The 64,150-nt window shown below is 36.7% G+C and overlaps 1 protein-coding gene across 1 annotated transcript; it reads right to left on the minus strand.

The window, feature by feature from the left end:
• Positions 1-45,843: 45,843 nt before the first annotated feature.
• LOC130959458 (putative disease resistance protein At3g14460) lies at positions 45,844-50,257 on the minus strand. The gene has a single exon (XM_057885295.1). The coding sequence runs from the start codon at positions 50,057-50,059 to the stop codon at positions 46,337-46,339; it is 3,723 nt and encodes a 1,240-aa protein (XP_057741278.1). The 5' UTR covers positions 50,060-50,257; the 3' UTR covers positions 45,844-46,336.
• Between the last annotated feature and the right edge of the window lie 13,893 nt (positions 50,258-64,150).

The following is a 64,150-nucleotide window of genomic DNA, read 5'->3' on the forward strand; positions in this document are numbered from 1 at the left end:
ATTTCAAATCCTAAACCCTAAACTATTGCAATTTTTTTTTCCAAAAGACAAATTTTATTGGTGTAATAAAATAAAAGGGCCCATTTTGGACTTACAGCAACAGAAAAATGGGAATTCCCCAACTAAGAAAAAGTATTAGATGTTATCTCCTGATTAAGACATGGAACGTTACTAAAAAGCATGAAAAAGGGTAAAGTGAAAAAGGAAGAGCTTTTGGAGAAGGAGCGTCGTTCTTGGAGCTTCATCAATGGAGGTGAGTTACTGCTTCCAAAGTTTCGGATCTTGCAATAGCTACTACTTCTTGAGGAGAAATGACTCTGGCTTCAAAAATTTTCAAGTTCCTCATCTTCCAAATCTGCCAGGTTAGTATTGCTGCTAAATGAGTTTCTTTTTGCATCTGCCTACGCTCTTTGAGTTGTTCTTGGAGCCATAACCACCATCTCCATGTTTCTGTTTCTTGGTTTGTCCAGGGAAGGCTTGCTATTTTCCAAGCATTCTCTGATTCCGGACACTGGGTGAGACAGTGGAGAATTGATTCTACTGTAGCATCACAACGATTACAGATTGGGTTCACCATTTGGATTCTAGAGTGCAATCTTTCTTTAACTGGTAAGCCTTCATGCATTACTTTCCATAGAAAAATTTTAATTTTGGGCTGGCATTTTAACTTCCAAATTGAACTCCAGACTTCTCTTCTTCTGCATTGTTCCGGCAAAAATTCAACTGGTGCATGGTAGAACTGAAAGGCCAACGTATATCCAGAGGCAACTGAGTAGCATTCATTCTTCTCTTTACTCCAGGTAACGATATCTTCTGTTGTTCTGATGCTTGTGTTCATGATTGCCTGCGCTACTTTTTGTGTGAATGTTGAGGTGATTAGCTCTTGATTCCAATTTTGATCTGGTAGGAGTAGTTCAGAAACCCAAATCGGGTGATTGTGTGAATGGTTGAGAATTTGAATTTCATTTGGTTGAATTTGCTTTATCCAGTTGTCCTCTAAGATTTTAATTGAATGTCCCTGTCCAATCTTCCAAAAAATGCCTTTCTCCAGAACTTTTCTACCTTCCAGAACACTTTTCCAGCCCCAAGATGGATTATTACCTGTTTCTGCGCATAGAAAGGTTAAAAATTTAAAATATCTGCTTTGATAGACCTTGTAAATTAGAGAGTGAGGTCGAGAGATCAGCCTCCAGCCCTGTTTTCCTAACATTGCCAAGTTAAAAGCCCTGAGATCCTTAAAATTCAGACCACCTTGGTTCTTTGGTCTACAAGCAATCCGCCAATTAATCCACTACATCTTCCTCTCTGCGATCTTTTGGCCCCAGAAAAACTGCATTATTGACTTTTGGATGTCCTCTAATAGTGTCTCGGGAAGTTTAAAGCAGCTCAGTGTGTATAGAGGCACTGCAGTTGCCACTGCTTTTATTAAAACCTCTCTGCCACTAGCTGACAGCACAGTTCGCTTCCAATGCTGTAGTTTTTGCAAAACCTTATCTTTGACAAAGTTAAATGTCTCTTTTTTTGATCTATTGACCACTGCTGGAAGGCCTAAATACTTGTTCTGGCAGCCAACATGTGGTATAGACAACAGGGCAGCTAGTTGATCACGGACTGATAGAGGAGTGTGCTTGCTAAAAAAAACAGAAGACTTATCTAAATTTATCACCTGACCACTCACTTCTTCATAGTCTCGAAACAACTTTAGTAAACTTTCGCAATCTTTCATTGTCGCCTTACTGAACAAAATAGAATCATCTGCAAAGAATAAATGACTGATCTTAGGGCATCTGGGGTTCAGTCTCAAACCAGAAAACTCTAGCCTCCGTTCTCCTCTGTGGAGCAGATGGGAAAAATCCTCTGCACAGAACAAAAATAGATAGGGGAGAGAGGATCACCCTGACGTAATCCTCTACATGGTTTAAAAAAACCATGAGGTTGACCTTTCACAGTAACAGAGTAAGAAACCGTTGTCATACACTCTTTGATCCAGTCCATCCACTTTTTACAAAATCCCATCTTGCTCATAATCTCCCACACAAAAGTCCACTCAACCCTGCATAAGCCTTGCTCATATCAAGTTTTAGAGCCAATTCATAGTCTCCATAACTCTTATTCTTCAGAAAATGCATAAACTCATGCACAATTAAAATATTATCGCTAATCAATCTTCCTCTAATAAAAGCGCTCTGAGTATCACTTATCACCTGATTCATTACATGTTGTAGTCTGTGTACCAAAATCTTAGAAATGATTTTATAGAAAACACTACTAAGGCTGATTGGTCTAATGTGCTTCATAGTGTTAGCATTTCTAATTTTTGGAATAAGGCAGATATTTGTATGATTGAAAGCTTTCAACAATTTACCTCCTGAAAAGAAACTCTTGATTGCACTAATTACATCCTTCTGAATTAGCTCCCAATAAAATTAAAAAAATTTTTCTGTAAACCCATCATCTCCCGGAGCTGAAAATGGATTAATAGAAAACACTGCTGCTTTAATCTCACTGTCTGTTACTGTTTTAGTGAGCATTCGGTTTGTGTGAGCATCTACCTTCATAGGAATTTCTTCTAAAACTTCCGTAGGTTCCCTTGGATTGTCAGAAGTAAATAGATTAACAAAATATTCCTGAGCTACAGCCGCAATACCTTGTTGATCAGAGGCCACATTACCATTGTCATCTATGAGTTCTTGGATTTTATTCCTCTGGCACCTTGACTGAAATTTAGAGTGAAAGAACTTTGTATTTTTGTCACCCCAATTCAGCCATTGCACCCGAGATTTTTCTTTCCAAAATCTACTACAATTAGTGTTTTGTTTTTTTAAAAAATAAGATAAATATATTTTTTTATAGTCAAACTAATATTTGAAAATTTTTATAAATATCCATATAATATTTTAATTTTATCAACTAAAATATTTTAATTATTTTTTTTTTTACAAAATCTAATTAAAAAAGACAATAAAAAAGAGTGTTATTTGTATATATAAGATAAGAGTAATATTTGAATATATAAAATATATCTTTTTTTAAGGTAAGATCTTTTGAGAAATCAATAATATTTTGAGTAACTTAATTAATTATAGTAATATATATATATATATATATATATATATATATATATATATATATATATAAAAAATTAGTGATTTTGTTACGTTAATTTTATTAATTATAGTTAAATAATATCAAGAATAATTTTATTAATTATAGTAAGATGTTATGTGAAATTAATAATTTTTTAGAATAATTTTATGTATTATAGTAATATAATTTACGAAATTAGTTATTTTTTAGTAATTTTATTAATTAAAGTAAAATGATCCGAGAAATTAGCAAATTTTTAAAGTAATTTTATTAATTATATTAATATGATATGAGAAATTAATAATGTTGTTAAATTAATTTTATTAACTATAGTAATATATTATGAAAAATTATTAATTATATGAAGTATTAATTACAGTAAGATACTGTAAAAGTGAGTATAAATAAAGAATACATTGAGAATACAGAAAGTACACATAAAAAATTCAAGAGGATAACATAAAGAAAAAGAAGTCTTATATTACACAAATAAAGATCTCATAAACCCTGAATCTTAAACTCTAAATTAGTAATTTTTAGAGTAATTTGATTAATTATATAAATATATATTAAAAATTAGTAATTTTCTTATATTAATTTTATTAACTATAGTCAAATGATATGGAGAATAATTTTATTAATCTTAATAAGATGTTATATGAAATTAGTAATTTTTTTAGAGTAATTTTATAGGTTTCAGTAATATGATTTAGGAAATTAGTTATTTTTAGTAATTTTATTAATTATAATAATATAATCTAAAAAATTAATTTTTTTTAAAATAATCTTATTAATTATGTTAATATGATATGAAAAATGAATTATTATGTTAAATTAATTTTATTAACTATAGTAATATGTCATGAAAAATTATTAATTATATAGAATATGAAAATAATCTTTTTTAGATTAATTTTATTAAATAATTGATAGGTATTGCTGATTTGGGAAATAAATCGAAAATGAAAAAAAAATATACGTAGAAAGTTCTAAGGTTCAAATAATAGGATATAAAATAAAATCCTATACCTTAAACTTTAAAATCTAAATTAGTAATTTATAGAGTAACTTTATTTATTTTAGTAATACATATATTGAAAATTAGTGATTTGTTACATTAATTTTATTAAGCATAGTTAAATGATATGGAGAATAATTTTATTCATTATACAGTAAGATATTATGTAAAATTAGTAAATTTTTAGAATAATTTTATAGGTTATAGTAAAATGATTTAAGAAATTAGTTATCTTTTTAGTAGTTTTATTAACTATAGTAATATAATATGAGAAATTACTATAATTTTAAAGTAATTTTATTAATCATAATAATATGATATAAGAAATTAATAATTGTTAGATTAATTTTATTAATTATAGTAATATGTCCTAAAAATTTATTAATTATTTAGTGTATAGTAATATGCTATAAAAAATTAGTATTTTTTATATTAATTTTATTAAATTAATTATTTATATTTTTGGTCATTTTATTAATTATAATTATATAATTTGATAAATTAATAAATTTTTAAAATAATTTTATTAATTATAATAATATGATATGAAAAATTAGTAATGGATAAATTAATTTTATTAATTATAGTTGTCATAAAAATTAATTAATTATTCAAAAATGCCGAATCTCGATTTAGGCTTTGACTCGAAAACACAGTTGAGAGAACAGGGCCATGGTGGATCAGCAGAATTTGAGAAGGAACGGTGCAAAACATTTTATAACAAAAAACTCTCAAATGGGTATTCGTTGGTGGTAAAAGTGGTGTTGGCAAAAATTACATGCAGCTCAATACTCTCAATTCTTCTTGACACTAGCGATTCTGTTCTCATAATTTTTACCGACCCAGTTCATAATCTGTGATGCTTTTCAACAGTGATTCACAAAGACTCTAACTTTGGTCAATGACTTCACCAATCTCTATTATGGAAGTGGATCCACTGTTGAGCATGAGGATGTGGGCACTTCTCTAAAGGAATGGATGGTATGAGTCACTGTAATTTTCGGCGGAGTGTGGATAGTGGATTTCAAGCGTACCGGAGAAGACGGTACTGAAGCCACCATAGCTGAGTGAGAAAGAGGAATTGGTAGCGCAAAGGAGCAAGTAGAAGAGGCAGTGGGAAGGTTTGAGTCCTTATTAGCGGTGGAGATAATGGAAGAGGCGCTGAACTTGAGACAGCAAGAAAGGAGAGAAGAGAACTTGGAGGAGGAGGTTAGCAGCTTTTAACAAGGAAGTGAAATGTATTCATTTAAAAAAATTAAAAACAAGTTACCCCTTTATTTTATGTGTAATTGAAAAAAAGACCCCACAAAAACAAACATTTTGATTTTGATACTTTTTGGTGCATAGTTGTCAGAACCGAACCGGTAATCGAACCGGTCAAGTCACTGGGTCACTGGATCACTGGTTCAACCGGTGGGTCACTGGTTGAACCGGTTGACTCGGTACTATATAAATAAAAAATAAAAATAGTCAAAAACTTAAAATTAAATTTTGAAAAATACATATTTTTACTAATATTTTAAGAACAATTAAGTTGAATTCTATAAATAATTAATACAAAAATAGACATATAATTAGTTCATACTACTATATAGTATCTTAATTAGACACAATAAGAATAACAATCTATGAATTATATCCAAAGAATAATTTTAAAGTCTAAATATTTTTGTATAATTGAATAATTATATAAATTAATTTTTTTCTCAGAATAAATACTTTTTATTTTATTTTTATATTCATTATTATTTTTTATTTTAAAATTAATTAATTTGTACTTCAATTAAAAAATAATTAATTTAAAAAATATTGAGTTAAGTATTTTAATGTATATATATATATATATATATATATATATATATGTATTAGTTATAAAAGAATGAAATATATATGATAAAAAGCATCAGCAATGCTAAATAAACAGGTAGCGCAGTGGTTGTCAACTTGGTCTTCAATTTAGAAGATCCAAGTTCAACTCCTACTCCCAGCAAATGTATTTTTCCAAATTTAACAACCGCATGCTGACGTCAGCGTGGTTCGTACCGGTTTTGACCGGTTCATTTTCTTAAGTGGTCAATATACCAAACCGGACCGGTACATGGTCCGGTTCACCGGTTTTCCGGTCGAACCGGCCGGTCCGATCCGGTTTTTACAACTATGTTTTGGCGTTTCAGTGTGCCAAAGAGCTTTTTCGGTGCGCAAACTTCTCCCGCATACCGAATCCGTGCCTATGTTTATGTTTGTCTTCTTGTTATATTACGTTTGTTGTCAATATAAAATATAAATGATTTTATTGAGTAGTATTATGTTAAAAAATTATTTTGTTAATAATAATAATAATAATAATAATAATAATAATAATAATAATAATAATAATAAATTTGATCCAACATAAAAAAGAAATAATTTGATTAACTCAATAAAAAATAATAAATACTGATAATTAACTTTACAACAATAGCTAATCAGATAACAATCAAATCAAAGTCTAATTTAAATATAACTAATAATTTTAAACGTTAGTTAAGATAAAAAAAAACATATTATCTATATATTAATATATTAATATTTTTTATTAAAATAATCTTTTCTATACTAATTATTTTATTTAAAAAAAGTATTTAATTCTAAATATTATAACAAATGGACTTCACAATTTTTTTGTAATAATTCAATTTTTAGTATGTTATAATCGTATTAAAAACTAGACGTTACTAATTTTTATTTTTCTATTTATTAATTAATATTTATTATATGAAACTGTTTCGATAAAACGATTCAAAACTATTCCACATATATATTGCACGTTAATTAATAACATTTAGTGTCAACACCTCTAGGAGTAGCTAGTTATTAATTATGTAACACACACATATATATATATATATATATAGTGGCGGAGCTTCAAAGAAATTTTTGGAGGGGCCAAAAAATTTAATAAAAATAATTAAAAAATTATACAATAATATTTATATTAAAAAATTTGTAAATATAATTAGTTTTTAAATTTGTTATTAATACGTGCAATTATATAGTTAAGGTTAATTAAAAAACTAAAGCTGATTTTGGTTGACTAAAAATTTGGTTTAAGTTAATAAATCAAACTGATTTTAAATGATAAAATTAGTTATTAATTGGTTATAAAATTAATACATTAGTTTTAAAAATAAACATTAAATTTTAAAAAATAATAGGTTTTTTAAAAAAAAACTAATTTTTGCACATAAAAAATATTTTTTAATTTAAAAATTGATTTTTCTTTTGAAAAAACTATTTTTTAATTATACAAATAAATTATAATTTATAAGTTAATTCTTAACATTTTAAAAAATTTATTTTTAAAGCATTTATTTTTCAAAAGTCTCAAAATTAGTTATTTTTATTGTTATTTCTATTACAATCAAATAATATATTGTACCAAAATAAAATTTTAACTTTTTAATAAAATAAAATATCAAAATCTATTAATGTATATAGTGCTAATACTACAATGACATGTAGTTTGCAATGATGATTTAAAAAATAAAATAATGACTATTTATTAGCATGTGACATACTACTAGTTATACTACAGCTTTTAGTGTTCTAAAAATAAATTATATAAAAATGTATGAGACTATCAACCAGGTATCACACAAGAATAAAAAGTTAAGTGAATAATAAACACAGATATATAAGATGAAAATATGTGAACTTAACCATTTGAGCTAACCTTATTTTATGTGAATAAGGAATACTAATTTTTGTACAAAACCTTTGGGGGGGCCATGGCCCCATTACCCTAACAAAGCTCCGCTATTATATATATATATATATATATATATATATATATATATCTTATCTAAAAAGTTCCTAAATTGGAACGTAGGCTAACTTAAACTCCATATTTTTAGTAGCGACTTAATTTTCAATATGTCATGATCGTACTTCTGTTTTCATTATTAACTATTTTAATATTGAGCCTTTGGTTTGATATCATGTTTCAATCTTTAATAAAATGCCAAAAAATTATTTCCAACTCACTAAAAATCATATATTAAATATCACCAGGTAATAATAATCACATAATTACTAATAATAACAAATCTTATACAAATAAATCAAAATAAAATTCAGATACAACACATATATATCCCTCTGTATAAAATAAAAATCTTAAACAACAAGCGAATGAACACTATGAAAGTAATTTAACTTATAAATAAAGTCAATAATCACCCGCAGCTTCAAACTGAGTCTTCGAACTTGTATTACTGAAAGGGTAGAAGATATCCGGGTGAGAACAAACCACACGTTCTCAGTAGGGACGGGAAGACCATCAAAGTAAAGAAATACTTTCAAATAGAATTAATTCCATTATAAAACAATTTTCTTTTGAAATAACCTTTTAAAAAAAAGTTTGGTGAAAAGCTTACTTTAGAAGGTGTTTAAAGAAATTCCTTTAACTTACAAATTAGTAAGATGAATAGTTTAAAGAAACAAAAAGGACCAAAGACGTGCCTAGTGACTTCCTATCTAACTCACCTTGCTCACTCCTATCCAAATAATATATACATTAGAATACTCAAGCAACACCTAGTCCACCTGAATCAACCTTCATTACCACATACCAGAAACCACCCTCATCACGCCTCCACCAAAAAAGGTCTCTCAGGTAAATATACACATACAAGACAAACAGAGAAATCACAAATAAGATTCAAATACAGCAAGTAAAACAAGTAGCAGATGAACATGGCTAAGTAATTAAGCAAACCAAAACAAATACACACTCAATCAAAACATACAAATGCATATGATGCATTCCTGTCCTATGGCTAATGAGCTCATCTGTCAATTATACAGCCAACCTAACATGTCCTGGTAGCTAACCATTGGACAGTCCCCCGACGCACATCCCCATAAGTCTATGCATAGCTTTTTCTTATATATATATCAAATCGCTCAATGGGGGTACCATTTCCGGGAATATATAAGTGAGCCGGTCACCCTTACATCGTAGGATCAATAGAGTATCGAGTCTCAACCTGGAACACCTGGTGGCAAGCCACGATACTTTACCCAGAAAAACTCGTATCTCAGATAATTCAAATAAATAAGCCATATGAATATTTCAATTATAATTCATCAATATCCACATCATTCTCAATCATGTCTCATTCATCACGAACCTTGTCATCAATATCATAACCAACATCATCAATCACAGTCATCACCACACATCACTATAATTAACCAAAGTCATCACCAGATTTCAGACAACCCAATTGTCACTAAATCACACCCTAATTTCAAAGACAACCTTCAAACAACTCACTAAACTCGCCTCCAAATCAACACCACATATTTTTCATCATATTTCTTAAAATAACTTTGTTCCTCTTCAGTTTCATTAAAAACTTTAAACTCACTTTCCTATTCCCAAATTCTTTGAATTTATACTCAATTTACTATTTTAAAGTATTTGGCTAGTTAATCAAATCTCTTTTCATCATTAGAAATCAAATGAGTTTAAAACCACAAGTTAACCAAATCATAAGAATCCAATTCTCTTTAATAATCTTCCAAAACATTCAAAACATACTTCTTTTATTAAAGTTACTTAAATCAAAATCATTTTCGAAATCACAACTAAAACTTCTTCAAAATTCTTAGAAAAATTCTGGCAACACCTTCCCTAAAAACTGGAGTTTGTCACCCATTACGGGTCCCATCTTTTCAACTTCGATTCAATCAAAACCAACATTTTAAATTAATATTTTCAAACCCATCTTTCATAATCAACAAGAACCAATTTCAAACAAAGGTTCAAAATCAACATATTCAATCATTTTTGCCAGAAACTCAAAAAAATTGACAAATCAATAATCAATTTAGCCACAACTTCAAGCACAGCAGAAAATTATTTCAAGCATAGAAATTAATTCACTTACATTAATCCACTAAACTCATCATGTATTCAACCCCAAAATATTTTAACTTTAAAACAATCCCCTACCTCAGTTAACCGAGTCCGCATAACTTATCGTGACAATTTCCTTTTCTTTTAATTTCTGGCAACAGCGACAACATTAACACCACGAAAATAGCAACAACTCTGATGCCTCTTATAGCGACCGCATTATTACAAATTGCAATTATAGTAGCTGAAACAGCTTCAAGAAACCCAGACAAGGACATAAACAAAAATCAAATCAAAATAAGCATGGAAAAGACAGTAAAACATGTAAATGGCCTAGAATAAAAAAAGATACCCAACCATAATTATTAAGAATAGCTCCGGTGACTACTCCCGGTGGCAGAAAAATAGAAATCAAAACCGGGCATCCGTTCTAGCGGCAGTAACATCACTCTGAGTGATTAAGGCATCAGAGACACCAACAATAATAAGAATAGTGGAACAAAATAGAAGTAGAACAAATTCAAGAAAGGAAGAAACAGTTACCGGTAAATCTGGCCCGGTTTCAGCGACGGCGTACAACTAAGTAACTCGCGGCAATTGATACCCAAAAAGACAGAGGCTTTAGTTGCGGTCATCGGCGGCTAGCACAGGAGCGTAGAGCTCTGGTGACGCAGTAGCAACCTGGGTGCAACGACAGCGAGCCCAGATCTTCGGTGGCAGATCTTCGACGACGGTGGAGGAACGACGGCGGCATAGGCACCGACGCCTCCCTCTGTCATTTGCAAGCTCGACAACAACACCCATGGGAGCTCTGCATGAAGTTGACGGCGACCCAGAGCTTCAGCGGCGACGATGGCTTCACGGACGGTGACTGGGTGCGGCAGACAATATGAGTCAAGCAGCATATTCTTAACAGACGACAATTTTTTTGGAGTTTAGATATGACATACTAATATAATATAGCAGCCATATTTGTAATAAAATATTATTCTTATAAGTTCCATCATGGATTCCGTTGTAGGTTTGTTAGAAGCTGAGTCATAAATAATCTTCTTATTTGGGCATACATAAAGTAATGCTCTCTATAAAAGTTACAGCTAGTATAAGAAAGTGTATCATGTTTTGCTACCTTTCAAAATCAGATATAAAATCAACCAGAGTATCAACGTAATTTTTTTTTTGGCAAAGAACACTGACACTTTAATAATCCAGAATAACATGAAAAGTTTTACTTGTAATCTAAGCAGGAAACGAATTTTCCATAGTCCCTCATTTTTCAATACTTATATTAAATTTTCCAGACATAGATCACCTATGTAAGATAGTTGTTAATGTTGTTGTGTTTATTATTATTATATTGGCTATGTAATATAATTATAAGTTTGCTAATTTTCGGTTATATAAAGCTACTTAAATATACTTATTATTGTTTTGCATAACTAATATGTCTGGGATTTCATATTCTTATGTATGTAACCACAAAATAAATAAATAAATAAAATAAAAACATAAGCATGTGTTATAGAACTGAAGTTATTGTCTTGTCCTGTTTAAGTAATAAAGCATGATGATAACATGATAGGCTTGAAAGATTAACTTTAGATCAGTTGTGTTACTATTGAACTTTTAAACTTCTTAATTGTCGTATTTAAATTCCTTTTGTCATTAAATTTTATTGGATCAAGACTTTGTCAGCTATTGTATATTTGTGTTTGTCGATTTCAATGTTATGACTTTCTAAAATAGTATGGTAGTATTTTTTTTAAATTGATTGAAAAAACCGAACAAACCGAACTAAACCAAATTGATTTTAATTGGTTTGGTTTGGTTCGAATGACTTCGATAAAAAACCGAACCAAACCGAACCGCATTTTAATTAAACGATTGGATCGGATGACTTTTCTCTCAAAAATTGAACCAAACCGCACTGCGAACACCCCTAATAGTGCTCGTCACACTCTTGGGATATAGTGCCCGCCACATTCATGGGATATAGTGCTCGTCATATTTTTCGGAAAAAAAGTGTTCCCACACACTTAGGGTATAGCGCCCGCCACGCTCTTGGGATATAGTTCCCATCACACTCATGGGATATAGTGCCCGATTCACTTCCTTGGATAAAATTCTCCCATACCCTTGGGATATAGCGCCTGCCACACTCTTGGGATATAGTGCCCGACACACTTTACAAACAGAGAGAAAATGATGCAACAAAAGTAGAACAGAATATACACAATCAAACACACAAGTAGAATCGCAACTTAATATAATCATTCCACAATCCACCTCATCATAGTCACAATCACCATCTATCAGGGATATAGTGCCCAACATACTCTTGGGATATAGTCTCGGTCACACTTTTCAATCATAAACATTATCCTCATCTCTTACCCAGAGCAAGTGGACACCGTCACTGCCTCTTACCCAGAGTCTCTTTCTCAATCAGATTCAATCTTATACTACATTCAATATTTCCGCACCCCATTAATTGATCTCTTCTCTTCATAGACCCCTTTCCACATCAATTTAAGTTACTCAATAATTTCACTCTTCTTCCATAATCTAAAAACTAACCTTCGGGCCTTAAATATTAGTTACCGAGGTTTGAAAAGCTAGTGGAATGATTTAACATTCAAAAATATCACATTTGGACAAAACAAAGGGTTTCGCATATGCGGGATTATGTTTGCATACGCGAGATTTCAAAACAGCGGGGGATTTTCGCATTACACATGCTGCTCGGGTATGCGAGCGTCCAAATTTGCAGGTCCACGTATGCGAAACACCTGGGCAGAGCCCAAATCCCGCGTCGCGTGCACGTTTGCATACGCGACCACCCCTTTTTCCTCCAAAGCTGCTAAGTTTGCAGAAAACCAGATTTTTGTACCAAACTTCAATCGCGCACAACTTTTTGTTTTAACTGATTTTTCATCCATTCTTCAAACGACATAAATTTTACGGACCCAATTTCCATTTGAAATAAGTTTCACAAAATTCGGGAGTCCGAAAGTCGTGTTATGACCCGCCAAAATTGGTAAAAAATCAGTCTTTACCAAAAGTTTCCAAACACTAGTTTTCCAAAATTCTCAATTCATATCACTTCAATCAAAATAAAAAAATCACTACCAATTACCTCTCCATCCTTCCTCAATCATTCCACACCGAATTTCTCAACTCAATTCACATTCCACATTCCTAATTATCACAAATCATCACCAACATCAACAATTATCATCACTCCATAATCATCAAATCATCAACATATATAATTTATATACAAAGCAATTCCAGATATATTCATTCCTTCTCTTCCTCAACAAACCAAACAATTCAAAATCAAACAACACAATTCATCAACATCAATCTATTATCATCACAATCCGTTATCATCATCAATCATCACAATCATCAAAAATTAATACATTTTCATAATAACTCAACATTTACACCAAAGTTACTAAACCTTAACAAGCTTCTATAATTCAACCTATCCTATAGTCACTAGCCTAAGTTTTCACGTGACATTAAACATTAACTACGAGAAATCGAAATCATACCTTGGTCGATTCTTCCCTAAGCGTGGAATACTTCAAAAGCCTCTCCTTTCACAAGCTTCAAGCTTCCATATGCCAATTTCACAAATTTAACCGCTAGAATTTTGTCTCAACCCTCCAATTGAACACCAATTCAACAAGATACACAATCTTATTCATACAATATTACAATAATCAACATAGAGCTCACTAAACCACCAATTCATCACAAAGGTTAGGGTTCCTTTACCATTACCTACGAGTCAAATGGATAAAACCGGTGATTACCCGCCGCTAGAGTTCACCTAAGTCATCAAAACACCAAATCCCTCAACATTCAAAAACCCAAAATCACAAATTAAAGAGGGGAAGAATTGGACATGAAATCTTAAATTCCTTACCAAATTGTTTGGTGATTTTTGTAAAGAACTCCGAGACGAACGCGTGGTCGCTGATGACTCGTCAATCGGATCTCCAGATTGAATGTTATGTAAAATTGAAATCAAGAATAAGGATTTTGGAGTTTTGTTTTCCTTCCCTCTCTTCTCCACGGGCTGAAGCAATAATGAGGAAGAAAGCTTGATGATAAGCTTGTATATATGGGGTTAGGTGAGTGGACTTGGGCCCACATGGGTCCGGTTCACTCAATTTAGCCCGTTGGTTCAATTTTGGGCTAAAACTTTTAAAATTAGTGTTAAAATTCGAATTTTAATTATTTTTATTCTTCTAACTTATCAAATTTAATTTTCTAATTCCTTTAGATAATAATTAATTTGGTAGCTAATTATTTACTAATTAACGAGTGTTTACACTAACCACTCAAGAACCATCGTTCCTCTTCATTGCGTGCTCACATAAAAAAGACTCTGCATTTAGCATCGTCCTCCCTTCACTCATCATCGTCGATAAGGTATGTATTTACCTTCATTTGGTTCTAAAATTTGAGAAGGTTAGGATTCCGATTTTAGGATTTTCAATTTGGGATTTGGCTATTGTTGCAACGCAGGTAAACTCTCATACCCAACATTCCATTCATGCACGGTAATGTAAGCTTAGCTAATCAAGATTTTGCCCACCACAAACCTTGCCGCGGGCTTCCAAAAATTTGTTAAGTGGTACGTTGGCTATTATGGTGTTCAATTAGTTACCAAAATTTTTCGTTTTTTGTATAATTTGATTATACTTGATGTTACCATGAGCAATTTATTTATTTATTTGTTTGAATTTATGAACCTGACAAAAAAGTAGTGACATGTTGCCTCTGTGAACAGGCCTCTCGTTACCTAAAATTTAGCATTATCTAAAAATATCACGTTGTCTAAAAATATCACCATCATTTATAATATGATAATTCTAATTGACAGTTGATAAGGAAGATTGAAAATTCACCATATTTAGCTAGCTATTAGAAATGCCATACAATTCAGCATATAATATGTTGAACTCTCAACCTAATATTCAAGTATCTTTCAATTACATAATATTCTTCAACAACTAAAACTCACATAATAGGCTGTTTTCACACAATAAATTTTTTGACTAACTCAAACTTTTTTCTTTTCAACACAATCATCACTAACAAAATTTTTAAGTTAATGAACACTTTCAATAATAAAAATACTCTCATCTAATTTCTGAAAAATTAGAAATGAGACACCAAAAACATAAACGCATCTAATATTAACATGAACAATATAAACACAACCAAAATTAGATATTGACATGTCTAAATTATATTAATATTTTAAACTTAAAATTATAGAATAGTAAAAATTAGATATTTGATGTAGAATTGCAAATGTTTCTCAAGATAAATCTAAAAAAATAAACAAGTATAATATCTTCAAAACAAATCCAAAACTCATCATTTGATCACACAAATCTTACACAAAAATGTATAGAAATACAAACTCATATACAATTAATTAGACAACATAATTCAAGCATCTTTCAATTACATAATATTCCTTTACAGAAACTAAAACTCACACAAATTTTTTTACTCACAATAAATTCTTTTGACTCACTCAAGCTTTTTTTTTTCAAACACAAACCTCACTAACAAAATTTATAAACTAATGAACACTTTCAAGAATAAGAATACTCTCATCTAATTTCTTGAAAATTAGAAATGACATGCCAAAAACACAAACTCATCCAATATTAACATAAGCAATATAAATACATCTAAAATTAAATATTGGCACATCCAAATTACATTAATATTTCAAACTCAAAATCAACAAAGTAGTAAATATTAGAGGTTTGATGTAGAATCATAAATATGCTCAAGACACATCTAAAATAACAAACAACAAGTATAATTCTTTCAAAACAAATCCAAAACTCATCATTTGATCACATAAATCTTAAACAAAAATATTCAAAAATACAAACACATCCATAATTAATTAGACAACATAAACGCATATAAAATTAGATATTAACACATTCAAATTACATTCATATTACAAACCCTCAAATCATACAGAATTGTGCAAATAGAAATACTAGAAACGGAGAAGAAGCGCGACTCATGGAAGGAGACTAGGGATGGGGGAGACGCGCATCGACAGAGGAAGCGGGGGGTGCGCGGGCAGGGAGGTGCACATCGTTGGGGAGGAGCGCATCGCTGAAGGAGGAGATCGTCGCGGGGAAGGTGCACGGCGCTGGAGAAGACGAATGCGAAAACAGATGAGGAGGGAGAGACGCTGTAACTCTGGATTTTTGCGAAAAAAAAGTTTTACTAGTGAAAATCTGATTTAAAATATTTATAGTTTTATTTGGGAGATGTTAGTATTTATAAGAATTAAATTTAAAATTTTGAATTTTAATTCTTGTTTGTAGATTGGTATTTAAATTAAAAGAATAAACCTATTTAGATGTGTTTGTTTTAGTTTTTTTAATTAATATAATAAAAAAGTTGAGTAAAAGATTAATTTAAAGTATATCTAGTTAAATATATATATATATATATATATATATATATATATATATATATATATATATATATATACAGTCACGCACTCACAATATTATTATTATTATTGTTATTATTAGTAGGTTGTCTTTTTTTATTGGTTGTTTTATTTTTAATATTAAAAAATTATTGAATAATATTTTTGAAATAAAGTAGACTGATAAAATAGAAAAAAAAAACACTATCTTTGTGAAGAAATACTAGAAGTCATTTTTAAAAAAATTTTAAAAATATTATCATATTCACATTTCTAATTTGATTACATCTGAAAGTTGTCAGATTGGATCGAATCAATTTAGATATAAAGAACATGTATATCAAATTCGATATATTTTATGCGGATCGAACAAGATTTTAGCTAAATCCAATCTTACAAAGAAGTAAGAGGAGCAGATGATGAAGAGGTATGCAGAACTAGAGGATCAATATCGTCAAGAGCAAGAGTTTCGACGCATAGAATACAAAGGTGACTAATATGAAGAGCATGGTCAACCATATGTACATGCAGAGTGGCTCCTCCAATGCATTGATGCCATTCCATCTCCATTCATGGCCGGCAATGATAGCTTGCGAGAGTCGTGAATCAACAATCCACCACCACTTAGATGTCCTGGGCTCCCTCTCCCACTAGCACGAGGTTTATGCGGACTAACAATGATTTCTTCGACCAATACTACATATAAATGATATTTTATAACATGGGAAAAACTACCATTTGTACCCATGAACTTTGCGAACGCTGACAAAAGTACCCATAGAAGAAGAAACGTGACTTTATACCCATGAAAGACTGGATCCGTCTGTCGATAGTACCCGAACGTCATTAAAACATTAGCTCCGTTAACTTAAAGGCCATCATGGCACGTTAAGTGCTTACCTGGATTTTGATTTTTAATTTTTAGTTTTTTAAGAACCTTCCAGGTGGATATAGAAGAGAGAGAGAGAGAGAGAAACATTAAAGGCAATTCGTGCCACTCCATCTTCTTCCTCACCACCTTTCTGCATGCCCTAGCAGAGAGAGAGACGTGAACCACGTACTGAACCCTATGCCACCAACCAATCTGCCTAACCGCCTCTGTCCGCCCGAAACACCACCGCCTTCTTCCATTTTCTTCTCCATTTCCCCATTTCTTCCCTCCTTTGCGCGAAGTCACCCTGTCTCTACGCGAACAGCTGGTGCACGAAATTGTGATCATCAATGGCGCCATCAACATGGTACGCACAATTGTAATCTCAACTCTTTATCACAACTTCGCACAACTAACCAGCAAGTGTACTGGGTCGTCCAAGTAATAAACCTTACGCGAGTAAGGGTCGATCCCACAGAGATTGTTGGTATGAAGCAAGCTATGGTCACCTTGTAAATCTCAGTCAGGCAGACTCAAATGGGTATAGATGATATATGAATAAAACATAAAGATAAAGATAGAGATACTTATGTAATTCATTGGTAAGAACTTCAGATAAGCGAATGGAGATGCTTTGTCCCTTCCGTCTCTCTGCTTTCCTACTGTCTTCATCCAATCCTTCTTACTCCTTTCCATGGCAAGCTTATGCAAGGGTTTCACCGTTGTCAGTGGCTACCTCCCATCCTCTCAGTGGAAATGTTCAACGCACCCTGTCACGGCACCGCTATCCAGCTGTCGGTTCTCGATCATGTCGGAATAGAATCCAGTGATTCTTTTGCGTCTGTCACTAACGCCCCACAATCGCGAGTTTGAAGCACGTCACAGTCATTCAATCATTGAATCCTACTCAGAATACCACAGACAAGGTTAGACCTTCCGGATTCTCTTGAATGCCGCCATCAGTTCTGGCCTATACTACGAAGACTCTGATCTCACGGAATGGCTGGCTCGGTTGTCAGGCAAGCGCTCGGTTGTCAGGCGATCAACCATGCATCGTGTGTCAGGAATCCAAGAGATATTCACCCAATCTAAGGTAGAACAGAGGTGGTTGTCAGTCACACGTTCATAGGTGAGAATGATGATGAGTGTCACGGATCATCACATTCATCAAGTTGAAGAACAAGTGATATCTTGGAACAAGAACAAGCTGAATTGAATAGAAGAACAATAGTAATTGCATTAATACTCGAGGTACAGCAGAGCTCCACACCTTAATTTATGGTGTGTAGAAACTCCACCGTTGAAAATACATAAGAACAAGGTCTAGGCATGGCCGTGAGGCCAGCCCCATGATCTAAGATAGCATAAGACTAAAGATAGCTACCAAGATTCCAAGACATCAAATACAATAGCAAAAGGTCCTATTTATAGGGAACTAGTAGCTTAAGAATTACAAAGATGAGTAAATGACATAAAAATCCACTTCCGGGCCCACTTGGTGTGTGCTTGGGCTGAGCATTGAAGCATTTTCGTGTAGAGACTCTTCTTGGAGTTAAACGCCAGCTTTTGTGCCAGTTTGGGCGTTTAACTCCCACTTTGGTGCCAGTTCCGGCGTTTAACGCTGGAAATTCTGAAGGTGACTTTGAACGCCGGTTTGAGCCATCAAATCTTGGGCAAAGTATGGACTATCATATATTGCTGGAAAGCCCAGGATGTCTACTTTCCAACGCCATTGAGAGCGCGCCAATTGGGCTTCTGTAGCTCCAGAAAATCCGCTTCGAGTGCAGCGAGGTCAGAATCCAACAGCATCTGCAGTCCTTTTCAGTCTCTGAATCAGATTTTTGCTCAGGTCCCTCAATTTCAGCCAGAAAATACCTGAAATCACAGAAAAACACACAAACTCATAGTAAAGTCCAGAAAAGTGAATTTTAACTAAAAACTAATAAAAATATACTAAAAACTAACTAAATCCTACTAGAAACATACTAAAAACAATGCCAAAAGCGTACAAATTATCCGCTCATCAAACACCAAACTTAAATTGTTGCTTGTCCCCAAGCAACTGAAAATCAAATAAGATAAAAAGAAGAGAATATGCAATGAACTCCAAAAACATCTATGAAGATCAGTATTAATTAGATGAGCGGGGCTTTTAGCTTTTTGCCTCTGAATAGTTTTGGCATCTCACTTTATCCTTTGAAATTCAGAATGATTGGCTTCTTTAGGAACTCAGAATCCGGATAGTGTTATTGATTCTCCTAGTTAAGTATGATGATTCTTGAACACAGCTACTTTATGAGTCTTGGCCGTGGCCCAAAGCACTCTGTCTTCCAGTATTACCACCGGATACATACATGCCACATACACATAATTGGGTGAACCTTTTTAGATTGTGACTCAGCTTTGCTAGAGTCCCCAATTAGAGGTGTCCAGGGTTCTTAAGCACACTCTTTTTACCTTGGATCACGACTTTAACCGCTCAGTCTCAAGTTTTCACTTGACACCTTCACGCCACAAGCACATGGTTAGGGACAGCTTGGTTTAGCCGCTTAGGCCAGGATGTTATTCCTGTAGGCCCTCCTATCCACTGATGCTCAAAGCCTTGGATCCTTTTTATTACCCTTGCCTTTTGGTTTAAAGGGCTATTGGCTTCTTCTGTTTGCTCTTTCTTTTTCTCTTTTCTATTTCTCTTTTTTTTCGTTTTTTTTTTGAATTCACTGCTTTTTCTTGCTTCAAGAATCATTTTTATGATTTTTCAGATCCTCAGTAACATGTCTCCTTTTTCATCATTCTTTCAAGAGCCAACAACTTTAACATTCATGAACCACAAATTCAAAAGACATATGCACTGTTTAAGCATACATTCAGAAACAAAATCATTGCCACCACATCAATATAATTAATCTGTTATAAAATCTGAAATTCATGCAATTCTTCTCTTTTTCAATTAAGAACTTTTTTATTCAAGAAAGGTGATGGATTCATAGGACATTCATAACTTTAAGGCATAGACACTAATGATCATAAGACACAAACATGGATAAACATAAAGCATAATTTTCGAAAAACAAAAAAATAAAGAACAAGGAGATTAAAGAACGGGTCCACCTTAGTGATGGCGGCTTGTTCTTCCTCTTGAAGGTCTTATGGAGTGCTTGAGCTCCTCAATGTCTCTTCCCTGTCTTGTTGCTCCTCTCATGATTCTTGATCTTCTCTAATTCATGGAGGAGGATGGAATGTTCTTGGTGCTCCACCCTTAGTCGTCCCATGTTGGAACTCAATTCTCCCAGGGAGGTGTTGATTTGCTCCCAATAGTTTTGTGGAGGAAAGTGCATCCCTTGAGGTATCTCAGGGATTTCATGATGAGGGGTCTCTTGTTTGCTCCATCCTTTTCTTAGTGATGGCTTGTCCTCACAATGAGGATGTCTCCTTCTATGTCAACTCCTACTGAATAACAGAGGTGACAAATGAGATGAGGAAAGGCTAACCTTGCTAAGGTAGAGGACTTGTCCGCCACCTATAGAGTTCTTGGGCTATAACCTCATGAACTTCTACTTCTTCTCCAATCATGATGCTATGAATCATGATGGCTCGGTCTAGAGTAACTTCGGATCGGTTGTTAGTGGGAATGATTGAGCGTTGGATAAACTCCAACCATCCCTAGCCACGGGCTTGAGGTCGTGCCTTCTTAATTGAACCGGCTTCCCTCTTGAATCTGAGGACTTGGTCCAACCTTGATCAAAGTTGACCCTTCTTGTGTAAGGATGTTCATCTCCTTGCATCATGGGCAAGTTGAATGCCAACCTTACATTTTCCGGACTAAAATCTAAGTATTTCCCCCAAACCATTGTAAGCCAATTCTTTGGGTTCGGGTTCACACTTTGATCATGGCTCTTGGTGATCCATGCATTGGCATAGAACTCTTGAACCATCAAGATTCCGACTTGTTGAATGGGGTTGGTAAGAACTTCCCAACCTCTTCTTCGAATCTCATGTCGGATCTCCGGATATTCACTCTTTTTGAGTTTGAAAGGGACCTCGGGGATCACTTTCTTCAAGGCCACGACTTCATAGAAGTGGTATTGATGCACCCTTGAGATGAATCTCTCCATCTCCCATGACTCGGAGGTGGAAGCTTTTGCCTTCCCTTTCCTCTTTCTAGAGGTTTCTCCGGCCTTGGATGCCATAAATGGTTATGGAAAAACAAAAAGCACTGCTTTTACCACACCAAACTTAAAAGGTTTGCTCGTCCTCGAGCAAAAGAAGAAAGAGTAGAAGAAGAAAAAAATGGAGGAGATGGAGGAGGCTATGTGGTTCGGCCAAAGGGGGAAGAAGTAGTGTTTAGGGTGTGTGAAAATGAAGGAGTGAAGAAGGGTTTATATAGGGGTGAGGGGAGGGGTAGGGTTCGGCCATTATGGGTGGGTTTGGGGGGGAAAGTGGTTTGAATTTGAATGGTGAGGTAGTGTTTATGAAGGATGGATGTGAGTGGTGAAGAGAAAGATGTGATTTGATAGGTGAAGGGTTTTTGGGGAAGAGGTATTGAGGTGATTGGTGAATGGGTGAAGAAGAATGAGGGTGGTGGGGTTGGTGGGGATCCTGTGGGGCCCACAGATCCTGAGGTGTCAAGGAAAAGTCATCCCTGCACCAAATGGCATGCAAAAATGTGTTTTGAGCCAATTCTGGCGTTAAACGCCGGGCTGGTGTCCATTTCTGGCATTTAACGCCAAGTGCTTGCCTTTTTCTGGCGTTTAACGCCAATCTGGTGCCCCTTTCTGGCGTTAAATGCCCAGAATGGTGCCAGACTGGGCGTTAAACGCCCATCTGCTAGCCTTACTGGCGTTTGAACGCCAGTAGGATCTTCCTCCAGGGTGTGCTGTTTTTCTTCTGTTTTTCATTGTTTTGCTTTTTCAATTGATTTTGTGACTTCTCATGATCATCAACCTACAGAAAACATAAAATAACAAAGGAAAATAGATAAAATATAACATTGGATTGCCTCCCAACAAGCGCTTCTTTAATGTCAGTAGCTTGACAGAGGGCTCTCATGGAGCTTCACGATACTCAGAGCAATGTTGGAACCTCCCAACACCAAACTTAGAGTTTGAATGTGGGGGTTCACATGATGGATTCATCCATGCACTTCCCAATCTCTAGGACTATGAAATCAGCAGGGATGTAATGGTCTTCAACCTTTACCAGAACATCCTTACAAGTCCATAAGCTTGTTTTCTGAGTTGTTGCCATCTCTAGTGAGATTCTTGCAGCTTGCACCTCAAAGATCCCTAGCTTCTCCATTACAGAGAGAGGCATGAGGTTTACACTTGACCCTAAGTCACACAGAGCCTTCTTGAAGGTCATGGTGCCTATGGTACAAGGTATTGAAAACTTCCCAATCTTGTCTCTTTTGAGGTAATTTCTGCTAGACAAGTCATCCAGTTCTTTGGTGAGCAAAGGAGGTTTGTTCTCCCAAGTCTCATTTCCAATAACTTGTCATTTAGCTTCATGATTGCTCCAAGGTATTTAGCAACTTGCTCTTCAGTGACATACTCATCCTCTTCAGAGGAAGAATACTCATCAGAGCTCATGAAAGGCAGAAGTAAGTCCAATGGAATCTCTATGGTCTCATTCTGAGCCTCAGATTCCCATGGTTCCTCATTGGGGAACTCAGTGGAGGCCAGTGGATGTCCATTGAGGTCTTCCTCAGTGGTGTTCACTGCCTCTTCCTCCTCTCCACACTCGGCCATGTTGATGACCTTGCACTCTCCTTTTGGATTTTCTTCTGTATTGCTTGGAAGAGTACTAGGAGGGAGTTCAGTAATTTTCTTGCTCAGCTGTCCCACTTGTGCCTCCAAGTTTCTAATGGAGGACCTTGTTTCAGTCATGAAACTTTGAGTGATTTTGATTAGATCAGAGACCAGGGTTGCTAAGTCAGAGTGGCTCTGCTTAGAACTCTGTCTGTTGATGAGAAGATGATGGAAAAGGCTTGCCATTGCTAAAACTGTTCTTCCACCATTATGCTGTCCCACTTGTGCCTCCAAGTTTCTAATGGAGGACCTTGTTTCAGTCATGAAACTTTGAGTGATTTTGATTAGATCAGAGACCAGGGTTGCTAAGTCAGAGTGGCTCTGCTTAGAACTCTCTGTCTGTTGATGAGAAGATGATGGAAAAGGCTTGCCATTGCTAAACCTGTTTCTTCCACCATTATTGTTGTTGAAACCTTGTTGAGGTCTCTGTTGATCCTTCCATGAAAAATTTGGATGATTTTTCCATGAAGAATTATAGGTGTTTTCATAGGGTTCTCCCATGTAATTCACCTCTTCCATTGAAGGGTTCTCAGGATCATAAGCTTCTTCTTCAGATGAAGCATCCTTAGTACTGCTTGGTGCATTTTGCATTCCAGACAGACTTTGAGAGATCAAATTGACTTGCTGAGTCAATATTTTGTTCTGAGCCAGTATGGCATTCAGAGTATCAATCTCAAGAACTCCTTTCTTCTGATTTGTCCCATTGTTCACAGGATTCCTTTCAGAAGTGTACATGAATTGGTTATTTGCAACCATTTCAATTAGTTCTTGAGCTTCTGTAGGCGTCTTCTTCAGATGAAGAGATCCTCCAGCAGAGCTATCCAAAGACATCTTGGACAGTTCAGAGAGACCATCATAGAAAATACCTATGCTCCATTCAGAAAGCATGTCAGAAGGACATTTTCTGATCAATTGTTTGTATCTTTCCCAAGCTTCATAAGGGATTCTCCTTCCTTCTGTCTGAAGGTTTGGACTTCCACTCTAAGCTTACTCAATTTTTGAGGTGGAAAGAACTTTGCCAAGAAGGCATTGACTAGCTTTTCCCAAGAGTTCAGGCTTTCTTTAGGTTGTGTGTCCAACCATATCCTAGCTCTGTCTCTTACAGCAAAAGGGAATAGCATAAGTCTGTAGACCTCAGGGTCAACCCCATTAGTCTTGACAGTGTCACAGATTTGCAAGAATTCAGCTAAGAACTGATGAGGATCTTCCAATGGAAGTCCATGGAACTTGCAATTCTGTTGCATTAGAGAAACTAATTGAGGCTTAAGCTCAAAGTTGTTTGCTCCAATGGCAGGGATAGAGATGCTTCTCACATAGAAGTCGGGAGTAGGTGCAGTAAAGTCACCAAGCACCTTCCTTGCATTGTTGGCATTGTTGTTATTTTCGGCTGCCATGGGTTCTTCTTCTTTGAAGATTTCTGTTAGGTCCTCTACAGAGAGTTGTGCCTTAGCTTCTCTTAGCTTTCGCTTCAAGGTCCTTTCAGGTTAAGGGTCAGCTTCAACAAGAATGACTTTGTCTTTGTTCCTGCTCATATGAAAGAGAAGAGAACAAGAAAATATGGAATCCTCTATGTCACAGTATAGAGATTCCTTGAGGTGTCAGAGAATAAGAAAAATAGAAGGAAGAGGTAGAAGAATTCGAACTCAGTCAGATAGATTTCGAATTGTGCATTGAGGAGGAGTGGTACTCCATAAATAGAAGGATGCGAGAAGATGGGAAGAAATTTCGAAAATTAAATTAAAATTATTTTAAAAACATTTTGAAAAACTTTAATTTATTTTCGAAAACCAAGAGTGGGAAAGAAATCAAGTGATTTTTGAAAAAGATTTTGAAATTAGAATTTAAAAAGATATGATTGAAAACTATTTTGAAAAAGATGTGATTAAAAAGATTTGATTGAAAAGTTATGCTTTTAAAAAGATATGATTGAAATGATATGATTTGAAAAACAATTTTAAAAAGATTTGATTTTAAAAATTAATGACTTGCCTAACAAGAAAAGATATGATTCAAACAATAAACCTTCCTCAACAGAAAAGGCAACATACTTGAAATGTTGAATCAAATCATTAATTGTTAGCAAGTATCTTTGAAAAAGGAAAGAAATTGATTTTGAAAAAGATTTGATTGAAAAGATATGATTTGAAAAAGATTTGATTTTGAAAAACTTTGAAAACTTGAAAAAAATTTGAATTAAAAACAGAATCTTCCCTCTTGTGCCATCCTGGCGTTAAACGCCCAGAATGGTGCACATTCTGGCGTTTAACGCCCAATGCACTACCTTTTTGGGCGTTAAACGCCCAGCCAGGCACCCTGGCTGGCGTTTAAATGCCAGTTTTTCCTTCTTCACTGGGCGTTTTGAACGCCCAGCTTTTTCTGTATAATTCCTCTGCTGCATGTACTGAATCTTCAGTTCTCTGTATTATTGACTTGAAAATAGAACCAAGATCAAATAAACAATGCATGCAAGACACCAAACTTAAAATTAGACACTAGACTCAAACAAGAAACATAAAATATTTTTGGTTTTTATGATTTTGTAATTTTTTTGGATTTTTTCGAAAATTAAGTGGAAAAGAAAATAAAGGTATCAAAATTCTTAATGAGAATTCCAGGAATCATGCAATGTTAGTCTAAAGCTTCAGTCTAAAGGAATTAGACATGAATAGCCAAGCTTCAGCAGGACATTGCATTCAAGAGCTAAATTGATGATAATCAATCAACTTTGGTGATGATAAGAACATCACCTTGAAACACTAGAATTCATTCTTAAGAACTCTGAAAAATACCTAATCTAAGCAACAAGATGAACCGTCAGTTGTCCATACTCGAAACAATCCCCGGCAACGGCGCCAAAAACTTGGTGCACGAAATTGTGATCATCAATGGCGCCATCAACATGGTACGCACAATTGCAATCTCAACTCTTTATCACAACTTCGCGCAACTAACCAGCAAGTGTACTGGGTCGTCCAAGTAATAAACCTTACGCGAGTAAGGGTCGATCCCACAGAGATTGTTGGTATGAAGCAAGCTATGGTCACCTTGTAAATCTCAGTCAGGCAGACTCAAATGGGTATAGATGATATATGAATAAAACATAAAGATAAAGATAGAGATACTTATGTAATTCATTGGTAAGAACTTCAGATAAGCGAATGGAGATGCTTTGTCCCTTCCGTCTCTCTGCTTTCCTACTGTCTTCATCCAATCCTTCTTACTCCTTTCCATGGCAAGCTTATGCAAGGGTTTCACCGTTGTCAGTGGCTACCTCCCATCCTCTCAGTGGAAATGTTCAACGCACCCTGTCACGGCACGGCTATCCAGCTGTCGGTTCTCGATCATGTCAGAATAGAATCCAGTGATTCTTTTGCGTCTGTCACTAACGCCCCACAATCGCGAGTTTGAAGCACGTCACAGTCATTCAATCATTGAATCCTACTCAGAATACCACAGACAAGGTTAGACCTTCCGGATTCTCTTGAATGCCGCCATCAGTTCTGGCCTATACCACGAAGACTCTGATCTTACGGAATGGCTGGCTCGGTTGTCAGGCGAGCGCTCGGTTGTCAGGCGATCAACCATGCATCGTGTATCAGGAATCCAAGAGATATTCACCCAATCTAAGGTAGAACGGAGGTGGTTGTCAGTCACACGTTCATAGGTGAGAATGATGATGAGTGTCACGGATCATCACATTCATCAAGTTGAAGAACAAGTGATATCTTGGAACAAGAACAAGCTGAATAGAAGAACAATAGTAATTGCATTAATACTCGAGGTACAGCAGAGCTCCACACCTTAATCTATGGTGTGTAGAAATTCCACCGTTGAAAATACATAAGAAAAAGGTCTAAGCATGGCCGTGAGGCCAGCCCCATGATCTAAGATAGCATAAGACTAAAGATAGCTACCAAGATTCCAAGACATCAAATACAATAGCAAAAGGTCCTATTTATAGGGAACTAGTAGCTTAAGAATTACAAAGATGAGTAAATGACATAAAAATCCACTTCCGGGCCCACTTGGTGTGTGCTTGGGCTGAGCATTGAAGCATTTTCGTGTAGAGATTCTTCTTGGAGTTAAACGCCAGCTTTTGTGCCAGTTTGGGCGTTTAACTCCCACTTTGGTGCCAGTTCCGGCGTTTAACGCTGGAAATTCTGAAGGTGACTTTGAACGCCGGTTTGGGCCATCAAATCTTGGGCAAAGTATGGACTATCATATATTGCTGGAAAGCCCAGGATGTCTATTTTCCAACGCCATTGAGAGCGCGCCAATTGGGCTTCTGTAGCTCCAGAAAATCCACTTCGAATGCAGGGAGGTCAGAATCCAACAGCATCTGCAGTCCTTTTCAGTCTCTGAATCAGATTTTTGCTCAGGTCCCTCAATTTCAGCTAGAAACTACCTGAAATCACAGAAAAACACACAAACTCATAGTAAAGTCCAGAAAAGTAAATTTTAACTAAAAACTAATAAAAATATACTAAAAACTAACTAAATCCTACTAGAAACATACTAAAAACAATGCCAAAAAGCGTACAAATTATCCGCTCATCAACAGCCCCTACTTTGCATCTTCCAGTCCGGCAAGGAACCAATGGCAGCGAACTTTTGTGCCACTACAACTGCCACTCCTCCGCCTCACCCACTTTCTTCGTCCTTCCCTCTCATCAACGCAGGTTCCATTCCCTTCCCCTGCTTCCATGCGTTTCTTTTCTTTATTTTTATTTCTTTTTCATTCTGTTTTAGTGATATGGTTAGGTTAAGTTACATGATTTATGTATTTTGGAGTGAATGTGTTTGCTGTGGCTGAATTTTCTGGGTTATTTGATGCCTACATCGAACTTAACATGCTGTCTAAATTTGCTGCACACCACATGCTTGATATATCGCCTGAATGGAGTTTTTTATTTAAACCTTATGTCTGATCAGCATAGGGCTTAAGTTTTGTTTTTATTAGGCATTTTAATTCACAAATATATAGTTTTCTAAACTTCTTGATGATGATTGTGATTAAACTTTGGTTATGCGCTAGTTGAATGTTCTTGTTGAACACCAAATTGGTGAATTTATTTAGTTAATATGTGCAGATTTTAGCTCATAATCATATTTTTGGTGAAATTTGTAGCAGTGCATACCATGTTTTGTTTAGTGAATTGCTAAGTTGCTTACTCATGTGTTCTTGAACATAAATGAGCATATACAATAGTAGGTGTATTGAATGAAAGAGTGATTCAAGTCACCAATTTATAACATTTTCTCATGCTTGGCCATCAATGATACACAGTATATCTCTTAACGATGGTCCTAAATTATCTATATATTGTTGTCACTCAATGAAGAGACACCTAAAAAAATGTAATTTGGTAAATTCTTCATATTTTACACATTTGAAAATAATACCAGGGGACATTTTTCTGAAAACATTCACTATTTTACACGGGTTGGCAGCAATCATAGCCTGTTATATATTCCTCACCAAACATCATAATATGTATATCTCAAATCATTATTCTATAAATCAATAATTGAAAGGATTAAGGGATGTATTGGGCTGATGAATGCAGTTTAGCTTCTCTTATTGCTTGTCTCAAATAAAGTGCAGCTATTTTCTGAACTTCTTGATTATGATTGTGATTAAACTTTGGTTATCATGGTAGAATAACCCCTGTGTAACAAAGCCATTTGGAAAGGAAGAAAAAAGAGAGCAACTATTGGAGGCCATTTCCATCCGGTGGTGAAGAAGGGAATGTCTATGAGGTTCAAAGGTTACTTGTGAAAGTGAGTGTAGACTTGGGGAGAAGGACCTGTTCATGCAGGTTATGGCAGCTAACTGGACTTCCATGTAGGCATGCCTGTGCTGCTATTGCATACCAAAATCGCAGAGCCGAGGACTTTGCTCACAACTGGCTAACTATGGGAATATACAACCTAGCATATCAGTGGACAGTTCAACCTGTCCCAAGCCATGAATACTGGGAGAAGGGAAATCACTATCTATTGTTGCCTCCTGTGTATAGAAAACCTATTGGGAGACCTACTAAAAAGAAAGACAGACGTAGAAATGGTCCTAGAGAGAATCCTGATCCCCATAGAGCAAAGAGGAGATATGGCCCCATTAAATATAAATATTATCTGAAGGTATAACTTAACATTCAATGTATCTTTCGTTTACTTGTGCATATTGAGTGTCTTATAAAAAACTTAAAATTGCAATTATTGCTGCTGTGGTCTCAGACTGGTCATAACAGCAGAGGATGTGACAAGAAGAAAGAAGCTATGGCTAGCGGAGGAGCTGCACCAGGTAGTGGTAGTCAGCATCAAGGTGCAGCAGCAACAACTGAAGGCATGGCTGCTGATGATCTTGATGAGGATGCTGCCAGAGAGCAAGAGATGTATTGGAAAGAGACTTTGGAGGCAGCAGATGCTGAAGCATCAGTTTTAGATTCACCCAATGTAAGTTATTTATATGCACTCTCTTCATCTACTTATTGGCATGACGATAAATTTATCTTGCATTAAACATTTGACTTAATGCAATTACCCATTTATAGGTGAATGTTGATTATCTGAACTGTGTGAATCCTTCTGAAGAACCTATGGCAGCAAGACCTCCACCTTCTAACTCCTCAACTGCATATGAGCCACCTAGACCTATCATGAATCCAACCATGTCCAAGAGATCAATTAGGAGGAGAAACGTTAAGAGGCCACCACCGTCAAAACCTTCTCCCCTCAGACCTGACACATCACAACCTACTCCCATAACGCCTACCACACCACGACCTTCTGTTGTTAGACATACATCACCAACTAACCAATATATAATAGTCCATACTTTGCGCGAAGATAAACGACGTAAACTGGCGTTTAACGCCAGTTCCATGTTGCATTCTGGCGTTGAACGCCAAAAACAGGTTGCAAGTTGGAGTTAAACGCCAGAAACAGATTACAACCTGACGTTTAACTCCAGAAATAGCCCAGGCACGTGAGAAGCTCAAGTCTCAGCCCTAGCACACACCAAGTGGGCCCCAGAAGTGGATTTCTGCACTATCTATCTTAGTTTACTCATTTTCTGTAAACCTAGGTTACTAGTTTAGTATTTAAACAACTTTTAGAGAATTATTTTGTATCTCATGACATTTTCAGATCTGAACTTTGTATTCTCTGACGGCATGAGTCTCTAAACTCCATTGTTGGGGGTGAGGAGCTCTGCAGCGTCTCGATGAATTAATGCAATTATTTCTGTTTTCTATTCAAACACGCTTGTTTCTATCTAAGATGTTCATTTGCACTTCAATATGAAGAAGGTGATTATCCGTGACACTCATCACCATTCTCAACCTATGAACACGTACCTGACAACCACATTCGTTCTACATTAGATTGAATGAGTATCTCTTGGATTCCTTAATTAGAGTCTTCGTGGTATAAGCTAGAATCCATTGGCAGCATCCTTGAGAATCCAGAAAGTCTAAACCTTGTCTATGGTATTCCGAGTAGGATTCAGGGATTGGATTACTGTGACGAGCTTCAAACTCGCGAGTGTTGGGCGTAGTGACAGACGCAAAAGAATCACTGGATTCTATTCCGACATGATCGAGAACCGACAGATGATTAGCCGTGCTGTGATAGAGCATTTGGACCATTTTCACTGAGAGGATGGAAAGTAGCCATTGACAACGGTGACGCCCTACATTCAACTTGCCATAGGAGGAACTTAGCGTGCATGAAGAAGAAGTCAAGGGGAAAGCAGAGATTCAGAAGACAAAGCATCTCCAAAACTCCAACATATTCTCCATTACTGCGTAACAATTACTAATTTCATGCTCTTTTACTTTTTACAGTTGAAATTAAAGAACCCTATTGGTATCCTGACTAAGAATAATAAGATAACCATAGCTTGCTTCAAGCCAACAATCTCCGTGGGATTCGACCCTTACTCACGTAAGGTATTACTTGGACGACCCAGTGCACTTGCTGGTTAGTTGTGCGAAATTACATAGTGTGAGTGTAATTATTGTGCATCAAGTTTTTGGCGCCGTTGCCGGGGAATGTTTGAGTTTGAACAACTGACGGTGAATCTTGTTTCTTAAATTAGGAAAATTTTGTCCTTTGGGTCAGAGTCTTTTATTTTCTTTTCAAAAATATTATTTTTTAATTTTTAGTTTTTCTGTGAGTTTAGTGTCAGGTTTTAAGTTTGGTGTCAATTGCATGCTTTTCTTTGTCTTTCAATTTTCGAATTGCATGTTCTTTATTTTTCCTTGATCTTCAAATTGTTCTTGTCAATTTTTCTTGTTTGATCTTTGGTTTGTCTTGTTCTGTGTCTTTTCTTGTTTTTCTTGTGCATTTTTAAATTTTTAGTTTCAAAAAAAAATTATTTATCAAATACCTTTTTAAAACACGTTAAATTTATAGCTCAGTTGGCTAGAGCGTTGGCTTATGTTCTTGGCAATTGGGTATCTTCCTTTTAAAACTTTTTCAAAAATAATTTTTCTTTGATTAAATCTTGTGCCAAACTTTAAGTTTGGTGTTCTCTTGTTAATTTTCTTTAATTTTTGAAAATTTATTTTGGTTTTCTAAAAATTTTAAGTTTGGTGTTCTTTCTTTTGTTCTTGCTTTTGTGAGTCTTCAAGGTGTTCTTGAGTCTTCTTTGTGTTTTGATCTTAAAATTTTTAAGTTTGGTGTGCCTTGGTGTTTTTCCTCCAAAATTTTCGAAAAATAAGGAGCATTGGATTTAAAAATTTTAAGTTTTGTGTCTTTTGTGTGTTTTTCTCTTTCATAATAAAATTTAAAAATAAAAAAATATATTCTTTCTAACTATTTTTAAACAAATTTTTCGAAACTTTTCATAAAAATTCAGATTTCAATTTCAAAATTTTTCAATTCTTATCCTTTTAAAATTTTTAAAAAAAAATCATATCTTTTTCAAAAAATATCCTAACCACTTTCTCTCTCCTCACTTTTTCAAAAATCTTCATAAAATATTTTCAAATTTTTTTATTTTTATTTTTATCTTTTTTATTTTAATTTTTATTTTATTTCATTTTATTATTTTGAAAATTATTTTTCTTATATAATAAAATAAATAAAATAAATCCACATCATCTCCCTTTCTCCATCATAGACCTAAGTAGAAATGAATAGTCCAGAAGGACTCTGGGGTCATATGCTAACCTCACTACTACTTCATATGGGAGTAGTATCTGTATACCCTCCATCAGAGTCAGTAGTTTTGAGTTGAATTCTCAGCTCATTATCATGGTGCAGCAAAGTTGCCAGTATTCCAGTCTTCCACAGGAAGAACATACAGAGTTTTTGGTACAGTTTTTACAAATTACTGACACAGTACATGATAAGGAAGTAGATCAGGATGTCTATAGATTATTACTGTTTTTATTTACTGTAAAAGACCAAGCTAAGAGGTGGTTAAATAACCAACCTAAGGCTAGCATAAGGACATGGAAACAGCTGTCAGAAAAAATCCTGAATCAATATTTCCCTCCAAAACGGATGACACAGCTAAGGCTGAACATCCAAGGCTTTAAACAAGGAGATAATGAATCCCTTTATGATGCCTGGGAGAGATACAGAGAGATGCTAAGAAAATGTCCCTCTGAAATGTTTTCAGAGTGGGTGCAATTAGACATCTTCTATTATGGGCTTACAGAGAAAGCTCAGATTTCTCTAGATCACTCAGCTGGTGGATCTATCCACATGAGAAAGATAATTGAAGAAGCTCAAGAGCTCATTGATACAGTTGCCAGAAATCAGCATCTGTACCTAAGCAGTGAACCTTCCATGAAAGAAGAGGCTAAAATAGTAACTGCTGAACTCAGTCCTGTAGAACAAGTTACTGAATTCAATCAGCAATTAGATTTTCTAACAAAACAACTAGCCGAATTCAAGGAGATACTACAAGACACAAGAATGGCTAATATGAATATGGAAGTGCAGTTAAAGCAAACAGAACAGCAGTTATAAAAAAAATAACAGAAGAGTACCAAGCAGTTCAATTAAGAAGTGGAAAAACATTAAATACCTCACTTCAAGGCAGCAGAAAGCCGAAAAAAGAACAAACTGCAATCCAAAATCCCTCTGAGGACAGTAAGAGCCCAGAGAGGAACAATTCTGGCGTTCAAACACCAGAAAATGGTGAAGGGCTGGCATTAAATGCCCAACCCATGCTCAGTTCTGGCGTTCAAATGCCACAAACAGGCAAGGAGTTGGCATTGAACGTCCAAAGGAAGCTCAGTTCTGGCGTTCAGAGGTCAGAAACAGGTAAGGAGTTGGCATCTAACGCCACTCCAGCTTCCACCCCTGGCATTCAAACGACAGTGGGGGATCAGACACATACAAGTGCTGATAGCAACCCCTCTAAAAAGGCTTCTCAACCCACGCCTGTAGGTAATAAACCTGCAGCAACTAAGGTTGTGGAATACAAAGCCAAAATGCCTTATCCTCAGAAACTCCGCCAAGCGGAATAGGATAAGTAATTTGCCCGCTTTGCAGACTATCTCAGGACTCTTGAAATAAAGATTCCATTTGCAGAGGCACTTGAGCAAATACCCTCTTATGCTAAGTTCATGAAAGAGATCTTAAGTCATAAGAAGGATTGGAGAGAAACTGAAAAAGTTTACCTCACTGAAGAATACAGTGCAGTCATTTTGAAAAGCTTACCAGAAAAGCTTAAAGATCCCGGAAGCTTTATGATACCATGCACATTAGAGGGTACTTGTACCAAGCAAGCTTTATATGATCTTGGGGCAAGTATCAACCTAATACCTGCATCTACTATTAGAAAGCTTGGTTTGACTGAAGAAGTCAAACCAACCCGGATATGTCTCCAACTTGCTGATGGCTCCATTAAATACCCATCAGGCGTGATTGAAGACATAATTGTCAAGGTTGGGCCATTTGCCTTTCCCACTGACTTTGTGGTGCTGGAAATAGAGGAGTACAAGAGTGCAACTCTTATTCTAGGAAGACCTTTCCTAGCAACTGGACGAACCCTCATTGACATCCAAAAAGGGGAAGTAACCCTGAGAGTCAATGAGGATGAGTTTAAGTTGAATGTTGTCAAAGCTGTGCAGTATCCAGACACTCCAAACGACTGCATGAGCATTGATATTATTGACTCTCTGGTAAAAGAGGTCAATATGACTGAGAGTCTCGAATCAGAGCTAGAGGATATCTTTAAAGATGCTCAGCCTGATCTGGAGGAACCAGAGAGAATAATAGAACCTCTGAAAATACCTTAGAAAGAGGAGAAACCTCCCAAGCCCGAGCTCAAACCATTACCACCATCCCTGAAATATGCATTTCTGAGAGAAGGTGATACCTTTCCTGTAATCATAAGCTCTACCTTAGATCCACAGGAAGAGGAAGCACTAATTCAAGTGCTAAGGACACACAAGACAGCTCTTGGGTGGTCCATCAGTGATCTTAAGGGCATTAGCCCAGCCAGATGCATGCACAAGATCCTATTGGAGGATGATGCTAAGCTAGTGGTTTAACCACAGAGGCGGCTGAATCCAGCCATGAAGGAGGTGGTACAAAAGGAGGTCACTAAATTACTAGAGGCTGAGATTCTTTATCCTATTTCTGATAGCCCCTGGGTAAGCCCTGTCCAAGTCGTCCCTAAGAAGGGTGGCATGACAATGGTTCATAATGAAAAAAATGAACTGGTTCCTACAAGAACTGTTACAGGGTGGCGTATGTGTATTGATTACAGAAGGCTCAATACAGCTACCAGAAAGGATCATTTTCCTTTACCATTCATAGATCAGATGCTAGAAAGACTAGCTGGTCATGAATACTACTGCTTCCTGGATGGATATTCAGGTTATAATCAAATTGCAGTAGATTCCCAGGATCAAGAGAAAACAGCATTCACATGTCCATCCAGAGTATTTGCATACAGAAGGATGCCATTTGGTCTGTGCAATGCCCCTGCAACCTTTCAAAGGTGCATGCTCTCTATTTTCTCTGATATGGTGGAAAATTTCTGGAAGTCTTCATGGATGACTTTTCAGTATTTGGAGACTCATTCAGCTCCTGTCTTGACCATCTAGCACTTATTCTAAAGAGGTGCCAAGAGACTAACCTAGTTTTAAACTGGGAGAAATGTCACTTTATGGTGACTGAAGGAATTGTCCTTGGGCACAAAATTTTGAACAAGGAAATAGAGGTGGATCAAGCCAAGGTAGAGGTAATTGAAAAATTACCACCACCTGCCAATGTTAAGGCAATCAGAAGCTTTCTGGGGCATGCAGGATTCTATAGGAGGTTTATAAAAGATTTTTCAAAAATCGCCAAACCTCTGAGTAATCTGCTAGCTGCTGACATGCCATTTATCTTTGATAAGGAGTGTCTGCAGGCGTTTGAGACTCTGAAAGCTAAGCTGGTCACAGCACCAGTCATCTCTGCACCAAACTGGATATTACCATTTGAACTAATGTGTGATGCCAGTGACCATGCCATTGGTGCAGTGTTGGGACAAAGGCATGACAAGCTTCTGCACGTCATCTATTATGTCAGTCGTGTTTTAAATGACGCACAGAAGAACTACACAACCACAGAAAAAGAGTTACTTGCAGTGGTTTACGCCATTGACAAGTTCAGATCTTATTTAGTAGGATCAAAAGTGATTGTGTACACTGACCATGCTGCTCTTAAATATCTACTCACAAAGCAGGATTCAAAACCCAAACTCATAAGATGGGTGTTGCTTCTGCAAGAGTTTGATATAGAAATAAGAAACAGAAAAGGGATAGAGAACCAAGTAGTAGATCACCTGTCCCAAATAGAACCAGTAGAAGGGGCGTCCCTCCCTCTTACTGAGATCTCTGAAAACTTTCTGGATGAGCAACTCTTTGCCATCCAAAAAGTACCATAGTTTGCAGACATTGCAAACTACAAGGCTGTGAGATTCATACCCAAAGAGTATAGTAGGCAGCAATCAAAGAAATTAATCACAGATGCAAAGTACTATCTTTGGGATGAACCATATCTCTTCAAGAGATGTGCGGACGGAGTAATCCGTAGATGTGTGCCTAAAGAAAAATCACAGAAGATCCTATGGCATTGCCATAGATCACAATATGGAGGGCATTTTGGAAGTGAGTGAACAGCCACAAGAGTCCTCCAATGTGGCTTCTATTGGCCTACTCTCCATAAAGACTCCTGAGAGTTTGTACTTAATTGTGACAGTTGCCAAAGATCTGGCAATCTGCCTCACAGTTTTTCCATGCCTCAATAAGGGATCTTGGAGATTGAGTTATTTGATGTATGGGGTATTGACTTCATGGGGCTTTTCCCACCATCATACTCAAACACTTATATTCTGGTGGCAGTGGATTATGTATCCAAATGGGTGGAAGCTATTGCAACACCCACTAATGATACTAAGACAGTGCTAAAATTCCTCCAGAAACATATCTTCAGCAGATTTGGTGTCTCTAGAGTACTAATCAGTGATAGGGGTGCTCATTTCTGCAATAAACAGCTTTACTCTGCTATGGTTCGATATGGAGTTAGCCACAGGGTGGCAACTCCATATCATCCACAGACAAATGGGCAAGCTGAAGTCTCTAATAGAAAACTTAAAAGAATCCTGAAACGGACTGTGATTAACCGTAGAAAGGATTGGGCAAGAAGCTTGGATGATGCTCTGTGGGCATACAGAACAGCATTCAAGACTCCTATAGGGACCTCTCCATACCAGCTTGTGTATGGAAAAGCCTATCACTTGTCAGTGGAACTGGAACATAAGGCCTACTGGGCAACCAGATTCTTAAGCCTTGATGCCAAGTTAGCTGGAGAAAAACGATTGCTCCAGTTAAATGAGCTAGAGGAATTTAGACTCAATGCTTTCGAAAATGCAAAAATTTACAAAGAGAAAGCAAAAAGATGACATGATAAGAAACTGTCATCTAGAGTCTTTGAGTCAGGACAGAAAGTTCTTCTGTTTAATTCTAGGCTCAGATTATTCCCCGGGAAATTGAAATCCCGGTGGAGAGGTCCATATGTGATTACAAGTGTGTCACCATATGGAAACGTAGAGCTTCAGGATAATGATTCTAACAAAAAGTTCATTGTTAATGGACAGAGAGTCAAACATTATCTTGAAAGCAATTTTGAGCAAGAATGCTCAAAACTGAGACTTGATTAAAGCTCAGTAATAGTCCAGCTAAAGACAATAAAGAAGCGCTTGCTGGGAGGCAACCCAGCCATTTTGTTAATTAATTGAATTTTACAGGTTCATACTAATTATCTTCAAGGTAAAATAGTAATTGCATGAGTTCACAGAGTTACAGAAAGATTAAGAGGATAAAACAGCAAAAAGAAGCTCACTAGTGCGAAAAAGCCAGTAAGAGCTGCTTTGGGCGTTAAACGCCCAAAAGAAGCATCTACTGGACGTTTAACGCCAGTAGAGATAGCCATCTGGGCGTTAAACACCAGAAAGAAGCAACTTCTGGGCGTTTAATGCTAGATTGGCAGCATCTTGGGCGTTCAGAAAAACGCCCAGTGATAAAGGATTTTCTGGCGTTTAACGCCAGCCAGATGCTACAGCTGGGCGTTAAACGCCCAGGAGAAGCTACAAATGGGCGTTAAACGCCCAAAACATGCAGTGTTTGGGCGTTTAACGCCAGGATTGTGGGGAGGAGGTAAATTCGTTTTTCACTTCAAATTTTTTCCAATTTTCATGTTTCAATTCATGATTTCTTGCATAAACATATTACAAACTCTCATCTTTCAACTTCAATTCCAAAAATTTTTAATCCTAAACTTTTTTCTTAATTCTTCTTTAAAATCTGTACAAATTTTTTTTCAAAACTCAATTATTTTTTTAAATTCTTTTCAAATCTTTTTAAACTCATCATATCTTCTTTTCAAAATTCAGATTTATCTTTTTCAAATATCTTTCATAACCTTTCAAATTTTAAATTATATCTTTTTCCTATCATACTTATCTTTTAAAAATCATATCTTCTATTTTATCTTTTTCAAAATTTTCGAAACCCACCCCCTCTTCCCTTTAAATCCACATTCGGCCTCCCTCGTCTCCTCCACCATTCGAAATTGGCTCTCCTTCTATCCCTATCCTTTCCTTTCTTTTGCTTGGGGAAAAGTAAACCTCTAAGTTTGGTGTGTTTATCCGTGATCACTAAACCAATACCCACTAAGATCATGGCTCCTAAGGGAAAACAAACCACTCCAAGAGGCAAGAAAGAGAATATTTCAAAACCATTTTGGAATCAAGGGAATTTTTTAACCAAAGAATATTCAGACCATTACTACAAAATAATGGGTCTAAGGTCAGTGATCCCGGAAGTTAAATTCGATCTGAAAGAAGACGAATATCCGGAGATCCAAGAGTAAATTCGAAACAGGAGCTAGGAAATCCTAGCTAATCCTGAAACAAAAGTGGGAAGAAACATGGTTCTGGAATTCTACTCTAATTTGTGGCAAACAGACAGGCAGAGAATAGCTGGAACCGCCTTCTACGACTATCGGACTTTGGTCAGAGGGAAGATTGTTCACATCCACCCTGACAAAATTAGGGAGATCTTTAAGCTACCTCAGCTGAAAGATGACCCAGACTCCTTTAATAGGAGAATGATGAGAATAAATAAGGGCTTGGACGGAATTCTAGAGGACATATGCCTCCCTGGAACCAAGTGGACAACCAGCACAAAGGGTGTCCCAATCCAACTCAAGAGAGAAGATCTCAAACCAGTCGCCAGAGGCTGGCTGGACTTCATTGGGCGTTCTATACTGCCCACTAGCAACCGCTCTGAAGTCACCATCAAAAGAGCAGTAATGATCCATTGCATTATGTTGGGAAAAGAAGTGGAAGTTCATCAGCTGATTTCTTGTGAACTTTACACAATTACAAACAAGAACTCCAAATATGCCAAATTAACTTATCCAAGCTTAATCTCTATGCTATGTAAAGATGCTGGGGTGAAGATGGGAGTAACTGAGTATATCTCAGTTGAGCGACCAATCACCAAAAAGTCAATGGAAGGACAACAAGTGCAGGACGACCCCATCAAGAGGAAAGCACAGGAGTTCCTCCCAGAAATCCCTCAAATTGAATACTGGGAGCGCCTTGAAGCATGTATCACCAAATTGCAAGAAGCTATGGAGCAACTAAAGGAAGAACAGCAAAATCAAAATAGCATGCTTTGCAAACTGCTTAAGGAACAAGAAGAGCAAGGGCGTGAACTGAGGGAACTGAAGCGTCAGAAGCTGTCTCTTGAAGGGCCAAGCACCCCACAGATTAAAGGAGCATCCACCTCCCAAAATAAAGGTTGTTGAGTCCTAATCTTTGCCTTAACTCTGTGATAATTGTTCTTATTAGGAATTTACCTTAGAAGTTATATATTAGTAGTAGTAATTAGTATATCTATTTTGATTTTATCTCCAATTAAGCTATAATTTATTTTTCTCATCATCATCAAATATAAATAAAATAGTAGATTTTTAGAATAAAGAGGCAATATTATTTTTTCGAGTTTTTAATAAGGAAAATTCTAATTATTTAGATGTGGTGGCAATACTTTTTGTCTTCTGAATGAATGCCTGAACAGTGCATATTTTTTATATTGAATTTTATGAATGTATAAATTGTTGGCTCTTGAAAGAATGATGAACAAGAGAAATATTATTGTTGATCTGAAAAATCATGAAATTGATTCTTGAAGCAAGAAAAAGAAGCAAAAGAAAAGAAAGAAGAAGAAAAAAGTAGAAAAAGCCAATAGCCCTTTAAACCAAAAGACAAGGGTGAAAAGGATCTAAGGCTTTGAGCATCAATGGATAGGAGGGCCCAAGGAAATAAATCCAGGCCTAAGCGGCTAAATCAAGCTGTCCCTAACCATGTGCTTGTAGCATGTAGGTCCAAGTGAAAAGCTTAAGACTGAGTAGTTAAAGTCATGATCCAAGGCAAAAGAGTGCGCTTAAGAACTCTGGACACCTCTAATTGGAGACTTTAGCAAAGCTAAGTCACAATCTGAAAAGGTTCACCCAGTTATGTGTCTGTGGCATTTATGTATCCGGTGGTAATACTGGAAAACAAAGTGCTTAGGGCCACGGCCAAGACTCATAAAGTAGCTGTGTTCAAGAATCAACATACTAAACTAGGAGAATCAATAATACTATCTGAATTCAGAGTTCCTATGGATGCCAATCATTCTGAATTTCAAAGGATAAAGTGAGATGCCAAAAATGTTCGGAAGCAAAAAGCTACTAGTCTCGCTCATCTAATTAGAATCTGAGCTTCACTTAAAACTCTGAGATATTATTGCTTCTTGATTTCTTTTTATCCTATTTTATTTATCTAGTTGCTTGGGGGACAAGCAACAGTTTAAGTTTGGTATTGTGATGAGCGGATATTTTATACGCTTTTTGGGGGTAATTTCATATAGATTTTAGTATATTTTAGTTAGTTTTTAGTATATTTTTATTATTTTTTAGAAAAAATTCATATTTCTGGACTTTACTATGAGTGTGTATTTTTCTGTGATTTCAGGTATTTTCTGGCTGAAATTGAGGGAGTTGAGCAAAAATCTGATTCAGGCTAAAAATGGACTGCTGATGATGTTGGATTCTGACCTTCCTGCACTCGGAATGGATTTTTTTGAGCTACAGAAGTCCAATTGGCGCGCTCTCAATTGGGTTGGAAAGTAGACATCCAGGGATTTCCAGCAATATATAATAGTCCATACTTTGCGCGAAGATAAATGACGTAAACTGGCGTTTAACGCCAGTTCCATGTTGCATTCTGGCATTGAACGCCAGAAACAGGTTGCAAGTTGGAGTTAAACGCCAGAAACAGGTTACAACCTGACGTTTAACTCCCGAAACAGCCCAGGTACGTGAGAAGCTCAAGTCTCAGCCCCAGCACACACCAAGTGGGCCCCGGAAGTGGATTTCTACACTATCTATCTTAGTTTACTCATTTTTTGTAAACCTAGGTTACTAGTTTAATATTTAAACAACTTTTAGAGAATTATTTTGTATCTCATGACATTTTTAGATCTGAACTTTGTATTCTCTGATGGCATGAGTCTCTAAACTCCATTGTTGGGGGTGAGGAGCTCTGCAGTGTCTCGATGAATTAATGCAATTATTTCTATTTTCTATTCAAACACGCTTGTTTCTATCTAAGATGTTCATTCGCACTTCAATATGAAGAAGGTGATGATCCGTGACACTCATCACCATTCTCAACCTATGAATGCATGCCTGACAACCACCTCCGTTCTACATTAGATTGAATGAGTATCTCTTGGATTCCTTAATCAGAGTCTTCGTGGTATAAGCTAGAATCCATTGGCAGCATCCTTGAGAATCCGGAAAGTCTAAACCTTGTCTGTGGTATTCCGAGTAGGATTCAGGGATTGGATGACTATGACGAGTTTCAAACTCGCGAGTTTTGGGCGTAGTGACAGACACAAAAGAATCACTGGATTCTATTCCGACATGATCGAGAACCGACAGATGATTAGCCGTGCTGTGATAGAGCATTTGGACCATTTTCACTGAGAGGATGGGAAGTAGCCATTGACAACGGTGACGCCCTACATACAGCTTGCCATAGGAGGAACTTAGCGTGCATGAAGAAGAAGACAGGGGAAAAGCAAAGATTCAGAAGACAAAGCATCTCCAAAACTCCAACATATTCTCCATTACTGCGTAACAATTATTAATTTCATGCTCTTTTACTTTTTACAATTGAAATTAAAGAACCCTATTGGTATCCTGACTAAGAATAATAAGATAACCACAGCTTGCTTCAAGCCAACAATCTCCGTGGGATTCGACCCTTACTCACGTAAGGTATTACTTGGACGACCCAGTGCACTTGCTGGTTAGTTGTGCAGAATTACATAGCGTGAGTGTAATTTTTGTGCACCAACTTTGTTTTTTGATCAAGGACTTACTGTAATGAGAGCTCTATCAACTCTGATACTATGGTTTTTTTGTAACTTATGCCTAGTGCTTATATTTCCCAACCTGACGCTTTTATGTTCATGGTTTGTATTGGTACTATTAGGTACATTTTATTTGCTACTGCTACATCAGACTCATACACTTGTTTTGAGGCTTTTGTTGCTAAATGCTTCTGTTAAAATTATGTCAAGGTTTATTATAGCTTATGGAATGAATATTTAGTTCCATTTCCAAGTTACAATTTCATTATTTAGTATACAATATCAGGTTTCCGGCTAGATTTGTCAAATCACGACATTTATATGTCTTTTTTTTGTCAAAATTGTGTTAACTCCAATATCACAGATATCAAATACATTAACAATCATGGACATTAATGTCATAACACAACTTGACTTTTTTCACAACAACTGAATATATTAACAGAGTTTTGAGGTTCATCATCATCGAAACCAAATAGCTTTGAAGTTCATCATCATTGAAACCAAATAGCTGCATAAAAAGACCCCAGGACAACATACACCATACCCACAGTTACGTATTGATTAATTGGAGTAGATTCAGGCCTACACAAATCAATAAACTCAAAAATATTGTTATAATCCATGACCTAATAGTTCTAACTTCATCCTGGAGCTTTCCTATTTTAAAAAGATTTTCACACTATTCTCTTAAATCTCTCTTCTTTGCCCAGTGACATTGACCTCATGGTTACCACAGGAGCTATCTTGATTTTTTCTAACAAGGGCTCTTTGTCATACCCTCTCATCCTCCGTTAATCTCATCCACCCATACAAAATACTTGCAATCCATCGTCTGTAGCGTGAAAGGGAGGAATAAGAAATCGTTCACAAATAAGTTAATCTGAATAGAATCATAAAAACAAAAAGACTAACCTTCCATAGAGGACACCTTACGAACCATCTCCCAGAATTTATTAAGGTTCCAGATTGTAGCAATACCACACCCTGTCCACAAAAGCATCTCCCAGACAAAGTCTTCTCTTCACCCCTCTTGGAAGACGAAGTCCCTTCTTCGCTTATGCTTCCATTCGAACCTCTGATTCTCCTAGACATTCTAGGGTTTTCAAATTGAAATTGGGGAAACAGTTGACGATAAATTAGGGAATTGAGTGATGTTATAACTGTAACAACATGCTTAGACACATCAGACTGTTGATTCAAAGCCAGGTAAGCACTTAACGTGCCATGATGGTCTTTAAGTTAATGGAGCTAATGTTTTAATGATGTTCGGGTACTATCGACAGACGGATCCAGCCTTTCATGGGTATAAAGTCACTTTTCTTCTTCTATGGGTACTTTTCTCACGTTATATTTGTATTAAATTTATGTTATATTTTAATAAATTTTACGAAGTTTTAATTGTTAGTAATTAATACTGGGGTGTTTGCGGTGTGGTTTGAATCAGTTTTGAGTCAAAAACTCATCCGATCCGAACACTAATTTTACTTGGGGTGCGAATTTGGATTGAATGATTAAAAAAAATTGATCCGATCCAATTTCAAGTAGTTTGGATTGGATTAAATTTGCGGTTTGTAAATTAAAAAAATTAAATAGTCTCAACATCAAATTTTAAATAATCAACAATGATATAACAAGTTCCAACAATATCTTAAAAAGCCAACGATAACATAATAATAAAAATAAAATTATAGGTTAGTTAAAATAAATAAATAAATAACATTTTGAACATAAAATATTTATTAAATAATAATAATATATGAATAATATAAAAATGTATAACAAATTGAACATGTTATAAGTATAATTGTAAATATAATAATAAAATAATAATGTTATTTTACATTGTACAATTTGAATTGGATTTGATAAGTTATAAAAAATAGATAAACAGTTTAATTAATACGGTTTTAATCAATTTTTGGTTTAAATTGAATTAAATGGTTTGAATTTAAACACCACTAATTAGTACACATAATTTTTGCCTTTATAATTTATTTGACAATTTACCACATTTTAATGTTTTTATGTGTACCTGCTTCCTCTGCAATCAAAGCTTCAATGGATTCATTGGTATCTCCTACCGCAAGACAGTAAGGAATACGAAGAGAACAAAACAAAAAGAAAAGTATAATTTAGTGATGAAGAATTGTGTATAAGTTTAATAACAAAAAAATATAAATTAAATCCTAAAATGGTTTCTAAGATTAGCCGCTTACACCGAAAAATCTTTTTAAAATCTCAATGTCAAGTTACTCTTTCCGTTGTGCCTGTGAGTGCTAACATATACCCTTTCACATAGGACTAGATGATATGACGTCGCTTTAATTTTGGCGCTAAACACTTGATTCAACAACATCGCATAACAGAGTTAAACCCTAAAATGGTTCCTAAGATTAGCGTTTTGCACTAAAATTATTCCTGATATTCCAATTACACTAATTACGTCCATGAGATTGAAAAAAATGCACCAATTTAGTCCCTGACCTATTTTTCATTAACAACATGATGACATGGCATGATGACGTGGACTGTAAGTGACACGTGTTACTTCATGATTTGGCCGCATGTAATGATATGATGATGTGGTGACCAGTGACACGTGGCATGCTGACGTGGATGGTTGTGCCACATGTCACAATATTATTTGGCCACATGTCCGGTTGTGCCACGTGTCGCAACAGTATCCGTCCACGTGTCATCCATTATGTCATCGTTGTATATGCACCAAATTAGTCCCTCACTTTGCATTAAGTGACTCATTTTAGTCCCTGAAATTGAATGTCGTGCATTAAACTAGTCTATTCACCAGTTTTTTTCTCATTTTTTTCGTTAAATTCAAAATTCTCAATATTTTTTAATGCATTAATTTCAATTCTATTTTTTCACATGTTTTTCAAATAAAAGTGTTTTTATAAAATATTTTTTCTCTTGCGAATACCCTAATCGCCGACTTGGAGTTGACGTGAAGGCTTTTCAAACACCTTCACTACCATCTCCGACCTCTTTCAGTACTTCTAAAAAATGTTTTTTTCTTGCGGATACCTCTAATAGCCGCCGTCTTGGAGTTGACGTGAAAGTATTTCAAACTTCCCTCGTTACCATCTCCGACCTCTTTCGTCTAGACTGCAGAGGTCAAAGGTGGTAGTGAAGGTGCTTGAAGTTCCTTCTATCTAGCTCATTTATACATAACGAAAATGTGTATTTTATAAGAAAAAAATGTTTATTTTAAGTATTAATTTTTTGTTAAAAAACATGTTTTTTATGAAAAAAAATGTGTCTAATCAATCATATAATTATTTTTTTATAATAAAATACTTATATATTACAAAATTTACCAATGTTATATTATTAAAAAAAATATATAATTAAAACTAAAATCTTAAATTTTTTTATAAAAGCACTTGTGTTTAAACGATATATGAAAAAATAGAATTGAAATTAGTGTATCCAAGATATTAAAATTTTAAATTTAAAAAAAATGAGAAAAAATTGGTGAAGGGACTAGTTTGGTGCACGACATCAATTTCAGGGACTAAAATGAGTCACTTAATGCAAAATGAGGGACTAATTTAATGCATATACAACGATGGCATAATGGATGACACGTGGACGGATACTGTTGCGACACGTGGCACAACCATCCACGTCAGCATGCCACGTGTCACTGGTCACCACATCATCATATCATTACACGTGGTCAAATCATGAAGTGACATGTGTCACTTACAGTCCACGTCATCATGCCATGTCATCACGTCGTTAATGAAAAATAGGTTAGAGACTAATATGGTGCATTTTTTTCAATCTCAAGGATGTAATTGATGTAATTGAAATCTCATAAACGATTTTAGTGCAAAACGCCAATCTCAGGGACTATTTTGGGGTTTAACTCCGCATAACATTAATGAACCACAAAAAACATCTTATCCCCACAAAGAATATGTATAACCATTAAGACAAAACTTACATCACTGAAGATAGTAGGAACTACTTCCATTCTTAACTAACTTTACTGGGATATTCTAATTCCACGAAATAATACTATTGAACACAAACACTAGACCCTTTAGAATGTGAGAAAGGAAATAAGTTGAATACATATTCATATAAATTCAAATGAACAGTCTTTTATTCTACATAGGAACTTCAAAAAAAAATCAAGAAAGAATGTGAGAATCAAACATGATGTAACAAGATTCCATTAAAAATGATTATGCTTATTCATCAATTGTTATAGAGGGTATGTGAGAAATCTTAGGCCAATCTTCCCCTATGTCCTTCTTGCAACGTTCCCTTAGCAAAAGGCAACCCCAAATGCTGAGAGATTTTAGTGTATTAGGCAACCCTTCTTCTGGCAATGACTGAATCTGAGGGCACATGCTAATGTTAAATTCTAACAGAGAATCAAGATTTTCAAGCCCTTTGCCGTTCAATCTTTTGAGATGCACAAATCCATCAATGAACAACTGTGCTATATTGGCAGGTAAAAGATCATCATCAGGGAAACTTTCCACATTCTCACATCTTCCAATTATGCTAAAAATTTCCAGAGACTCCGCCCTTTGCAAGTTCCAGTCAGACCGGTTCGCAACAAGTTTGTCGCAGTATCCTATTTGGAGTTCAGCTAGACCAGATGGTAGACTGCCTCCAGGAAAGTACTCAATTTTGGGACATTTGTATATTATAAGTGTTTGTAAAGATGGCATGAGAAAGTCCATGTTCTCTGGCAATGAGATCAAGCTCTTGCAACCAGAAATCAAAAGGTGAGTCAGGTTGGGAGCTGAAAAATAACCACAACATACAAAAGCAGGACAGTTTACTATACTCAGTGAGTAAAGAATTGGGAATTGGAGACAGTTTTGAGACGGCAACAAGGATGTTAGAGCTTTGCAGCCCTTAAGAAAAAGGTAACTGAGATTGGGAAACATGGACATTGGGAAGGATACTAATGAATCACAACTTTCTGATATTGATATCCATTCAATTGTTTTGTTGGGTTGCTCAGTTGGAATCACAAGTTTCTCACAGTCTTGGACAATAAGTTTCCTTAGTGAACTTGGCAGTTTCAATTGCGAAAACATTATGTCGCGTGAACAGCTAGACATTTCCAAGCTTTGAAGGCGAGATCCTGTGTACTCTAACGCTTTAAATGTAGATTGCATGATCTCACAGCCTTTCACTTTGAATGATTCTAGATTGCTTGGTATTTCCTTTAGAACTACCTTGTCACAATTAGTTATCTCCATTTCCTGCAAAGCTGGAGCCTTGGGGATTGAAGCAGCAAGCTTTTGGCAGTCTCTGATGACCAGTTTCACCAAACTCTGTAGCTGGCGAGGCAAATCATCGCTCAATGATGGACAATTTTCTATGTGTAGCTCATATAGGCAAGGGAAAGATTTGTCTCGAAGAGAATGCCATTTTGTCCATGCCGGTAGACAAATGAATTTCAGTATCTCCAAAGATGGAAATGGCTTCAATGCAGAGGATCCATAGAACTCATTGCCAATTGTCACCAGCTCATCAAACTGCAAGATTTCAAGAACCTTAAGGGAAGGAAGTTGGCCAAGAGGTGGCAAAGAATTACAGTACCTACAACAATTTAGAGACATAGATGTCAAGCTATGAAAAGAATGATTTCCCAACCAATTTGGGAATCTTGTTCCGCGATAATAATGGAGAGAGAGTTTCTTCAGGTTTTCATGGGGCCTTAGATTATTTAGCAGATTGATTTCTTCCTGTGAATCTTTGAGACCAGTTGTACCATCCCAATTCAGTTTCAGCTCTTCAAGAAATTCCTTATCCACCAATTTAGCATTCGATGCATCTGCAGAACCAGCAACATTTTGTAACTTGTTAATAGAGAGCGATCCATGAAGTTTTGATATCTCTTTCAACTCTTGAATTGTTGATCCTTTATTTTTGCCTACAACAAATGTGCTCAACATTTTAAGATTCACCAATTTGCTGATCTTCTTTGGCATCTGCTGCAAGGGAGTTCCACGAATATCAAGGTATCGCAAATTAACGAGACGACGCAGATTCTTCGGCAATTTCCTAAGGGAAGCACATTTTGCTGCCTTCAGTGTCTGCAAGTTGTACAAAGTGCAGACAGATTCAGGAAGCTTTGTTATTGAAGTGCGAGAGACATCCAAATAGCGAAGATGTATCAGATTGCCAATTGATTTTGATAATCTTTTAATCTCATAACAATCATTCAGAGACAGCACTCTCAAACACGTTAGCACTGTAAGATGATCAACTGGCACCTCCTGAGATGTAGATGCCAAGAATGGCCATAACAAATTCAGTGATAAGAAGGTGCGCAGCCGCTTCGCCATTTTTAGATCCTCTACCAAGTCTAGATCATAGTTATCCCTTAGAAAGGATATGTGCCTGGTCTTTTCCATGACAGGTGGAGAGAACTTATCTTCCAACTTAGAACAAAATTCTCCAAACACATCTCTTGCTAGATCATTTATGAGATCATGCATCATGAACTGCGATTTGTGAAAGCTCGACTTCTGAAAGAACGATCTAGAGACCAATTCATTGAAGTATTGGTCACCGACTTCTTCCATTGTTAAACCTTGATTTGGGGTTTCAATGAAGTTCTCTGCCATCCACAACAGTATGATTTGCTCCTTATCATATATATATCCCTTAGGAAATATAGAACAATAAGCAAAGCACCTTTTCAAATGTGAAGGGAGATAATAGTAGCTCAATTTCAAAGCTGGAATAATGCCAAGTTCTTCATTCGAAAATTGCCATATTTCTCTCTTCAGTATCTTGTACCAATCATCAACAGAAGGAATTGATCTTAAGAGACCACCAAGAGCTTTCGCAGCTAAAGGTAATCCTCTGCATTTCTTAGCAATTTCGCCACTAAGAACATGAATATTTTGATCCTGATTTGCACTACGAGACAGAAGCGCATGTTTTGCAAATACCCTCAAGCAATCTTCATCCCCCAACTCTTTCAGAAAGTAAGTCTCGACGGTTCCCACCTTCAACGCAACAGTTTCGTGTCGGGTTGTTACTATGATTTTACTGCCCTGATCACCAATCTGAAGCGGCCGGCAGAAAAGCTCCCAATCATCAGGTTTAGCATTCCAAACGCCATCTAACACAATTAGAAATCTCTTCTTCAATAGCTTCTCCTTCAGTTTCACCTGGAGCAGATTCAAGTCATCAAGGTCATAATTATACAAACCGGTCACGGCCAATATCATCTTCGTCACATGAAACACATCGAATTGCTGTGAGACATCGATCCATGCTTTAAGACCAAAATGCTCCTCCACCTTATTATCATTGTACACAAGCTGAGCAAGTGTGGTCTTTCCAACACCCCCAATTCCCACAATTGGAATAACACCAATCTTACTACCACTTGAATCATCTTCTTCTAACAATAATTCCATTATTACCTTCTTATCCATTTCCCTCCCAAAAACTTCATCTACCAATGATGTTGTTGGAACAATTTGTGACACCATGTCCACATTCCCCTCTACCAAACCAAGATTATCCTTTTCAGCAACAATAAACCCCAGCCTCTTTAGTATCTCTTCCAGCCTATTCTCAAGATCTCTATAATAAGAATTAAATGAAATTGGGAACAATTTTTTTGGAACCGTACCTGAATTTGAAGCTTTTTCAGCTTCAGTTGCAATCTCATCCAAGATATCATCAGCATCAAAAGCTACATCTTTCAGCCTATTGACCCATTTCTTAACTTCTGGATCATGAATCTGTTTCTTCTCTGCATCACTCAAAACTTTACTCACAGATAACAACTTGATTTCCAAATTTTCCACCGAATTTCGGCTGAGATTCTTTTCTTTGATGAAGTCAAGCATTTTCTTTGAAGCTAATCTATCAAACAACACTTGAAGTGCAGCAGATAGTAAAGCTCCACCCACTAGTGCTGCTGCCATTTTTTTTTAATGAAAATCAAACCAATTTTAGAAATGGTATCAAAGAGTAAAAGGTATCAAAGTTCTTCTTGTGGGTATATGAGTAAGTGAAATTGTGAAGAACTGTTACCCCAAAAAAAAGGAACACATTGTGTGAACAAATAATTGGTGATTCAATGGGATTTCTGAAGATAACAAAGCAACGACACTAGTAGGTACGTATGAATATTTTATTGTTATTAATCTAATGAAGGAACTAAAAGGTGTGCCACTTTAATAGTACTAAAATTGAATATTTCAGTCCCTTTTTTCTTGGATTCTAAATAAATTAAAAAAATATTTTATTTATTAAAATAAATAATTTATAAAATAATTACAAAAATACGTGTATATTTTATTTAGCGTATAAACGGAATATGGAATATGTGTAAATTTATCTCTGTATGTACATATCATTCACAGCGGTATTTCGGTCTCCATTTTTAACTTTTCGACCACTTTTTTTAGATTGAAAATCGATATGAAACGTCGCTGTAAACGATATGTATATATAAGTCACACCTACTCTTATTTGTTTATAGTGTAAACGAGATACGTATTTTCGTAATTATTTTACAAAATATTTATTTCAGTAAATAAAATATTTTTTAATTTATTTAAATAAAAAAATCCTTTTTTCTTTTATAATTAGGAAAGTTACACCGTTAACTTTTACACAAGATTATACCAAATTACCAACTCTCTTGAAAATAACGGGATCCAGGTATTTAGCTTTTTTTTTTTTTCATCTTTCTTCATAACTTCGAAGAAAACCCAAATTTAATGTTGTATTCTAAATCTCTAATTAGAAAAATATATTATTGGTAAGGTAAGGAGAAATTTTAAAAAATGGGCGTAGTAAAATAAATTGTAATATGAATAAAATTCAAAATTGGTAAAATGAGAAAACAATACTGTGATCTTCTTTAAATTAAGATAGTGAAATTTATACATAGTCAAAATTACAAAATTAATAATAATTAAATTTTTTTATTAATCTTTTTTATTTTAGATTATATATTTTTCCTTGTAATACGATTACAATGTATATAGATATTTTCTGTTGGATAAACAATTACATTTTTTAACGAAAAATGGTAGGGTCCAATATCTTTAGTGTAAAAGAAAAATAGATAGATGACTAACGTAATTCCAAATGTAAGGCAAAAACAATAAAAAATGTTGGTGGTATAGAATTTCTAATTTTCAAAATTGAATAGAAGCAACTCGTTGAAAAGTTTGTGTACATATATTTGAAGAATTGTTATGAAACATTACAACTTATTACAAAATTATTAACGGTTAATTGCCATGAACTAAACAGGTGAAAAATAAAATTCATATCAACTACTTAATACGGTCATAATATCATAATATTCAAAAGACTTGTAGGATTAAATTGTCTAACTAATGCTTTATAAAATATCAAGTACCAATTCTGAGTCTTTTTTTATTAATTAATGACGAATATGTTGGATGTGAACATTAATACATCATCCAATATGAATACGTACATTCATACATAGATGAAACGCATCTATCAAATGCTTTCTGGAGTAGGTGCTAACTGCGTATAGAGTTTAATTCTAATGTATTTTAGTGTAAGAACGAAAGATGCAAGGAACACACATAATTGAGATCGATGGTAAAAAATAGAGTTTAATTCTGATGTATTTTAGTATAAAACGTTTTATATAATTATTTAATTATAGAAAAAGTTTAAAGGTCAGCATTTTTATTAAAATTTATCTAGCACTTAATCATCAAAAGAAAAGTGAGTAATTTTATACTATTGAATAAAATCTTATACCATTAGATAAAATCTCACATCATTCAAAACACTAATAATAATTAATTGATAATTACAAATCATAAAATTTATTAGCGTACTAACACTCCTCTTAATTATATTTATTTATTTAGATGGTCATTCACATAGTTGATGTAAAAGATAATTTTTTTTATTGCCATAATTGAATATATGTGTAAAGATATTTTAAATTTGCAATGCATTCAAATTAAATTCATCAAAAATATTGGGATACCTCATACCATGATCCAGTTGAATTGTTGAAATGCTTCTTGATTCATATATAGTAATGATAACAAACTAAGGCCATAAAGCTTATGACCTAGGCATTGCCTATATATCATTCCGAAGTCATCCTTTTTGAATTTTGGTAAGCATAACGTTTGCAACATAATCATGATTTAAAATAAAATAAAAACTCATATGTAATTATCTTTACGTAAAATTGATAGTAAAAAATTATTAAATAATTTAATATATTTAATTAAATTATCATTTAGTAATTATCAACTATCAATTTCACATACATAAAAATTGCTTTTGATTTTTTATATGGAGAAGAGAATGTAGTAATACAACTGTTCATACCCTGGCCCAATAATAAAGGTCCAGGATCAAGCAAAAGACCTAAACCAAAGGGTTGGGCCTCACCAGTACCAATCTTCATTCTATGAAGTCGGTACTCACCACGACCTGTTCTGAAGAAGTCGGGCACGAGATTAGCTGGCGGATAAACACTCATTCAAATGAGTAACTGCCCCTAGAATCTCTCTAACCACTTCCACGAGCCATATCTTAACCTCCCTAAGATAATGGGACGGTTAACACCCTAAAAATATGGCACTACTCCAACGGTGGTTATTGGTTCACCACTATAAATACACTGACACCCCTCAGGTATCTCTAAGTCCAATACTCTCTAGACCTGCTCACACTCTTGCTAACTTAGGCATCGGAGTGTCTTTGTAGGTACCACCCCCATCTCCTCGCACAAACAAGTCGGACGGAGCCTCCCGAGTTGCAGATCCATTCAGAATCCTCCTCCTTCACACATTTGGGCCAACCAACTCCATCCAGCCCATCAATCTCCGGTTACCCACCGTAACATTGGCGCCGTTGCCGGGGACCCGAGAGATCAACCACTGATGGCGGATAGATCCCACGAAGAAGGTCATGTGGAGACAGATTATGAGCAAGAGAATCTGGACATAGGCAATAACGATGCGGACTTCACCCTCCACCAGGAAATTAATGATCAACACAGGGAAGGTACCTCTGGAGTAAAAAACCCGAAGGTAAACTCTTCAGAAGGGCGCGAATCAGAGAAAGAGGGACCATCCCATGTAACTGAACTCATGGGATTAGTCCACAGTCGCCTGGAACAGTTAGAACAAGAACGGGAGCGACAAAAGGAAACTGAAAAGAACCTAAAAGAGGAGATGGAGCGACGAAAAGAGTTAGAAAGAAAACTCTTAAAGTTAGAATCCTCCCTCAAAGGTCGCAACTCCCGTGACGAACGAGAAGAGCCGCCCTTAGGAGGGGAGGATCCTTTCAGCGAGGACATAATGAGGGCAAAAGTTCCGAGGAACTTCAAAAGCCCCGATATGGACCTCTATGACGGAACCACGGATCCAAAGCATCACCTGAGCAATTTCAAAAGTCGGATGTACCTAGCTGATGCTTCCGACGCTACACGATGCAAAGCTTTCCCGACCACTCTATCGAAAGCAGCGATGAAGTGGTTCGATAGCCTCCCCCCGAGGTCGGTTACTAGTTTTGAAGACCTCTCAAGGAAGTTTTTGATGAGGTTCTCTATCCAGAAAGACAAAGTGAAACATGCACCGAGCCTCCTGGGAATAAAACAGGAGGTCGGAGAATCCTTACGAGCCTATATGGAAAGGTTCAATAAAGCATGTTTAGAGATTCAAGACCTGCCCACAGAGGCAGTCATAATGGGGTTAGTCAATGGACTCAGAGAAGGCCCCTTCTCACAATCCATATCTAAAAGACACCCTGTTTCTCTAAGCGATGTACAGGAAAGAGCTAAAAAGTACATCAATATGGAGGAAAACGCTAAGTTGAGAGACCTGAGTTGGCGACCTGGGCTCCCTCCCTCAACAAAAGAGAGGGAAAGGGAAACCAAGAAAAAGGAAGAACTCGGTCTCGAGAGACCAAGAAAATACCACTCTTATACTCCCCTGAAAGTTTCTATAGTGGATGTATACAGAGAGATTTGTAACACTGAAAGACTGCCACCCCCTAGACCCATTAAAAATAAAAAAGGGGGGAGCCGCAGCGACTACTGTGAGTACCATAAAATATATGGTCACTCCACAAACGACTGTTACGACCTTAAAAATGTGATAGAAAAGCTGGCTAGAGAAGGTCGGCTTGATAGATATCTCATAGAAAGGTCGGGCGGTCATGGAAAGAGAAAGCGAGACGATATGGATAGAAGAGACCCACCGCCGCAGACTCCGGAGAGACATATCCATATGATCTCAGGAGGGTTCGCGGAAGGGGGACTCACCAAATCCTCTCGCAAAAGACATCTCAAAAGAGTCTACCAGGTCGGAGAGGAGTCATCCGACCTCCCTACCATTTCATTCACAAAAGAAGATGGGCAAGGAATAATCCCTGGACACGATGATCCAGTAGTAATAACTATGATCCTGGCAAATGCCCATCTCCACAGAACCCTAGTAGACCAAGGAAGCTCAGCGGACATCCTTTTTAAGCCCGCTTTTGACAAGCTAGGGTTGGATGAGAAAGAATTAAGAGCCTACCCCGACACCCTATACGGATTAGGGGACACGCCAATAAAACCACTGGGATTTTTGCCCCTCCACACCACTTTTGGAAAAGGAAAAAAATCAAAGACTCTGAGTATAGACTTCATAGTCATTGATGTGGGGTCAGCATACAACGCTTTAATCGGCAGAGCTACCCTTAATCGACTCGGAGCCGTGGTATCCACTCCCCACCTTTGCATGAAATTCCCGACCTCAGCAGGGATAGCAACGGTAAGAGGAGATCAAAAGTTGGCAAGGAAATGCTACAATGAAAGCCTAAATCTGAGGGGAAAGGGCAGAGAAGTCCACACAATAGAGCTCGGCGGTGCAAGGGCCAGAGAAGAGCTGCGACCACAACCGGGAGGAAAAACCGAGGAGATACAGGTCGGTAAAGAGGAAGGGAAAAATACTCATATAGGAGCCAACCTAGGGGAAACTCTAAAACAAGGATTGACTAAGCTCCTAAGAGATAACTCTGACCTCTTCGCCTGGAAGGCCTCTGACATGCCGGGGATAGACCCCGAGCTCATGTCCCACAAACTCTCGGTTTATCCGGAATCCCGACCTGTACAGCAAAGAAGACGCAAGCTCGGCCCAAAACGAGCCCTAATAGTAGAAGAACAAGTACAGGCGCTCCTGGAAGCTGGCTTCATCAGAGAAGTCAAGTACCCAACATGGCTAGCCAATGTAGTGCTAGTCAAAAAACAAAATGGCAAATGGAGAATGTGTGTCGACTATACCGACTTAAATAAGGCATGTCCCAAGGACCCTTATCCACTGCCAAGTATTGATACCCTAGTAGACTCCAGCTCGGGGTATCAATACTTATCATTTATGGACGCCTACTCGGGATATAATCAAATCCCAATGTATGAGCCAGACCAGAAGAAGACATCATTCATCACACCCAGAGCTAATTTCTGCTACGTGGTCATGCCATTCGGATTGAAGAATGCAGGAGCCACATATCAAAGGTTGATGAATAAAGTGTTTTTCTCTCACCTTGGAAGTCTAATGGAAGTATACGTCGACGACATGCTGGTAAAGACCAAGAAAGAAGTCGACCTCTTGTCAGACCTCTCACAAGTCTTTGACACCATAAGGCTGCACGGGATGAGACTAAATCCCACAAAGTGCGCCTTCGCGGTGGAGGCAGGGAAATTTCTAGGATTTATGCTAACACAAAGAGGGATCGAAGCCAATCCCGATAAGTGTAGAGCCATCCTAGAAATGAAAAGCCCGACCTGTTTGAGAGAAGTCCAGCAGCTGAATGGCCGACTTGCAGCCCTCTCCAGATTTTTGGCAGGATCGGCACTAAAATCCCTTCCACTGTTCTCCTTATTGAGAAAGGGATGTTGGTGGACGAAATTGTATCTCTTTATAGAATATGATAATAGAGTCTGGTCCAAGATCAACTTCGTTCAACTAACCAGCAAGTGCACTGGGTCGTCCAAGTAATACCTTACGTGAGTAAGGGTCGATCCCACGGAGATTATTGGCTTGAAGCAATCAATGTTTATTTTATTTGTCTTAGTCAGGATGTCAACAAAATTGTTTGGATTACTTGAACAATAGAGTTATTTGTTTATAAAGGATGCAGTACTGGGGAATAATAGCGTTACTTGTTGTGCAGTAGTGAGAAACATGTTGGAGTTTTGGAGATGCTTTGTCCTTTGAATTTCTACTTTTCCTTGAGATCCTCTTCCCACACGCAAGGTCCTTCCATGGCAAGCTCTATGTAGGGTGTCACCGTTGTCAATGGCTACTTCCCATCCTCTCAGTGAAAACGTTCCTATGCTCTGTCACAGCACGGCTAATCATCTGTCGGTTCTCAATCAGGTTGGAATAGAATCCATTGATTCTTTTGCGTCTGTCACTAACGCCCAGCCCTCAGGAGTTTGAAGCACGTCACAGTCATTCAATCCCAGAATCCTACTCGAAATACCACAGACAAGGTTTAGACTTTCCGGATTCTCATGAATGCCGCCATCAATCCGGCTTATACCACGAAGATTCTGATTGGGGAATCTAAGAGACATTCATTCAATCTGATGTAGAACGGAGGTGGTTGTCAAGCACACGTTCATGGATTGAGGAAGGTGATGAGTGTCACGGATCATCACCTTCTTCACAATTAAGCGCGAATAAACATCTTAGATAAGAACGAGCGTGTTTGAATGGAAAACAAAGGAATTGTATTAAATCATCGAGACGCTGCAGAGCTCCTCACCCCCAACAATGGAGTTTAGAGACTCATGCCGTCACAAAGTATGTAATTCAGATCTGAAAATGTCATGAGGTACAAGGAATGTCTGTAAAAGTTGTTTAAATAGTAAACTAGTAACCTAGGTTTACAGAAAATGAATAAACTAAGATAATTGGTGCAGAAATCCACTTCTGGGGCCCACTTGGTGTGTGCTGGGGCTGAGAATAAAGCTATCCACGAGTAGAGGCCTTTCTTGGCGTTAAACTCCAGGTTATGACGTGTTTTGGGCGTTCAACTCCGGATCATGACGTTTTTCTGGCGTTTAACTCCAGACAGCAGCGTGAACTTGGCGTTTAACGCCAAGTTACGTCGTCTATCCTTGCGCAAAGTATGGACTATTATATATTGCTGGAAAGCCCTGGATGTGTACTTTTCAACGCCGTTGAGAGCGCGCCAATTGGACTCCTGTAGCTCCAGAAAATCCATTTCGAGTGCAGGGAGGTCAGGATCCAACAGCATCAGCAGTCCTTTTTTCAGCCTAAGTCAGATTTTTGCTCAGCTTCCTCAATTTCAGCCAGAAAATACCTGAAATCACAGAAAAATACACACACTCATAGTAAAGTCCAGAAATATAATTTTTGCTTAAAAACTAATAATATTTAACTAGAAACTAATTAAAACATGCTAAAATCTACAAGAAATTACCCCCAAAAAGCGTATAAAATATCCGCTCATCACAACACCAAACTTAAACGGTTGCTTGTCCTCAAGCAACTAGATAAATAAAATAGATTTTAACAGAAATTAAGAAGTAAAAAAATATTTTAGAGTTTTAAATGATGCTCAGATTCTTATTAGATGAGCGGGGCTTGTAGCTTTTTGTTTCTGAACAGTTTTGGCATCTCCCTGTATCTTTTGAATTTCAGAATGATTGGCATCCTTAGGAACTCAGAATTCAGATAGTATTATTGACTCTCCTAGTGTAGTATGTTGATTCTTGAACACAGTTATTTTATGAGTCTTGGCCGTGGCCCTAAGCAATTTGTTTTCCGGTATTACCACCAGATACACAAATGCCACAGACACATAACTGGGTGAACCTTTTCAGATTGTGACTTAGCTTTGCTAAAGTCCCCAGTTAGTGGTGTCCAGAGCTCTTAAGCACACTCTTTTGCTTTGGATCACGACTTTAACCACTCAGTCTCAAGCTTGTAACTTGGACCTGCATGCCACAAGCATATGGTTAGGGACAGCTTGGTTTAGCCGCTTAGGCCTGGATTTTATTTCCTTGGGCCCTCCTATCCATTGATGCTCAAAGCCTTGGATCCCTTTTTTTACTCTTGGCTAGTGCTCATGGCTTTTTTTTTTCTTTTTTTTTTTGAACTGCTTTTTCTTGCTTCAAGAATCAATTTCAGGATTTTTCAGATCATCAATAATATTTTTCGTGTTCCTCATCCTTTCAGGAGCCAAAATTCATCAAATTCAAAGTACAATTTATGCACTGTTCAAGCATTCATTCAGAGAACAAAAAGTATTGCCATCACATATAATTAATTATAGTCTTTATTACTAAGAACTCAAAAATATAAATTACTTCTTTATTCTAAAAAAATCTACTACTTTATTTATGCCTGATGATGATGAGAAAAATAAATTATAGCTTAATTGGAAATAAAATCAAAATAGACATGCTAATTACTACTACTCCTATATAACTTCTAAGGTAAAATCCTATAATAATACTATCACAGAGTTAAAGCTGGAATTAGAACTTAACAACCTGTATTTTGGGAAGTGGACGTTCCTCTAGTCTGTGGGGTGCCTTCAAGAATTAATTTCTGACGCTTCAGCTCCCTTAAGTTCACATCCTTGCTCTTCCTGTTCTCTTAGGTGCCATGATCTTAATGAGTTTTAGCTCAGTGATCATGGCAAATCACACCAAACTTAGAGGTTTGCTTGTCCTCAAGCAAAAGAAAGGAAAGGAGAGGAGTAGAAGGAAAGGCATTTTCAAATAAAGATAAGATGAGTTGAAAAAGATATGAGAAGAAATTAAAAATATTTGAAAAAGAATTGGATTGGAAAAAGATTTGTGTTTATGAATTAAGATACATTTGATGTTTTTGAAAAAGGGATTTTAGAAATTAGGGTTCTTAGAAAACCAAATTGATTTTGAAGGATGACATTTTGAAACATGTTTATGCAAGAAATCATGAATTGAAACTTAAAAATTTAGAAAAATTGTAGAGAAAAACGAATTTTACCTCCTCCCATCATCCTGGCGTTGAACGCCCACCTGGTGCATGTTTTGGGCGTTTAACGCCCACATGTTGCTTCGCCTGGGCGTTCAACGCCCATTTGGTGCTTCTTTCTGGCGTTGAACGCCAGAAAGTCCTTCGTTACTGGGCGTTTTTCTGAACGCCCAGGATGCTAGCAGACTGGCGTTAAACGCCCAGAAGGTGCATCTTTCTGGCGTTTAACGCCCAGAAGATGCTCCTTTATGGCGTTTAACGCCCAGATGGCTACCCTTACTGGCGTTAAACGCCTAGTGGGAGCTTCTTTTGGGCGTTTAACGCCCAAAGTATTTCTTACTGACTTTTTCATGCCAGTGAGCTTCCAATTTTCCCTGTAACTCTGTGACTTCAACCAATTGCTGTTTTACCTTGAAGAGACTTTGACATATACCTGTAAAAAAAGAAAATTTATCTAATTAAAAAATAAACTTTGTAAATGGCTGGGTTGCCTCCCAGCAAGCGCTTCTTTAATGTCATTAGCTGGACTATTACTGAGTTTTAATCAAGTCTCAGTTTTGAGCATTCTTGCTCAAAATTGCCTTCAAGATAATGTTTGACTCTTTGTCCATTAACAGTGAACTTTTTGTTAGAGTCATTATCCTGAAGCTCTATGTATCCATATGGTGATACACTTGTAATTACATATGGACCTCTCCACCGGGATTTTAATTTCCCAGGGAATAATTTGAGCCTTGAATTAAATAACAGAACTTTCTGTCCTGGCTCAAAGACTCTGGATGACAATTTCTTATCATGCCATCTTTTTGCTTTCTCTTTGTAAATTTTTGCATTTTCGAAAGCATTGAGTCTAAATTCCTCTAGCTCATTTAACTGGAGTAATCGTCTTTCTCCAGCTAACTTGGCATCAAGGTTCAGGAATCTGGTTGCCCAGTAGGCCTTGTGTTCCAGTTCCACTGGCAAGTGACACGCCTTTCCATACACAAGCTGGTATGGAGAGGTCCCTATAGGGGTCTTAAATGCTGTTCTGTATGCCCACAGAGCATCATCCAGGCTTCTTGCCCAATCCTTTCTACGGTTAATTACAGTCCGTTCCAGGATTCTTTTGAGTTCTCTATTTGAGACTTCAGCTTGCCCATTAGTTTGTGGATGATATGGAGTAGCCACCCTGTGGTTAACTCCATAACGTACCAGAGCAGAGTAAAGCTGTTTATTACAGAAATGAGTGCCCCCATCACTGATTAACACTCTAGGGATACCAAATCTGCTGAAGATATGTTTCTGGAGGAATTTCAACACTGTTTTAGTGTCATTAGTGGGTGTTGCAATAGCCTCCACCCATTTGGATACATAATCCACTGCCACCAGAATATAAGTGTTTGAGTATGATGGTGGGAAAGGTCCCATGAAGTCAATGCCCCATACATCAAACAACTCAATCTCTAAGATTCCTTGTTGAGGCATGGCATAACTGTGAGGTAGGTTGCCTGATCTTTGGCAACTGTCACAATTAAGCACAAATGCTCGGGAATCTTTATAGAGAGTAGGCCAGTAGAAGCCACTTTGGAGGACTCTTGTGGCTGTTCGCTCACTTCCAAAATGTCCTCCATACTGTGATCCATGGCAATGCCAAAGGATCTTCTGTGCTTCCTCTTTAGGCACACATCTACGGATTACTCCGTCTGCACATCTCTTGAAGAGATATGGTTCATCCCAAAGATAGTACTTTGCATCTGTGATTAATTTCTTTGATTGCACCCTACTGTACTCTTTGGGTATGAATCTCACTGCCTTGTAGTTTGCAATGTCTGCAAACCATGGCACTTCCTGGATGGCAAACAGTTGCTCATCCGGAAAGGTTTCAGAGATCTCAGTGAGAGGGGGGACGCCCCTTCCACTGGTTCTATTCGGGACAGGTGATCTGCTACTTGATTTTCTGTCCCTTTTCTGTCTCTTATTTCTATATCAAACTCTTGCAGAAGCAACACCCATCTGATGAGTCTGGGTTTTGAATCCTGCTTTGTGAGTAGATATTTAAGAGCAGCATGATCAGTGTACACAATCACTTTTGATCCTACTAAATAGGATCTGAATTTGTCAATGGCGTAAACCACTGCAAGTAGCTCTTTTTCTGTGGTTGTGTAATTCTTCTGTGCATCATTTAGAACACGGCTAGCATAGTAAATGACGTGCAGAAGCTTGTCATGCCTTTGTCCCAATACTGCACCAATGGCATGGTCACTGGCATCACACATTAATTCAAATGGTAATGTCCAGTCTGGTGCAGAGATGATTGGTGCTGAGACCAATTTAGCTTTCAGGGTCTCAAATGCTTGCAAACACTCTTTATCAAAGATAAATGGCGTGTCAGCAGCTAGCAGGTTGCTCAGAGGTTTGGTGATTTTTGAAAAATCCTTTATAAACCTCCTATAGAATCCTGCATGCCCCAGAAAGCTTCTGATTGCCTTAACATTAGCAGGTGGTGGCAATTTTTCAATTACTTCTACCTTAGCTTGGTCCACCTCTATTCCCTTGTTCGAAATTTTGTGCCCAAGGACAATTCCTTCAGTCACCATAAAGTGACATTTTTCCCAGTTTAAAACCAGGTTAGTCTCTTGGCATCTTTTCAGAACAAGTGCTAAATGGTTAAGGCAGGAGCTAAATGAGTCTCCAAATACTGAAAAGTCATCCATGAAGACTTCCAGAAATTTTTCCACCATATCAGAGAAAATTGAGAGCATGCACCTCTGAAAGGTTGCAGGTGCATTGCACAGGCCAAATGGCATCCTTCTGTATGCAAATACTCCAGATGGGCATGTGAATGCCGTTTTCTCCTGATCCTGGGGATCTACTGCAATCTGATTATAACCTAAATATCCATCCAGGAAGCAGTAGTATTCATGACCTGCTAGTCTTTCTAGCATCTGGTCTATGAATGGTAAAGGAAAATGATCCTTTCTGGTGGCTGTATTGAGCCTTCTATAATCAATACACATGCGCCACCCAGTAACTGTTCTTGTAGGAACCAGTTCATTTTTTTCATTATGAACCACTGTCATGCCACCTTTCTTAGGGACGACTTGGACAGGGCTTACCCAGGGACTGTCAGAAATAGGATAAATAATCCCAGCCTCTAGTAATTTAGTGACCTCTTTCTGCACCACTTCCTTCATGGCTGGGTTCAGCCGCCTTTGTGGTTGAACCACTGGTTTGGCATCACCCTCCAGTAAGATCTTGTGCATGCATCTAGCTGGGCTAATGCCCTTCAGATCACTGATGGACCACCCAAGAGCTGTCTTGTGTGTCCTTAGCACTTGAATTAGTGCTTCCTCTTCCTGTGGCTCTAAGGTAGAGCTTATGATTACAGGAAAGGTATCACCTTCTCCCAAAAATACATATTTTAGGGAAGGTGGTAATGGTTTGAGCTCAGGTTTAGGAGGTTTCTCCTCTTCCTGAGGGATTTTCAGAGGTTCCACTATTTTCTCTGACTCCTCCAGATCAGGCTGGACGTCTTTAAAGATGTCCTCTAGCTCTGATTCGAGACTCTCAGCCATATTGACCTCTCTTACCAGAGAGTCAATAATATCAACACTCATGCAGTCATTTTGGGTGTCTGGATGTTGCATTGCTTTGACAACATTCAACTTGAACTCCTCCTCATTGACTCTCAAGGTTACTTCCCCTTTTTCGACATCAATGAGGGTTCGGCCAGTTGCTAGGAAAGGTCTTCCTAGAATGAGAGTTGCACTCTTGTGCTCCTCCATTTCCAGCACCACAAAGTCAGTAGGAAAGGCAAATGGCCCAACCTTGACAATCATGTCCTCAATCACGCCTGATGGGTATTTAATGGAGCCATCAGCAAGTTGAAGACATATCCTGGTTGGTTTGATTTCTTCAGTTAAACCAAGCTTTCTGATAATAGATGCAGGTATTAGGTTGATACTTGCCCCAAGATCACATAAAGCTTGCTTGGTGCAATTACCCTCTAATGTGCATGGTATCATAAAGCTCCCAGGATCTTTAAGCTTCTCAGGTAAGCTTTTTAGAATGACTGCACTGCATTCTTCAGTGAGGTAGACTTTTTCAGTTTCCCTCCAATCCTTCTTATGACTTAAAATTTCTTTCATGAACTTAGCATAAGAAGGTATTTGCTCAAGTGCTTCTGCAAACGGAATCTTTATTTCAAGAGTCCTGAGATAGTCTGCAAAGTGGGCAAATTGCTTATCCTGTTCCGCTTGGCGGAGTTTTTGAGGATAAGGCATTTTGGCTTTGTATTCCTCAACCTTAGTTGCTGCAGGTTTATTACCTACAGAAGTGGATTGGGAAGCCTTTTTAGAAAGGTCAGCACTTGTATGTGACTGATTCCCCACTGGCATTTGAATGCCAGTGGTGGGAGCTGGAGTGGTGTTAGACGCCACTTCCTTGTTTGTTACTGGCGTTTGAACGCCAGAACCATGCTCCCTTTGGGCGTTCAACGCCGGATCCATGCTTGTTTCTGGCGTTGAACGCCAGGAATGAGCATGGTCTGGGCGTTCAGCGCCAGCTTTGTTCCTCTCTGGGCTCTGATTGTCCTCAGAGGGATTTTGAGTATCCTCTTGTTCATTTCTTGGTTTCCTACTGCTTTGAAGTGAGGTATTTAATGTTTTCCCACTTCTTAATTGAACTGCTTGGCATTCTTCTGTTATTTGTTTTGACAGTTGCTTTTCTGTCTGCTTTAATTGCACTTCCATGTTCCTGTTGACCATTCTTGTTTCCTGTAATATTTCCTTGAATTCGGCTAGTTGCTGAGTTAGAAAATCTAATTGCTGATTGAATTCATTAGCCTGATCCACTGGACTGAGTTCTGCAGTTACTGTTTTAGCTTCTTCTTTTGTAGAGGATTCACTGCTTAGGTACAGATGCTGATTTCTGGCAACTGTATCAATAAGCTCTTGAGCTTCTTCAATTGTTTTTCTCATGTGTATAGATCCACCAGCTGAGTGGTCTAGAGAAATCTGAGCTTTTTCTGTAAGCCCA

The sequence above is a fragment of the Arachis stenosperma genome, chromosome 2 (assembly GCF_014773155.1).
Source record: "Arachis stenosperma cultivar V10309 chromosome 2, arast.V10309.gnm1.PFL2, whole genome shotgun sequence".
NCBI classification, from domain to species: domain Eukaryota; kingdom Viridiplantae; phylum Streptophyta; class Magnoliopsida; order Fabales; family Fabaceae; genus Arachis; species Arachis stenosperma.

What these genes read in the sequence shown, in the direction of transcription:
- LOC130959458 (XM_057885295.1), bottom strand. Translation starts at nt 50,059, where the DNA reads ATGGCAGCAGCACTAGTGGGTGGAGCTTTACTATCTGCTGCACTTCAA.